Source organism: Paralichthys olivaceus, chromosome 4 (assembly GCF_024713975.1).
Source record: "Paralichthys olivaceus isolate ysfri-2021 chromosome 4, ASM2471397v2, whole genome shotgun sequence".
In the NCBI taxonomy this organism is placed as follows: domain Eukaryota; kingdom Metazoa; phylum Chordata; class Actinopteri; order Pleuronectiformes; family Paralichthyidae; genus Paralichthys; species Paralichthys olivaceus.
Window position 1 is genome coordinate 22538305 of NC_091096.1, and position 51459 is coordinate 22589763.

At 39.5% G+C, this 51459-nt stretch overlaps 2 protein-coding genes across 3 annotated transcripts; one reads left to right on the plus strand and one right to left on the minus strand.

The window, feature by feature from the left end:
- Window positions 1-4638: 4638 nt before the first annotated feature.
- npffr1l2 (neuropeptide FF receptor 1 like 2) lies at window positions 4639-13718 on the plus strand. The gene is made up of 4 exons (XM_069524244.1): window positions 4639-4994; window positions 7931-8030; window positions 8114-8466; window positions 8515-13718. The coding sequence occupies exons 1-4, from the start codon at window positions 4649-4651 to the stop codon at window positions 9114-9116; spliced, it is 1401 nt and encodes a 466-aa protein (XP_069380345.1). The 5' UTR covers window positions 4639-4648; the 3' UTR covers window positions 9117-13718.
- Window positions 13719-17906: 4188 nt separating this feature from the next.
- Window positions 17907-48786, minus strand: hk2 (hexokinase 2). Of its 2 annotated transcripts, XM_069524246.1 has the most exons (19): window positions 48466-48767; window positions 43044-43206; window positions 42397-42545; window positions 40963-41082; window positions 34413-34508; window positions 33687-33786; window positions 31315-31498; window positions 30166-30327; window positions 28829-29062; window positions 27495-27522; window positions 27068-27372; window positions 26817-26965; window positions 26041-26160; window positions 25495-25590; window positions 23355-23454; window positions 22256-22439; window positions 21453-21608; window positions 19381-19617; window positions 17907-19002 (listed from the first exon to the last, which is right to left on the minus strand). In XM_069524246.1, exons 9-19 carry the CDS (start codon window positions 28854-28856, stop codon window positions 18858-18860), a joined length of 1548 nt encoding a protein of 515 aa, XP_069380347.1. In that variant the 5' UTR covers window positions 28857-29062; window positions 30166-30327; window positions 31315-31498; window positions 33687-33786; window positions 34413-34508; window positions 40963-41082; window positions 42397-42545; window positions 43044-43206; window positions 48466-48767; the 3' UTR covers window positions 17907-18857. The 2 variants fall into 2 exon arrangements, with proteins under 2 accessions (XP_069380347.1, XP_069380346.1); XM_069524245.1 differs by lacking the exon at window positions 27495-27522 and having other exon boundaries at window positions 48466-48786.
- Between the last annotated feature and the right edge of the window lie 2673 nt (window positions 48787-51459).

Genomic DNA, 51459 nt, shown 5'->3' on the forward strand with positions numbered 1-51459 from the left:
TGGTGTGAGAAATGTTTTCCTAACTGTGAAGTTAGCCTGTTAACAAAATGGAGAATGTGGCGAGATGTGACAGCCTTGGTGTGTTAAAATGTGTTAGTCTCGCTTCAGGATGTTTTCACAAATGACATTTTCCTAGAATGGGACACATGTAGGTGAGATTTTTAGTTACATCATCAGTTGTGTACAAATACATTGTTTATAAAAAAAATGTTTTCCTAGATATAGCATTAAGAGCGTCTAATTAAAAGCCACCACATTGAGCTGATTGAATGATTAGTCCATTGTGTGAGCATACAATCCCATGAGAGAAAAGATTTCTCTGCCTCTCTTTTCATCAGTCATTTATTTGTCTTTCCATATTCGGCAGGAGGCTATAGATTATGAGCTATCTCACAGAGGCAGTCATCAAGTGGCTAAGTACACAGCAAAGAACAAAGACCAGGACACTGGCTCTAAATAAGATTCAATCACGGTGCTGTTTATCAATTTTTATTTTACTAATTGATTAAAGCACTGAATTGCTTTTGTATGAGCTACTAAAATGAACCCCCAATGTATATCAAGTGCTTCTGTGTTATGAAGAGCTGGAGCGCAGTCTGCCCCCTGGGAAATATCAATCACACTGGATGACCAGTATTGTACATTTGGTGTCAGAGTGACTGGTTTTGAAAATGTGCCTGATTTAAGGGAAGAAAAGGCACTTTCAATAACTAATGATTATTGCTTGGGCTGAAGGAAAACTAAGAGCAGTGCAGATCAAACATAGCTTAGTAATTTACTCAATAAATAAAGATGACGACTATTTGCAAAAGTAGGTGAACGAATGGCAATGAACAATGAAGTTCAAATGTTATTTAGCCTGTGGAATCAACTGAACATGTTACTCTTGCAACAATGGGCCTCATGCAAGAACCATTCTTACCATCAAGTTTTTCTTGCAATTGATTTATGAGAATGTAGCCTGGTCAATTTTTCAGAGTGCGTTTACTTTTGTTGACATATTTATCATTGTGTCTGGTTATTATTGTCACTATGATACTCCATGATTCCTGTTACAAAATCAGCATGTACTGTGACATTTTTGTAAAGCGAGTAACTGAAAATAAGACAGTAAAAGAAACAATAATACACTAAGGTTAAACTTAAAGACATCTGGTGGTTGGTGTGAGTCATTAAGGGAAGAATTGTGAAAGGTCCTTGTATATTGCACTGCTTTATCGCATGCTATTCTCCTCATAGAGAACCTAGACTTAGATATACAGTACCTGTTAACCTGACAATACGTCAGGTGGGTTACAAGAACATTCCATGATTTTCTCATATTATGGGTTTTCTTACAGGTATGAGCACAAATTACGGTGCTCCAGACCATTGTACAAATCACAAAATATTACTCTGCCATTATTCAAATCAATGGATCATATATTTCTATAAATTACAGACATTTTAAATGAACATATATATGAACATATATATTTTAGGTTACATGTTATTTAAGAAAAGCAACCTGCATCTGTGTTAAAATGACGAGCTTGGACTGAATCTTTTGGCATACCATCAAATATTTAAGAAATACATGTTTTATCAATTATTACAGTACATCAATCATTTTAATATTAAAATAATAATCATAATAAAATAATAATATTTTTTAATAATAACTTACCTTCATAACCGTTGTATTTCTATCAAACACAAGCAATGCAATTATTTATCAGGCCAATAGATTTAATCATGTGGAAATTTTGATCTACAACAATGTATTTAAAAGTTTTTGGGGTTAAATATAATTTTGATTCAGTTCTGTTATGTTTTGGATAAAATATTGATTTTCATTTTTTACTTTCATATATATTTTTATATTTGGGGTCTTATAGTTTTCAGTAGGGGTGGGCATTCGATTAAATTTTCTTAATCGATCGTCGGGAGAATTAACGATCAATCATCAATTAATCATTGATTTTTTTTATTAATTAAAATACATTATTTAACTTTTTATATATTAAAAATGCTACGAAAATACAAAATACAGCATGTTTTTCCTGGATGAGATCTTTATTATGAGAAGAACAACTCTTGTAGCAGTTAAACTGAAGTTCAATGGTTAGACTTGAAGATGTGCGCTGCGTTGCTCTAAAGCAGCGCACATCTTCACAGCTGCGAGCCGGCGCTCTTAAACACAATTGACCCTCGTTTGTTCCAAAATACTAATAATAAAAAATCTTGTTAAACAATAACTTAGCCAAAAACATAATAATACTTAGCTCTGACAGGGGTCAGACGCGACTGCAGCCTGGTGACCGTCAGTCCAGCCGCCAAAAACACCCGCTCTGAGGGGACTGATGTTGCCGGGGTGCATAGGTACCTCCGCGCAATATTCGAGCATTATATCGATTAAAAAATAACGTGATCGACGAAATTCTTATTGATCAATTATCGATTCGTCGATTAATCATGCCCATCCCTAGTTTTCAGTTCCAGATTCTATATTTTCAGATTCAGATCTTCCTTTTTTAGAGTTTCAAATTTTGTTTTGTCTTTTTCACTTTTAGTTTTAGTTTTTTTTTCAGTTTCAGACTATGTCCTTGATTTGGCAAGGGGGGCGTCGTATCAACCGAGAGGGGCATGCTATCTTGAGTGACTTTTTTTCAAAGATTCAAAACTATTGGCCTGGATTTGACTCCATAGATGCAGAGCCCCCATGTGTGTGCACCACAAAGCGGACCCTGAACCCTAGTATGATTCAAAACATTTTATCTGAACCTGGCCCAACATCCTGATGGATCCTGCCAGGCTAAGATCGAGTATCCCTGGCCTGAGGTAGGGAGACAGAGAGACCAACTAGATCCTGTGCATTGCTAATCAGCCTGTGTAAAAGTGTGTCATGGCAGAAAATGCAGCCTTAACAAAATAGCCTATTCTCTTCTTGCACAATGTAGTGTGACGTACATCTGCTTTCCGCACTGCCCGTCGGTTCACTTCCTGTCCCTCTTTGCTCTTCATTGGCTAAATTCTCCTTCGTGAGCTTTCACTCTTTTCCAGCTGTTGGGGCAGAATGGGAAGTAAACATTCAAAGGGAGGGGTTCACTGTCACCAATCAGTCCAGTGTGTGTGGCAGGCATTTTCTACCTGAGGATAAGATAGAAACTCTAACTGGACTACATCATTTTACAAAAGATGCCTTGCCTGTGTTGTTCAAGTGGAATGGTCACGTCTGTCAATATGCTAGTGTTTGGGAGAGAGGAGAAAGACCTATGACTACCTGTGGAAAAAATCAAACTAACAAGGACTTTGAAATGATTTACCCCACATTGTTTTACATTATAGTTTACTTGATAATTATATTGTCATTGTTGATTGTATTCTGATAAGTGTAGTTATCTTGAATCGTGGTACTGCTATTGATAAAAATTAATTTCAGTGTTTATACACGACGGATGATAAATCAGTGATTATAAATTCATTCATTCATTATCTATACTGCTTATCTTCTTGTGGGTCACAGGGGGGCTGGAGCCTACCCCAGCTGACATTCGGGGAAAGGTTGGGTTCTTTTCTTAAGAGGTGTCGGACTCCTGGTCCTTTTGCTGTCCTGTTTGTGTGTGTGTTGAAAATAAATCGAGGATTCTCACACAGCTCTGGCTCTGAAACTGGGATATAAACTAAGTGGGCTGGGGAGGCAGTGGGAGCAGGAGATGGTAAATGTGAATGATGCTGGAAGCGTTTGCTTTCTGCTGACATTTCTTGACAATTCCCTCATGTACGCCATCAGGGTTGTCTACTGTCTCGCAGAGCCCCTCGATGCTGCATACCTGTCATCTCATCAGATCAAACAATGCACCATATAAACGCAGCCCCTTGGCTCACTGTATTCTCCTGAAAATAAAGATGTTACTGCACCTGTGTCAACACACACAGCATCAGGACCACAGCAACACTTGTGTAAATGTTGTATTAGAGATTAAGTGTTAGGAGGTAGAAATTGTGTTTCACTCCCATTTTGTTGAATCAACACAACTGTGTTTCTAATAGAAGATGTACTCCTCTTCTTTCTTCTTGTCACTGCTTCTGTGTTTGTAAAATGTGTGTGTAGAAAATAAACATTTGTATTGCTTCTATTGTGATTACCTGCTGCTTTTTTAAGATATCAAAATTATATTGAATAATTGAAAAGACAAAATGTGATGAAAATACATCAGGGGTGAACATGCACTCTCCACATGGAAAGACCTGAACCTGGATTCAAAGTATCTTTGGCCCTGTTCAGACCTGGTATCAACATGTGTCTTAAAAGATCCGATGGACAGCTTTAAGGGAAATGTGTCAGATGACGTCAGCTGAGTAAGCTATCCCTCATTTGATGCCAGGATGCATTCACATTCTAACAACGAAAAGAATGTGGCCACATATGTCCCAGACCTCCTCTGAATGTGGTCTAAGTAAGATCAGATCTCAGGACGTATTTGGGTTCGTTCGGACCTGAACTTAGCGCAGACTACTTGTGATCAGACCACTCAGGACAGATGTAAGAACCAGGTCTGAATGGTGTTTTTAAACCAAGAATCTTCTTGTTGTGAGGAGACAGGGCTGACCACTGTGCTGAAATAATCTCTTCTCTTTCCCTGTTTCACAGTGTTGTGTCACTCAAATGATGGAGATACTTGGCAACCTGAGCAAGGAAGGAATGGAATTGGAGGAATCAGACACCACAGAAGCCCTTTCAAACATAAGCATAGGTGGTTTCACCAATGTCACCAACATAACATTTTCCCCCTACTATCAACATTCTCTCTATGTGGCTGCCAGCTACATTGTGGCCTACTTCTTCATCTTCCTGCTGTGCATGGTTGGGAACATCCTGGTGTGTCTGATTGTACTGGAAAACCGTCATATGCGCACAGTTACGAACCTCTTCATCTTCAACCTGGCTATCAGTGACCTGCTGGTTGGCATCTTCTGCATCCCTACAACACTGTTGGACAATCTCATCACAGGTGAATACCCTGTCAAAAGTCATCATCTCTTCCACAGCACAATACAGTCTCATTATTGAATAGTAGGCTATGGCTATGCATTCAGCCTGTTTACAGAATGGAGAATGTGGTGTGACAGCGTGGTGTTTGTGAATCTAAAAATGTGTTAGTCTTGCTTCAGGATGTTTTCCTGACATTTTCCTAGAATGGGACACATGTAGGTGAGATTTTTAGTTACATATATTCTAGGTGGCGAACATCTGATATAGTATAGCTGCGGTGGCTAAATAGGTGGTCTATGTGGCTACACTGTAATCCCACTAGCTATAAATAAAGCATCGCGTTAGTTCATGCAGGACACGGAGTCATGTGTTGTCAGCTACCGATTACAGCCCATGGGTGCTCGTCAGCAACCCACCAATCACAGCCCATTCTCTCACCAAGGCGGTCCCTTTAAATACGACCTCATCTTCACTGATCCCTGCTCAGCTACACTGCCACCCACGCCTGCTGCCGGCAACTTGCTAACTTGCGAAGCACGATTATGATCGCTAGAACTGTCAGTTGGTTCGTCACTTTACTCATCCACTCCGTCCCTTATCTCTGGACATACAAAAGATCCCTCATTGGCCGCTACAGTCTCTGCAAAAGAGAGCTCGACTCCAACGGCAGGCTGAAGACCCAGTCCTCGTGTACTGATCAACAATCAGTCTTCCCTCAGAGAGACGGACGCCCGCCTCCATGTCCGGGGGAACCGAGACAACTCTCCATAAACACCGCATCCAGGGCCGTCTGCTGATTTCACCGTGAGCACGGCTGGTAGCGCGCTACTAATCTACATCACGCCACAAAGAAATCTGGGAACTGCAGTTCCTACAACTTCATCAGGAGTCTCATTCTTCCCGCCCGCTGTTGCAGCTTTGCAATCAAACCCGTGCAGTGTTGCGGAGAAGGCTTCTCCAGGTTGCGTGCCATCGCGCACACTCTCAAAAGATGAGTGTTTAATGTATCAGAGCTTGGCATACTCAGGTAAACATAAAGTGTATAAATAAATAAAATATAAAAGATTAAAGATCTGTTAGCCCCTACTAATGGTGCTTCCATCGTCGTACAGAGGAGAAAAAAGAAAACTCAAGGCTCTTTAAAAAAGATAGTCTTAGGCATCTTATTATTACCTTATGCAAGCATCACTACCTCTACAAAAGCCAATGCGAATTAGAGAAGCCACAAAAAGTGCGCTGGATGCAGCATCCATTACCAAAAATGGAACTTCATCTTAATTGGGTCATTTTAATTTCGCCATGCACATCGTTCCCCAAGGTAGATCACTTATCTCTAGATTACTGGACCTCCGACAAATTGTGGATAAACCGCATGATTTTGTAGAAGAACGTAGATTCGATCCAGAATGAATACAATTTTCACTTCTGTGTGTAAAGCAGAACAGCATATATGTGGATATAACATACATTTATATATATATTTTATTTTTTTCTCTACAAACAATGACAATGATTCATTACTGACTCCCACAGTTTTGGGGGATGTGAGAGGGTGCGACCATCTCTGCTTAAATTGAATAAATGTGTTTCTTAACCTTACCTACCAACTCTCTAGCTATTGCAACCAATGCACCTGACCACAGTTTTATAAGTTCCAGCTGAGAAGGTCCATAGCACAGCAGCATTTGTTCAAGTACACTCGGTCCAATTATTCCATTCTGCTAATTAATGTTGATGTCGTTACCAGAATTACAATCTCTCAGTTTACCTTAATAGATTAATTCATTAAATTATAGTTTGTTGCTATTAACGTTACCAGAGTTTAACATATCGTCTTTCACCAGTAGAGAACAGAGATCCATTGAATTGAGAATTCATGACTTTATTATTTTAAATTAACTATTCATTCAATTCTATAAATTTGCTCTGCAAGGGAAATGTCACATTTTGATCATGCACAATGTAATCATGTTCATTTCCCCTATGATTGATCATGATTGAATCTTATACAATGTAACCTTGATCATGTTGAATCCAGTACAACTGATTGAATCTTGGCCTGATCGCCTAAACTATTATTATTGCCTTGATGTCATCAGAGGATCCTGACCTTTGGCTTAGAAACTACCTCAACCAGAGGAGGAGGAACAAGCCAAATGCATGAAGAGAAAGAACAGCTTCCCATCGGTTGCATATTACAAACCAACCTTTGTCTTGTGCACCATGCTCTGAGCATTAAAGTGTGATAATACTGTAAGAGATTTGTGTCTCGTTGTCAGAGTGGGATTGCAGAATTGCCATGACAATTCCAATAGGAGCTGGTTCCCCTTTGTTACTGAGCAAATTGATGTTAACGTTACAGTAGCTTCATTGTCCCGTAATTTGTCCATTACATACATTTTTTGTACATATCTAAAATCTTTCTAAGACATTTCTATTGTTGTATCCTTCAAATAATTAAGTAGACATGAATGGCTATGTCATATACTAAGGTAGATACTATTATTTTTGCCATTGTAAGTTATTGTAATTATTTTCCCTCTGCCAACCCCTGAGGGAAATATTTGCTAAATGCTCCCCTATGAGAGCTGTGACAGTGAATCAAAACAACATGGAAGTGGCCTGAAAAATGCTCTGTAGATTTGAGTGGAACTGTGGAGGCAGATAATATTCACCTTCAAATCTAAACCTTGACTCTTTTTAAACCATACATAGCAAAAACACACAAGTGTAGCTTAAACTTTCTTATACAATTTCCATTCATTTTTATAAGCTCAAAAAAATGGTTTAAAAGACACTTCTTCCTACTGCACTATAATCACTCTGTACCAAAGAATAAGTCTACTTATAACTGTCTCATGTAAAGGCTTTCTAAAAACGATTATAGTGACTATAATTTCACTGCATTACCTTTCAACTTGAGTACCACTTCAGCATTTGTAATTTTTTCCACAGGCTGGCCCTTTTCTAATACCATGTGCAAGATGAGCGGCTTTGTGCAGGGCGTGTCTGTGTCTGCTTCAGTGTTTACCCTGGTGGCCATTGCTGTGGAAAGGTTAGTGAGTTCTCAGTTTGATACTTAACATCAGTTAGAATTGTTACTAAGCTGAGTAGCAATGCTTTTCTTATCCATTTCAGGTTTCGCTGTATAGTGTATCCTCTACAACCCAAGCCAACTGTACTTGTTGCCAAGGCAGCCATCGTCTTTATCTGGGTATTGGCAGTGGTGATCATGTGTCCAGCTGCTGTGGCACTGACCGTGGAGAAGTTTCCTTTCCACTACATAGTGTACAATGCCGACTTCAACTACACGCTCCCTGTGTACACCTGCTATGAAAACTTTGACAACCCAAAGATGAGAAAAGTCTACACAGCAGTTCTGTTTGCTCACATCTACCTGGTGCCCCTCACCGTAATCACCCTGATGTACGCAAGCATTGGAGTCAAACTGTGTTCCTCAATGGTTGCAAACAGAGAGCGACAGCTTGACAATGCAGTCCAGGTGGGAGGTCGAAGGGGTGGCCAGCCAATGATATCACAGAAAAAGATCAAGGTGATAAAGATGCTTACCCTGGTGGCGCTGCTGTTCATGCTGTCCTGGTTGCCCCTCTGGACCCTGATGATGATGACGGACTATGCAGGCTTGAAAAGGGACCAGATAGACCTTCTGACCAGCTACATCTTCCCCTTTGCTCATTGGCTGGCTTTCTCCAACTCAAGCATCAACCCAATCATCTATGGCTACTACAATGAAAACTTTAGGAGGGGCTTCCAGGCCGTGTGCAAGTCAAGGCCCCTCTGTTGCTTCATGCAGTGCCAGCCGGGGAGGAGGGTCTCCAGGTGGGACAGGAAAGGAAGGTCTGTGCTGGCACCCTGTGGGGGCTTGGACTTCAGAGATGGCCCTAGCAACCGCAACCACCTCATGTTGGGGCTGAGAAATCGAGTCCATAATGACAACAAGCTGAATGACACAGCAGAGGTGAACAGGAGTGCAAGAGGGCAGTGTGAGATGGTCCAATCAGAGAGAAGTCTTTCAAATCGAGGGTTAGAAATGGTACCTATACCCAACATTGTCAGTAATGAAGAGTCGGAGAGGGTCAGTTCACTGGCAGTGTCAGTATATCATGCGTGGGAAAACTAAAGTCACACCTCCAAACAAAAAGCAACAAAACAATGTTGCATTGTAGAGGCAACTATAAATTATGTGATGTCACTGGTTGAAATGATGGCAACACATAACAATCGTAGTTCAAGGCAGTACTGAAATACAAGCCTCTGGAAACTAAGGCCGTCATTACTCTTCTCCTTTACCTGTAAAGTTTAACAAGTGTTCTACAATAATCCAGCCTGTATTCATCAGGGTATGAAGAGCTGAATACCCCTCACCTCATCCTCCCCTTCCAAACGTGAGAGAGAACCTGTGGTTGCCTTCAGTTGTCAAAAGGTTTTAGTTTGCCCACTTTGGACTACTGTAAAAAACATGGCGGCCTCCATAGAGAGGACCTGCTCCTGATGTAAATATAAAGTATTTAAATATAAAGGGTCCATTCTAGAATAAGGAAACAACAATTCATACAATTTAGATGGAACACACTAGTTTAAACATCACTAGGATTATTTTTTTATTCAATTTCTGCCAATAGATCCCTTTCACCTAAATCTTACATGCTGAACTTTTAAGCCTGGTTCACACAACAAGATTTATTGCCGAGAGCTACAAAAGCCTCATTTCGGAGACAAATCGTTTTTTCGATCAGCAGTCACCAATCACATTGTATGAACTTTCCGAAGATGCGATTGAAAGGGCTCGCCGACACGTTGCAAAGTCCAACTTGTTTCTAGCAGGCTTATTATCTAGATAAACTGGTGACAACTATAGCCAATCACAGTGCAGGATGGTGTGAATGTGGTAAATGCCCCCCTTACTTTTGTGTATTGCTTTTATTTGAAGTATAGAGAAAGATGTTTGAATTTAATAAGTCAGATGCACACAGCCACCAGATTTGTCCCATAGCATAGAAAAAACTCAGCAGATCTTATTTTTACCAGGAATACAATGTAATGAAATTGTTCTTGCACAGAGACACAGGATTGTCAGCAATTATGTGCTGCCCATACTGAAGGACAAAAAGCTCAGCAGACAAATGAACTATGTTTTATTTATAATACTTGAGATAATGAGTGCAACCAAACATACGTCACATTTCTTTCTATCCATTCTCTCACTGTATTCAGCCTTTCTCTTCATAACAAAAGGTTCCTTGACCTGATACCGTTCCGGACATGTAAATTGTTATTATTTCCACCATGCTGTCTTTCCATATCTTGCAGCTGCATTAAGACTGTCTGCCTTACATAAGTATTGTACAGGTACATTGGTAATGGAACTGTAAAAAACAGTCATATAGTTAATAATTCTATAGCAAAAACTGTAAAACCGTATCAAGCTCTTACTGAAAAACTGTGCCTTCACAACATAGCAAATGGACAAACACAAAACTAATGGTAAAATACCTCAATTTCCAGCAGTTAACACAGTCAATAACCTCCGCCTTGATGGCTGATTTATCAAAATCACAGATACTTAAGTATTCAAGTAGGCAGATGCTCAAGTAAGAGAAAGCAAAACTTCATTTATCAATCCTGAAGAAATGAGCTGCAATTTCGGAAAGACAGTTCTCTCTCTTTGTATTAAAGCAAACACACAATGTGACATTCAGTTATAGGCTACCACTGAACAAAATGATTTTGTATTTGTTGCTGACTAATGCCAGTGACTCATCCTTAACATCAGTGACTGCTCACATTTTGAGAAAACAAAATGAGCTGAAGGGGAATGAATGCTTGAGAGGATGCAGCTCCCATGTCATGTTGTCCAATCATGTCTGGATGTCAGGAATAGGAAATATTTTATATATTTTATATATTTTACGGAGTGGCTTCTCTTTGGAGAGCTGCCTGACATCAGAGGATAATAATGATGAGGATGATCCAAATCGTCACCTTTGGTAGTATCAGGCATAGCTTGCAAGAATGAAAAATTCCTCCCTCTTATCAATCTTGGCACAAAAATAAACTATTGGGTGGTATTTGTTGAATCTTTTGTGTCATCGCAGGACAAAGAGAAAAGCTGTACCATATCAGTAATCTGCTCTGTGATGGTTCTTGACAGTTTGGGACTATTTTACTTTGGTTCAAGCTGCTCTGGGGTGGGAGCAAGACACTTCACAAATTCTCTCTGTGAATGAGGTTTCAGCTTCTTATCCATTAGCTCGGCCAACACAAAACTTGTCTATACATAACCAAACTCAGAGTCCAGTGAAGAGCATTAACTTCATCCTCAAGAGCTTGTCTTTGCAAACTCATCCAGTTTAGCTGCAATGATGCCTTATACTGGCCTTGGTCAACACTGTGAGTGTGTCCTGTAAACTAGACACACTGGCTTTTTAACCTTTACTTAATCAAAAAAAACATCATTTGTCGATTGCTCCTCAAATTGTCATCCAGCACATACCTCTTCTTTCTTGACAGCTGCCCAAGATGGTTGTCAGCAATGAAACTTTGACATGTAACAGCCACATGTTGCTTTTCTTTAGCCTACCCTGACTGGGACCTGACAGCTGCACAGCTGGGAGGGATCACCAGAAAGGACACATCTATGTTATTTTCTTTTGTCAAAAAGATGCTACCAGAAGTTTTTTGCATTTATGAATATTCTCATCGGCTGGAGGTTCCCCAGGAACGAAAGTCTCCAGGAGGACATGTATTGCGTTGCATGCTGTTGTTCACATGAAGTGTTCATAAGCTGCTTACTGTCTCACCTTCACACAACTGACCAATTACTAGGTTGGTGTACTTGATGAATAGTAATGAGAATGTTGCTTATTTTCTAACTTTTGAATGTTTATGATGTTGAATATTAGAATATGTGAAACTATTTTAGGCTGAGAACAATAGTCTAGAACATTGTGTTTGAATTGGAGGAATGTGCCTGATAAAATGCCTGCATAGCTTTTCACATAGGGAGTTGATATAGCCACTGTTCCCCTGGAAATATCATGATGTCAGTAGTAATGTAGCCTCAGGTGTTATCTCTGCAGCACTGGGCCAGTTGGCACTGACTATCTTAATACATTCACTACACTCACTGCACATTCAGAAGACACTGTGCAGGGACACCGGTGTTCTAAAAAGCCATACGTTACTGAAAGTAAAGCATGCTTAACTTTTAAAATCAATGAGTATTTTTCAGTTTAACAATATTAGTGTTGCCTTGTGTTCTGTTCTGAGTAAGTGACTGTCTGCTCAACATCTTTTGGTGTCTTGAGATAAAGACCATATTTACACGGCAGCCATTTACCTCTGACATCACGCTGCTGAGAAGCTCAGGTTTATAAGTCAAATAAAAAGGGACAATGACCGCCATGTGAATATAGACTACTGTTTTATTGTATACATATATAAGAAGAGTTCTATCTATTATTATCTATTTAAAAAAATATTTTATTAAAAAGCTCAGAGCTGATGAGAATGTACTTAAAACAAAGCTAGTTTCCATGTAAATAAAGTGCAGTGTTTGTATGTGAGTAAAAAAAGTTGCTATCATTTCAAAGACATAAAACACAATGATGATGTTATATACCCACAAACATATAGTATCTGCTTTGCACAGATACATCTACAAAAGCCACAAAGAGCTGGATGTGACAACAGAAGCATTTCTTTCACATGTTAAAGCGGGAATCTTTGTGGTCTGTGTGTTCTGGTGCCATCTTTATTGCTGTGCAGTCACTGGTGTGGTGTAACTTGAACGTGTCAATCTTTCACTGTGAGTGTCCTATGAGAAGTTCAGTAAAGCCAAATGGATGTATTTTGTGCAATGGGTTGTAATTGTGTTCTTATAACTGCCATAATCACTTGAGTGTGTTGATGATGTCACAGATGCTCCACATTATTGTCAGTGTAAAAATGCAGTGGTGACACCTCAGGAGAACCATGTTGCTACTGTATGTTTGTGGCTTGCCATGATAAACTGTCGTGGATGTTGTTGTCCTTTGAGCTTTTGACCCAGTGATTCTGTTTCTATTGATGTACTAGAGTTTGAATAAGGAAAACTCTTCTCAGATGAGTCGTAACCTCAAAGCAACCAGCAGCATTCTGATTTCCTGTTTAAACTTAAAAGATGGAAGAGGATTTTTAAACTGTGACCACGACAGCTCCTTGGCGTACATGAGTCACCCTGCTGAGGCAGCCCTTTGTGGAAAATGCTGCCCAAGTGGATTATCCATGACATACATTATTAACTCTGATAGATTTAATAAATGACACATAGAAATCCATGTGGCAGTTAGCTGGGTCAATGCTAGTGGATTTGTGATATATCTGTGACACTCAATCCAGTAGATGCGGAGGAATTACAGTTTTTGTGCGATTGTACTTCAGGTCTATGTGACAGGTATGGGTGACAGATGTATGTGACAGAAAACTATCCTATCACAACAAACATACCTGTCACTCAGACTAAAAGATATTACAAACTGTATCCTTTCTTATTTGTTTTTTTATGGCAAGATTAAAATATATACGTATCACAATAAATGTGAAATTTAGAAGTTCAAGTAATTAATCAATTATATATGTATATTATTCATGTGTGTTTGCATAGGATGCAGTGATCTACATGTTTTTCGTGTGTAATGTGCCCATTATCACCAGTGGATGTTTTCTTTTTGTTGTGTGATGTTACCAAATAAATGTTTCACCCTATAGGCCTGTGTGTTTCTGTGTAATATTTACATACTGAGGCAATTCAGGGGCCTGTAGTACAAAACAGGATTTGTGCTTATCAGGTTTAGTTCAGGGTTTTAAGTCCTAGGAAGCTCGTTCACTTCTTATCGGGGTCAATCACCATGGTAACTTATGCTCAATGGTCAACCTGCTCCGGAGCAGGTTAAGTTGGAGATAAGAGATCAATCAGTATAATTGCCCACCCACTGACCAATCAATACTTTGAATCATGACATCAGCATTCTTAGAGGGTCCATTGGAGCTGGTGTGGATTGTTAGATTCTTTGTTAGTGGCAGAATAAACAGACATAGTTTTAGACTTTTATTCTTCATTTCAAGTAAGTTTATCCTATGAAATCAAATATTTATTTGGATAGATAGTTTTTCATATTTGCCTTGTGTCAGCCCCCATCCCTCCTTCTCACCCTCTCTGAGACAGTCAGTCCTCACCAAACTGACACTACATTGATGCGTGACGCACACTCTCCAATGTCTGGTTGTTTAAGGTGATCCCTGCTGCTCACACACCCAGTATATCTCAATCTCTAACTCTCCAGATGCAGCAGACACATCCTGTCACCTACATACCAGATGCTCACAGTCATGTTTCAGCATGAAAATAGGTCAATATGTATTCATTGACTAGTAATCACTAATGTTAGCACCACAGCGTGTCCTCAGAGTCAGTGCAGACAGTGTGTGTCAAACTAAAGCTCATTTAGAGGCTACATCATGTAATAAGTGAAACGTTTCATCTATCATCCAAGAGGCTCCTTCAGTTCAGCTCGACAGTAGGTTTTGAATGTTTATTACGCTCAGTATTAATACATTTGTGTAAAACAAAGTGAAAGACCATGAAATTTCCTCAATGCCTCAGTTTGTGCTGTGATGCCCTGCTCTGCTCGTCTTAGATTTGTACAACAGGTCAGGCTGTACCTGCTCTACTCTCTCCTCTCGTCCTCCGGCCACGAGCACAATACCTGAGGGTAGACGTATATATTGCTCGGTTGTTTCACATTAAACATTCGGACAGCACTACAAAATGGCAAACTAGCTATATTGTTGATTAGTGAGTGATTTTGCACACTCATCCACTATTTAGAGCACTACATAGTGAGCTCAATGGGAAAAGAATGACTGGTAATGATGTCATTGTTGCATTATTACATAAAACATCGGTCAGTGGAAAATCCCACAGTAAATTGTAAAGGTTTATTTTGCACTTCCTCGAGCGCAATGCATGGTGGTATATATTGCTCAGTTAGTGGCCATGGTTGTACACTACTTTTCATGATGCATTGAGGGAAACAATGAATGTACTGTTTAAGGTATGAAAACTTCACTAAACAGTCAGACACCACTACAAAATGGCAATCTCACTATACAACACACTATATAGTGATTGATTTCTGATACAGCCTTTGTCTCGCTATAGAATAACTGACTTCAGTTCAGTTTTCCTGCTTACTTTGAGGGTTGTTCCCTGTGCTCTTCACTCTCCTCTGTTTGTTCATTTCTTCCCTTCCTTGTGTTTCTTTGTGTTTTGCTCCTTGTCGTTTCCTGATTTGTTTCTGTACCTGCCTTGCCATTTGATCTGCTTCTGGAATTTGCCAAAAGCTTTGTTCTGATTCGTCAGCCTGCGGACCCCTTCCTGATCAGCTGTTAACACCACTGTAGCCATGGGAACAATGGCCAAGGTTCAAGGTTCTGATGTAAAGTTTTGAGAATAACACATGCGCAAAAATACTGATGGAAGGAATTAACTCTTAATATGTTATATCAATCTCTTTTATTTTATTCGGGAACATCTCAATTTCCGTTTCAAAATGAAGCAGGTAGCAGTAAAGCTATCTTTTGTAATGAAAACCAGGCATATTATCATATATCTAGGCCCCCATTTGTATCTATTTTTTTATTCATACCATAATGTAGGCTATTGTGAATTTGCCATATATTATATATACATAGTATACTACTCTGAAATTACACCCATTTATGTTATCATCTGATTATAGTCATATTGCATCACATAAAAAGTATATATATACATTTTTTATTTTAATGTTTTATTAAATTGAATACTTTCACATGTTCCCTTCCCTACCTAGTTTTGACTACCTGCTGCTTTGACAATTTTTAATTTTAAGGGATCAAGGGTTGTAACGGGTATGGTTTGAACCCAAATGTAGCACAACAAGCGTTGGACAGTTGGTAACAGTCTTTATTCTTAGCGCAGCTCACAGCAGATCAGGTGGCAGGCAATACAAAAAGCAAAAAGGCAAAAGACTTGGTCAGGGATGGAAGGCAGAGGTGATTACCAGGTTTCAGACGAGGCAGGTTAGTCAGAGAAAGGCAGGGTTGGCAACAGAGAATCAGTTCGTAGATGAGTGCTGGATAGTCTGGCATCAAGGCCTAGAACTATCTGGCCCAGCTACTGAGAGTGGAGCTGATGAATATATACTGGGCTGATTGTGGCTTGGCAGGCAGATGAAGCAGAGGCGGAGACCTTGGAAAAGTACTGAGAAGTGGAAGGATGGGAGACTGACTGTGACAAGAGTGCTTTCTGTGGGAAAGAAGAAAAATCCAACAAGCTCACCATGGGCACTTTAAAATCCACCTTTCATTTAATTGAGTAGTGTAACCAACAGAGTGACAAGAATGATGTATTTGATGCCATGTTTCTTTATTTTGGGAGGTGGGGGATGTTCGTTACGGTTTTCAGGACCATTTTGTCTGGGGCCCCTATAGTCCTTTAAAAACACTCCTGCAGATTAGAAAACAAGAAGTGAGGTCGCAGATTGCAAACAACTGAACGTGCCCTTACCCTCTCTTTCCAGGAGTGAAGGAGAAACTACAGAGGACTTTAGCTGAATTAAAAATGCTACAGCTCTATACTTCTACAGTGGGTGACCAGAGAAACACAGCGGTGCTACGTGGCAGGCTCCATGTCCAACAGCTGTATTTAAACTCTGGCATGAAACAACATCAAAGAGGCTGGTCCCACATGTATTACCCTGATAACTTATTTCTTTTAAATTAATTGAGCTTATTTATTCTTTCATTTCCTCCACGTTGACTGATACATCATTTGAAATCCACAATAGCAGTTTATACTATGCAGTGTGGGTACATGGAACAATATCTTCCAACATCATTTTCATCTAAAACTATAGAAACATATTAAAAATGTATGACATCTGCTTTCTTTGTGTGGCAGATGCATTTCAGAGAACTGAAGGGTCTATTATAGAGGTCTGCATACTGGAATGATAATGCTGGTTGAAGCCATTTACAGTAAAACTAATTAAGCTGTATTTTCTAAATTCACAAGTCGCAATCTGCGGTGAGCTGAAGGGAAATACTATGATCAGTTCACATTGCTCTGTGATTATATGATGTTTCTAAGCAGCAAAAAGCAAAGACAGATTTTTATTTTAATGAGAATAAACTCACTTTGCTTTGTCAAGCAAATGAAACATAATAGTGTAATCAGTTGGAACATTTTAGAGTTTGATACTACCCGATATTTTGCACAAGTGTTTTAAGTGACTGTCATAATAGGCTTCCACATTATTGGTTCAACGCTTTTGTTTTAGTGACTTAATGTTTCCTCTTCATCACAGATTCTCACTCTCGTCTCTCTACTGGATACAATGGATGCATAAATTATATTTCAAATACAGTAAAATGAAATAAAAAAACTACATAAACATCTGTGTCTCAGATAAAGCGTGGCACAGACTGCTTGACTTCTAGTGAGAGCTATTCATTCCAGATGCTGGCATTATTTCTTGAGTGAAAGCAGTTCTACAGTAAGAGGAGAATGTGACTGAATAGCCAGGTCGATGTCATTGTGAAAGTCTGTCTGCTGACACTGCAGCAGCTGAACCGAATGGAGACAACCATCAGACTTAAAAAAAGTGAAAGGATCTCAAAAAAAAAGCTGTTGCCTGTGCCTAAGTTTCAGAGGACAAGATTTTAATCAAAACGTTAACGCTACAGTAATCCTATCCGTAGGAAAGAAGGACGTCCGATAACATAAAGAGCAATAAATATATAGAGTGACACAGTCCATATTGGTGAGAGGTTGTAACCATGACAACAATGGTCTTACACAAAACAAAAATGTCTCCTAATCAAACTGTAACCCTTTCATGACTTTATTATTGTTACAATCATACAGGTCGTACTATTATTATTACAATGACAACAAAGATCTGGTAAAAAGTTTAGTTTTGAGATACAGAAACAAGATATTAAACTAGTGCACAAGTCAATAAGAATTTATTAAAGGTATTTCAGGGAAAACAACAAATGCCCATCAATCTTCTCTGATTCAGTAAAAATGTCTCTCTAAAGCAACATTGCAGAACAGACATTTATTTTGTCTTTGTACAATGCACCAATTAAAAAGGTGCTAATTCATGTAGTACAAAAGTGAACAAATAAATAAACATGTTTAAAAGTATATTAGACAAATTGCTCTTCAAAGGCTCTATTTCATTGCGCCAGATGACAAGAGAAAGCACTGGGCTATGCACAGAGGTTTGAGACGTGCTAGAACTGAAAAACATATGACTAAGCTTTGGTTCCAGTCAGTCCTGGTCAATCTAACATTTTTCTTATTAAAGGCAGACACTCAACTCAAACTGATGAGACAAGCGATTTAGCATTAAGAATACAAAAACTCTGAATGCAAAATATAGATTCCTTGATTTGCTGTAATGCAACTCCTCACAATTTCTTTCCAGCTTGTTGTATTTTGTTTTCTCTTTCTTTTTATCATGATGCACTTTGTAATGTTCTTAGACTCAAAACAGATCACAGACTAAGTTATCAGAATGATCAGACTGTAACAGACATATTTAATCGAAGGTGCCATTTGTCTAACATCAGCTGACCTTGGTGGCAGCTCTCACCATAAATATGTTCATTTATTGTGATGAAAATTGTTTTAATATTTAACACAATCCTAACAAGTCCCTTCTCACAGATGCATTTAGGAACAACAGAAGAAAACACAGAGTGTTTGTAACTATTCAGCACAGAAATCAGCCGCATTATGATTCTACCTGACCACTAACGTCTTGGTTATTTAATGGTGACCTTCACTATTGACCCTACAGGCCACAGCTGTTATCAGTGCTGCTCCCTTTCCGCTTCCGTCCTCTGACTTGTGGAAAGTCACCTGACACTGCGGAGCCAAATCCTGCAACGTTTCTTGCATGACACTGGAGAAACTTCAGGAGAAATGAGAGCGAAAAGAGAAGAAAAGAGAAGAAAAGGTTTAGTGTTGAACAAGAATTACATGAAAATCTCCCTCTGAGCTCAGATTTTGATGTTTTTATAACACTGGATAAATATGACATAGCAGTTCTATGTCCTTGCACCACTGTAGTTATACTGCTTTAGGCCCAGATTTCAGGGGGGAACTCCCATCATGCACTGAGCACTTCTCTCTCTCTGGCCCAAATAAATGTATATATCACATGTATGGCAGCATTTTTAACATTTTTACCATTATCACTATTATTAACTGGTGCTGCTATCATTAATAACATCACTACATATATAACTATCACCATTATTATGTTTGTTGGACCATAATTGCCACTTACTGAGGGTGTGTCTTATAAAGGGTGCCATCCACTCCCACAGTGATGGAGAGCTGATTCAAGTTGCGGTTCTGTCGTATCTTGTCGACCACAGCGGCTAAACCAGCACCACAGAGTTGAGCCGCACGCCGTGCCACCACACTACACACCTCCTTCACCACCACGCTGTCGTCACAGGTGGAGCTGGTGAGACCAAGGTGTTGCAGAATTGAGCGGACCTGTCGCATGGCCAGACGGTCTCTTTGGGATCAGAGAAAATTACAGGAGTTATACATGTGAAAGAGATGTGCTACTTCCAGCACCAGCTAACGTGGACTTAGCTGCGATTACATCCATACTACGAATTCTCTGATCTGCACCAGGGGGGTAATCAGTACAGTCTGTTAGTGGGTTACTCCTCACTGCAAAAAGCTGAGAGAGCTGGGAGGAGACTGACACATAGAGGAGAGACTGGAGATCAGCATGCTGTTAAATGTTTCTGACAGTAAAACCTTATTATGATAAAGTAAGTGTAACTCATTTTGTTGACCAAGCCTTACCCATGTACACTTCACAGTAATTGAAGAAGAAGAAGATATACTTTTATTGTCACGTTTAACACTTTTACATGTATACATGAAATTGTTCTCCGCATTTAACCCATCCAGTTGGCACCTGGATGAAACACGCATTGACAGATGCCATGTACACACATATACTGGAGCGGTGGGCTGCTGCTGCCAGCGCCCGGGGAGCAGATGTTGGGGGGGGTGGTGCCTTGCTCAAGGGCACCTCGGGCGAGGCGAGCAGGAGCAGGGATCGAACCGGCAACCTTCTGGTTATTGGACGACCTGGTTATTGGACGACCTGCTCGACCTGCTCTACCGCTGAGCCAATTGTTTCATATTAACTGCTGTGTGAAAGCCCACACATCAGCTATCGTCATTTAGTTAAATTGCTGGAGATTTGTAGAGATCTTAAGAAGTTTCTTTCAGCAATAGCAGCAGTAGCACTTTCGTTTCAGTACTCTGCTTTGAAAAACTTTCATCATCCATCTCTAAGTTTTGTTAGAGCAAACAATAAGGTAATTATGTGCATTACTGAAATAGTGAGAAGAGAATGTTGGTGTTTTTAAGGACACAAACTGTCAAAAGACTCTAGCTGGTTGCGTGTGTAAGAACTCAGCAAGCTGATCTACTAACAGAATAGAATAACATGCGCCTTCCAACTGTTTTATTTGCCAAGTTTTTATCATGAGCTATTTTTTCTTTTGTTCTTCTTATGTCCTACCATCTTCTCTTGATTTCATTGGTTGTTCTTTTTGTTTCACCCACAGCATTTACTTTCTCGTAGATACTCTCCCATATCGCGTTTCTTTAAATTATATTAATATTTCTTCGCTGTTGCTCAACAACATTTGTTTGTTTGCCTCTTCCACTAACACCTCCAATTCCATGACATTTCTTTTCGCTCTGCGCTTGCGGTCACTCTGACCTTCGTAATGCTCCGTGGCAGAAACCATGTGCAAGCTTCTCTTTTTATTTGGGATCTTACCAGATCAGGCCCTGGGAGATTGTTTTTTTGTCACCTGAGTTCTTCCGGTCTAAACTCTCTTCTTTGACCTTTTACCAGCGTGGCATTCCTCCATGTTGCTGTTTTATGTCAGCTAAAGTTTTTGTTGATGTAGCACTTTCTGGTTAGCCTTGTTTTTATTCTGCTGCTGTCAGCGGCAGTAGTAATATCAATGAAAACACAGTAATGCTCAGAAAGGTCAACATCGGTAACAACTATCTCAGAAATGTGTAGATCTTTAGAAATAATTAGTCTAGAACATGTGCTTAAGTACAAAGGTTCTTTAGCACTGCTACCTTTAGGCTCTCCCATATGAAAAGTAAAATCAACCACTGTAACAACAAAAGTAAAATCAATACACACAGCAGATGGTTCATTGGAAAAAGAAAAGGTCATGTTGCATGATATTCTTAAGGCTTGTTGTTTCAGGGGTAAACAGTGTTGCAGCCAAATCCAAAACAATTGAAGTAACTGGGGATTGATTCTTTAATGTAAAAGAAAGTAGAAGAGGCTGTAACACACACCTTTCAATCTGTGACAGGAACTTTGTCTCGAAAATGCCCCGGGTCTTGAGTCGCTCAGACAGTTTGCCTCTGAACAGTAGCCCCTTTTCGGTAAATTCCATTAACACGTTCCTCACTATCTCCCCCAGGTACATGCCACTGATCATCTTCTCATATCTGCCAGAGGAAAACAAACAAACATAAAAATTTCCACAGCCACACACTAATAGAGGAAAAATAAAATTTTAGGGCTTGGTGATGAATATAGCAAAAAATATCAATAGCAATATAACAAAAGACCTAGATCAATATATTGCTAATGCACTGTGTAAGCAAAGCAAGGAGGTGTAAGGGCAAGTGATCTACCTCAATGTTGCTTTTAATCAAGTATTTTTCTTTCTCTGCTCATTAAGAGGAGTTTAAAACTACAACCTTCACTCTGAGCAAAAATCAGTCTTCAAACAAAAACATTATATTTTTGGAGAATTATCCATATTGAGTGATATGAAAATGCTTATCTTGATAAAATTTTTAGCTATATTGTCCAGCCCTAATCCAAAGACCGCTTTACACACAACAAAGTAGTTTAAATAGAGTAAATTACCAGGATGCGTGAGAGCGGCTGGAATCAATAATCTGTATCAGCCCCTCTCATCAATGTATTCTCCAGACTCCTTGTGGCCCTCTCTTTCCCTCAGTCAGGCATTGACACCGACTCTCATTTAGTTTGTGTCTACATGTTGTGCTGCTTCATATTTTTGGAGTGCATTCCATAGAAATATATTACAGTAGATGTACTTTGCCAGAAATAACCAATCCATTACCTCTGTTTACCCGGATTGTTGGAGCACTCGTCGACAATAAGATCAAACTGAGTACAGAAGTCATCAAGTTCACCATTGTCACCAAATGCTCCCCATTCCATGTTGATGCACATACGACCTACATCCCCATCCACCAGTTCAATGTTGTGCATTTCCTCCATGTAGCAGGTGTTGGTGCCTGTGCCTATGTGGACACATATTACAAGAAATGCAAGGTAAAACAGTAAATTGGTAAAGAGCTTTCTTCCAGAGAGGAAAAAGGTAATTAAAAGATAAAATACCCCTCAGAGTAAATACGATAAGGTCACTGTGACCTTTACCTTTGACCACTGAAATGTAATAACTTCATATCTACGTACGTCCAAGAGTCAAAAACCTCAAATGTTGATGAAATTCCCTCAGTGTTGAGATACCACATTCAAGAGGCCAAACACACCATGACTTTGAACTTTGACCATCGAAATCAAATCCTTTTATCCATGAGTCCAAGTGAACATGTTTGCCAAATTTGAAGAAATTCCTTTGAGATCTTCCTGAGATATTACATTCACAAGGCAAAACACGTGTTTGAGGGGTCAAGTGATCTTGACCGTTGACCATTATAGGTTCAGTGTGTAAGATTTAGGTGAAAGGGATTTTTGGCAGAAATTGATTATAAAATAATCCTAGTGATGTTTTCACTGGTGTGTTTCATCTAAATTGTATGAATTGTATATGTAAAAACAATATATTTACATGGGGGGGGGTCCTCTCTGTGGAGGCCACCATGTTTTTTACTGTCGTCTAATACTGGACAAACTAAAACCTTTTGAGTTTTCATGATTGAAGTTCACCACAGGTTCTATTTCATGTTGGGAAGGGGGTTGAGATGAGGGGTGTTCAGCTGCAACATGACACTTCATCTCTTCACCGATGTCACTAAATTCTACACACTGTACCTTTAAATACTAATCATGTCATCCATGAGTTAAAGTGAATTGTGCCAGATGTAATGAAATTCCGTACTGATCTATCACATTAACAGTAATGTGAGGGCACTGTGACCTGGACCTTTGAGAGATAGGCTTACGGAGAGAAAAGTGGGGGATAGAAGACTTACCTACGATAAGTCCCACCTCACATTTGGGGTCCTCATAGCCACAGGTCATCATGGTTCCCACTGTGTCATTAACCACCGCCACAAAGTTCAAGTCAAATTCCTGGAGGCAGTGACAACAAATTAATTTAAATCCCTAAGTTCTGTTACAATCAAATTAATTACAGACATTGTATAGTTTGTAGAAAACAAAATGACATAACAACGATCAATGGAAACCAAAATCATCAACCCATTGAGGGCTGCATTCAAAACCACACAGAAAATCAAAGTAAAAAAGAACAGTGTCCTGGGGGATCTCCTCCCAGACCTGTCGGACACACTGATACATAACGTCCTATAGGTGCTCAATTGGATTTAGGTCAGGGGAACGCCAGTCAAAGGCATCAATGCCTTCATCATCCAGAAACTGCCTACAAACGAGGCTGGGCATTGTGCTGCACCAAGAGGAACCGGGGCCCACTGCACAAGCACAAGGTCTGAAAATCACTCCGATTTCATCCCAATATCTGACTTAAGCTTTTTTCAGAGCAGTGCATTCGTCAGCTGTCCCTCTCTCTCTCACACAGTGTGATCGGACACACGTGTAAACTCAGTCTGAGTAAAAACACCTTATAAACTTAGTAAATGTATGTAGACCTGGAGGAGATGGCGTAATGCTCCGTTTGGTTTGATGTGGTTGGCACAGTGCAAACGATGGAGACAGAGAGGAGGAGTAAATTAATGACAGAGCCCCTAAAAACTGTAAAAAACTAAATTTTCATGGCCCAAACATGTAAAGACCTCAAATTAAAACTGTAAGTGGACTTAGTGGATGCCCCAGACTTGCTGTGCGCCTTTTCCTGGCAGTGGAACTGTCCGTATTCTCTGTTTCCGTAGTCAGGGACTATTGCAAGTTATAGCGCATCACAATATTAAACAACTCTATCGCATATCTAATGTTTTCCTAATATCGTGCAACCCTAGTACACGTCCCTGCATCTACACCTCATAATGCAGCTGCTGGACTCCTAACTAGTTCCAAACCAGATTCACATAAGGTCACTGTGGCCTTTGACCACTGAAAAGAAATCACTTTATCTTTGACTCCAAGTGACAACTGATCAAAAGTTGAAGAAATTACCTCAAGCTGTTCACATTTAAAAACGCCCCACGCCTCACCTTGACCTTAACCTATACCACTGATCTGCATGTGTGGGAACGTCAACAGGGCTTACAGTCATAAAGCAGAAAATGTGTGAGGTCACAGTAACCTTTAACCAACAAATGTAATCAGTTCATCTTTGAGTCCAAATAAAAGTTTGTACCAAAGTTAAAGACATTTCCTCAAGCTGATGTTAAGATATCACGTTCAATAAACATAAATTGCACAGCCACCGTGACCTTGACCTTTGACTACCAAAATCAAGTGATTTGATCCAAATGAATATTCCAAATGTGAAAGAATTATTTGATGGCGTTCCAGAGATATCACCTTCACAATACAAAACATTTATTTGGTGAGGTCATCATGACCTTGAACTTTGACTACCAAAATCTAATCAGATCATCCTTGAGTCCAAGTGAATTTTTGTACCAAATTTGAAGAAATTCCCATAATATCACATTCAAGTGAATGGGACAGACAGACAGAGAATCTGAAAACATAATGCCTCTGGTCACAGACTACCACTGGCTCGAGGACATAGAGATGTGACCATTTACCACAAATTTTAGCATCCCTACATTTTTCATAGGGGGAGAACAGATGTGAGATAGGAGGAGCTGCTAAAACAAAATACTACACACTTTTAAAATGACTTCAGTGGACATTTTGTTAACTTGCAATCATGGTTGTCACACATGCGGGTCTCTTTACATGGAATGCATTGATATAATGCCTAAACCTAATTCTAACCCCTACCCTAAAATCAAGTCTTAACCCCCTCAAAAAAGACAATTTAATTTGTCCACCCAAAATTTGTCTTCAGAACCAAAATTGGCCCTCATAACTATAGATAAACATTCCGACACGCACTTATTTCACATTATGAACCATTATTCCCATTGCAATTTCTCTATTATGTTATTGTTATTGTTCGACCTTCACAGCCCACATTTCTCATAAATGGTTAGAGATTATTTGTGTAATGAGTGTATTTACCCGTCGTCTACGAACAGCATCTTTAAGTAACATAACGATATCTTGTCCCACACAGCCGCTGGCTTTGAAACCCTTTGTCCACCTCAGAAGAATGCCCTGAACAAATGACAGTGTTGATTGAATTTTCTGTGTGTGCACAAAGAATAACAGCATCCAACTACACAGGAGATATGTGGATGTCTCTGCAACAGCAGCTGTCATTTTGTTTGTTACTATAGATTAATAATTATATGTAAAGATAAAGAAAATTAAGTATAGTTTGTAGCCTTGAAAAATATACTATAATAATAATTAAAATGTAGCTGGTCTGATTAAGAAGTCAAATAGTAATAGTAATAACAACTGAATAATAAATAATAATTTTAACACAAATAATGAAACTTAACTTCACTGTAAAAAAACATTCAATGAATTTAAACGTTGGGTAAAAGCCACCACAGGAGAAGAGGGGCTGTATGCAGACAGTAAACTAACTTTGACATTCATGTACCTATTCATACATATGATCGCTCGTTGTACACTCAATAAATATTGATTCAGCCCTACCTGATCCAGTTTGCTTTGATGGCAGGGGAAAGAGAATGTAAATCCCAGAGGTAAGGACGCTCCTCTCATGCCCATGTACTCAAGAAAGTCAGCAATGCAGTACACAATGTGGCTGAAAAGCTGACGAGAAGAGAAAGAATGCACAAAAACTCAGAGAAGCATTCGTAGGCTACACTGTATCATCTCTATCTGTTTTGCAGAGACAAAGTATTCAGCCATTTATATGGGGGAGTGGAGAGAAATACTTGTTTGAACAAATGATCATTGCTCTTGTTACTCATGTGACTTGAGCAAAATAATAGATTTGTCCAACATTGCAAGATAGCGCATCTTACAACTTTTTCATTGATTTCTCAGAGATCATCTTAATGACATAGGTCTTGATGAAAATATTCAGGTATGATTAAGGATCAGTTATTTATGAGTTTATAAAATTTGGTGCTGATCCAAATCAATATCCGGATCTAGTTAATTTCTATGTTCATAATGGGACTGTCGAGCTTCGGTGGAAGTATGTGCTCTCTGAGTGCCATTTTAGTTTCTTTTTAGTTGATCTGGATCCACAACCAAATTCCCTGGTCCATACCGCATCCTTCCTATACTGAATATATTTTATTCATCTACCTTTACTTTTTACTATGAATGATTCAGTGTCTGACATTGAGTAAACCAATCCAGCCTCTCATGACAGAGGTTCTTCAGCTGAATCTTTTCAAATTCACTGATCACTCATTGCATTTCATACCAAATCAGTTTAACCCCTGCTGAAGTTTTACCTCTTCCCCTGTGCCTTGCATTGTCTCCTGTGGGATACTGTAGATCTTGTGGTGCATGTCCACATTGTGTCTCTTTCCTCTGTGCATTTGCACCAGCAGCACCCGAAAGCTAGAGCCTCCAAGGTCCAAAGCCAAGAAGTCCCCATGCTCTGGTGGGGACAATAAAGAGAAGAATTTAGAAAACCTTACACAAAGAATTATATCCAAGAGAAATTCTAATAGCAACTGGAAAGTCTCTCTCTCAAAGTTACCAGTTCCATCTGGTGTTGATCTGACATAGGTGGGAAGCATCTTGAGGCTTCCCTGCTCGTGGTTTTGTTTCGACAGGCCTCGCACCATCTCCTCACACATGTGCTTCTTCACCTCCAGCAACTGTTCACGGCTCAAACGTAAGGTGTCGAGGATGCGCTGACGCTCTGCATGTTGAGCAGCAAGACGGTAAGCTACTGCTGTTACCATGGCAGCACCCTTCCCACTGCCATCCTGTGACTGCAAAAAACGCACATCACAGTCTGGCACAAGTCTTCGCACCATCTTGTGGATCCTCCTGGAAAACCTGGGGAAAACAATTATATTTATTAAAACCTCTGATATTTATTTATCACTGCACAGATAAGTTATTACTGAGAAAGTAAATTAAAAGCACAGGTTGTTTTGAGATGAGAAAATCAAGATGACCTGAGGCAACAGACAGAGATAGTGAAACCTGAAATGAAATAAAGAAAAAAAGAGGATGATTATTCCAATCAGAGAAAGCTTTGTATTTGAATTATCTATGTAAAAGAAAAAAAGATATTGCAGTCTGAGGGGATAGGCCTATATCTAACCAAAATTTGTTTAAAATAAGATGGACAATTAAAATTTACACATTTGGACTGTGAACATTTTTTACCGGCTGTCAGTAATTTAGTGCTCCTTTCTGTGTCTCTATCATTCGCGCAGCACATTTTAATTTAACACTGGACATTAAAAGTTTCCACATACAATTTGGTCAGGAGGTGGTGGGGTGAGATTTGATTTATCTTTAATTGATTTATCATCTAAAGCAGCAGGGCTCCATCTGATTTGCCAAATATCTTGACATGAAGAACGTGAATGCATGGCACATGGAACACCATTTATCGCAGTTCACCCAATCGTTTGCGATAGTATATTGCGCATATTGATATCGCGATGTCGATAATTTTTTTTATATATTCTGCTGCCCTAATTCATACCTAAAACGGGGGACAGTTTTATGCAGATAGACATCTCAGGACAAATCTACACCAAGAGTTGTACAAAACATGAAGGGACGTCAGATGATTGTCCTAGGTGTTTTGATAAATTATATTAGCATAGTCACTAATGGGTAGAATCAAAAGAGTGATTATTCTTTTTTTTACTTGGTAATGTAAAACAGTTAATTGTGCAATAAAGTGAACCAGTGTTTCCCACACAATTAATTTAATCTATGGCAGGTGCACGTACACACACACATAAAGGCCAATCACATGCGCAACAAATTCACAGGTACACAGACTAAAGAGTGAAAGATTAGTTGTTTTTTTTATTTTTTATAATTGGATCAAAATGGATCAAATAAGAATTTAGTGACATTCCTTGAATTCCACAGACCAAACATACACAGAAACAGGTATGTACAGAGAATAAATAGTAAATACATGTGTATATACAGCGAACAACATGAAATCATGCTTGATGTCTCATTGTGGGAAGTCAGTTTTGTTCAGGTAACACGGTCTTCAGTTGTTACGTTAGGTATAGTTACTTTTGTTGACTTCTTTTATAGGCCTTTATATATTTATAATGTTTTGTATTTCTTTGGGTAAATTAAAACCAGGTCTTTCATTTAAGACTCCTATTTCCTCATTGTCTCACTGCTTGGTCTCTGATATGCTTTGTGTTCTCCAGCCACTATACACCAAGAAAGCTACTGAGCCCCTGTATACTGTATATATGCATTTGTAACATACACTAAATCACATGTGAGGGTGTTCAGGATAACTTACTCTGGATGATTCTTGTAAACAGAGCCATCTGCTCCAATAGTAGTACGAAGCTTCTCAGCTGCTTTGTTATCCCGGATCTGCCGCAGCAACGCTGCTAGCGTGGCAGCACACAAGTGTGCGGCCCGTGTCGATATTATTTGACACACCCTCTGAGTGGCGATGCAGTCCTCAACCGACGGGTCTAGACCCATCCCCCGAAGCACCTTCTCAGCACTTGTCAGACCTTCCTCATCTCTGTAAGAGAAGACAAGTAACAATCAATACAACTCGGTTGGATCCAAAACAGGTTATGATGTGAGGAAAATGAATCAATGGATTTCTGCCACAGCAGAATACAGGATACAGATGTGTTCGTGGTCTACAGATCTAAAAACTTCTGCTCATTCATTGCGCAAGATTAATGCATAACGCAAATCTAGCAAAGAAATGTAACATAGTGATGTTATCATTGAAAAATTTTAACCATGACCACTTCTGATTAACAACAACAACAAGAACCTTATGCAGAACCTTACTTCGCCTTTGAGAAGATAATCATAGAACGAACTCATGGTTGAAGGGAAGGTTGCAAACATACATGTTTGTATTGCATTAGTAAGTGAGTCTGAAAAAAGATTGCTGAGTGGCAATTAAATGATTAATATGCCGTGAGTGCATCGACTGCATAATTTCACAGTCAGAAAAGAAGGAAACTTACATATCTATTAGCATAATACATAAATAATTTACCTTTAGATATTGAACATGGTGCATAACATCATCCACTGTTTTAAACCATCTTAGACTTTGCAGGTCAGAGACAACCGTTTGAGATGCCTAGTCATGACAATTATGAATAATTGAAAATGTATATTTAATACCCTCTAATCAAAGACGGACAGCCACCAGCAACCCTGGAAAGCACGTTCCCCATCTTCTCCTGGGCCTCGACGGTTTTTCTCTGTCTAATCTCTCTCAAATGCACACTAACCAGTGGCAGCCGTTCAAACAACTGAGGACAACAATGTCCTTGGCTGTTTAGAAACTCCAGGGGCAAGAGGCCTCTACTTCATACCAACATTTCTGTCATAAAAGTGTCTGTGCTGCAACTGGAGTCTTTGTTCATAGCTAGACAACGTAGATAACTTAGCTTGCTAAGCTATTTGATATGTCGTATGTGGGGGGCTGGTAAATTGGCGCATCTTTGCTCCCCCTCCCTTTTAAATCAGCGAAAACCTGTGATTTTAAATTTGAACAATTTCTGCATATTTAAGTATTAAGTGGGCACAACTCATCTGCTGCAGTAACATTGTTACAAAGTTCCTCTGTTTCTCCAGTAAACAAACACAAATACTAACTTGTCACTGTCAATGGTATAGATGTATCTGGTGTTGAAGCTTCCAGTGGTGAGGAGCTCTTCTGTAGTCTTGCCCTGGAACAGCAGCTGCTCTTTGGCCATTCTCACCAGGATGAGACGAACCAGTTCTCCCATGTACATGCCACTGATCATCTTCTCAAACCTGCGAACCAACACAAAAGGGTAAAAGAAAACTATATAAAAATACATACTATCAAATCACATCATATAGTTCATTCACACCCAGGCTGACCTACCAAAACACTGTATTTATTGATGTGATTGATGTTTCAGCATGGTCCAAATTTGACAATACCTGTACAAACATACGTCATCATCATCTATACCGCATATGCTTTGAGGTTTGCAGGGGAGCTGGAGCCAATCACAGCTGACATTGTGCAAGAGATGGGGTACACCCTAGACAGGTCACCAGCGTTTCATAGGGCCAACATACAGAGCCAACATTCATTCACTCACACATTCACACCTACAGTCAATTTAGAGTCTCCCATCAATCTGACCCCAACCTGCATGTCTCTGGACTGTAAGAGGAAGTTGGAGTACCCAGAGAAAACCCACACACGCACAGGGAGAACATAATTTGAACCGGAGGCCATCACACTACCTCGTCATGTTCAGAATGTGTCAGCAATAGCAGTCTGACGAAGATTAATCCACATACTGTATATGATGCAAATAGCACTGATCTACAGAGGTGTGTAAAAAAAGTGATATGTTCAGATGAGTCACCCTTTAGTGCTCCTCTCCACCAGCCCAGTATTTGATGACAATAAATCATTTTTCCAGAGTTCTAGAGATCACAATGCCTGCCTTCTCATTCACCGTGTGCATGGGTCCCCCTCTCTCTTTATCCTTCCCTCACTCTAACTCTCATTCACCCACTTGTTCCGGAAAGAGCCTGGCCGAGGCAGCGCTCTAATTGTCGTTATCAGCAAAATCCCAGAAAACATAGAGATGTCATTTTTGTCAATATCGCACACCCCTAGGTTCAACTATAAAAAAGAAAAATATATAGATTTGAGCGATTAAAAAATAAAGAACTCTCTAATTTTGTCTGTCGAGGAGTTAACTAAAGCCATAACCACTCTGAGATATTATGTTTTACCAAGTTAGATGAGACACTCACAGCTGCTTTCCAGGGTTTAGAGAGCCTGCATCGATTTCTCTGTCAATGTCAGTGCGCAGGTCCTCCAAGGCACCATCGTCTCCAAAAGCACCCCACTCTGTATTGACACACATCCGCCCCTCATCACCATCCAGCACCTCGAGGTTCCTCATCTGTTCCATGTAGCAGGCATTGGTCCCTGTTCCTGTTAAGGGATGGGATGATACTATAACATTAATAGGGTCTCAGGGATGACAAAACATATTAATTCAATATCTAAATCCAGTATGACTGGATAGCAAATTCCATTAAAAGAGTCACTCATCATTCATCTTAACTGTTTTACTGATAAATGTTTACAAAACACAAAAATGTGCTTTCATTTTCAAGACACAAAGTGAAGTAGTGCTGTAAGATGTGCTTTGAGTGCTGGGAAAAAAATATTCATTTTTCATTAAAGGTGCAGTGTGTAGAATTTAGAGAGATCTAGTGGATAAATTGCATGCTGCAGCTGAATACCCCTCACCTCACCCTCCCCTTCCAAACATGACAGAGAACCTGTAGTAGCCTTCAGTTGTTTGAAAAACTCAAAAGGTGTTTAGTTTGTCCAGTCTGGAGTACTGTTAAAAACATGACAATAAATGATAAAGTATTTAAATATAAAGGGCCTGTTCTAGGGTAAAGAAAAAACAATTCATACAATTTAGATAAAACACACTAGTGAAAACATCATGAGGATTATTTTATATTCAATGAGTGCCAATAGATCTCTTTCACCTAAATCTTACACACTGAACCTTTAAGTTAAATGGTGTTTTTAAAAACAACACTGTGGGCACGGAGGAGGCTGGGAGAGCACCTCCACCTGTAGTAGAGGATCATTCAGCGCAGGTGAGGACTGTAATCTGATTGATCCTCAGGTTTAAAAGGCGTCAGCAGAGCTACCAGAGAGAGACATAATGAGTGAATTTTCATTTTTCACTGAACTATCCCTTTAAGGTAGGTCATGATGAAAATTGTTGGATTAATTCTGTAGCAGAAAATTATTGTGATAAATGATATTATATATATATCACTGTCTTTTTTGAAAGCATAGACTGTATATAAAGGTTTGAGCAGGAATGTGAATTATGTGTTGTCTCTCAGTCACAATTTCTCAACCGAACTACACATTAAGGATTTTAATTTTGTTACTGATCAACAACATGGTTACAGTGCCCCACCAACCATAACACAAAACCATCAGTGATAAACAGACAAATGTTTGGCAGTCTCTCTGTTGCTCACTGGGTAAAATTAGCCTTAATGCTCACATTGACTGACCTTCACCAGTCACTATTAGGGCACTATTAAAACATGTGTTATGCAATATCATAGTAGAATATTGCGATGACAATATGACTTGCGATAAATAAACAAATTCTTTCTGCTTTGGTAAGTGGTCTATTCAGACAGAAAGAAAATGAGAAGCAATATTTCCATTCGAAAAACATGGTTTTATTGAAAAAATTCCACCTGGCTACAGACATAGGGACCAAGAACAGCTCCACAGCACCACCAGGTCCAGGGCAGACACCCAGGGAGCCAAGCACAGATCCACTAACAGTGTTCATTTTGAGTCTTTTCATACATGTTTGGACCATGAAAATTTATTTTTTCATAGTTTGTAGTGGTTCTGTCTGTAATTTACTGCTCGTCTCTATCATTGGTTCTGTTGTTTTTACCCAGTTTGAGTTTAGCGATGTGTCCGATCACACTGTTTGTGTGTGTGTGTGTGTGCGTGCGTGCGTGCGTGCGTGTGTGTGTGTGTGCGCGTGTGTGTAGAGGAGTATGAGTAAGGGAGAGTAAAAGAGCGAGCGGGGTGGCTGATGAATGCACTGCTCTGAGGAAAGATTTAACTGTAGCGAGTCAGAGATGTCAGCTGAGTCTGAGAGAGAGTGTGTGTCAGTGTTTTCCATCAGGTTTATAAATAAGCGACACAATTACTTTATTTAATCAACCACTCATAGTAATGAATTTGACCAGGGACAAAATGATCACTAGAAGCTTCCACAGTAGAATTTAGTTGGGAGGACGCAGAGCAAGATTTGACGGAGAACCTGCGCCATTCTCTGAGTCTCTCCATTCTCTTCTTAACCCGCAAATTATCTCTATCTTTAAAATAATAATATATCTTTAATTTAGTATCTAGGGAAGCAGGGCTCTGTCTCATTGGCCAAATATATTGACACGCAGACTGTGATTGCATGGCACATGGAACACCATTTATCGTAGTTCAAGCAGTCTTTTGCGATACGTGTATCACTGTTGATATCACGCTGAAAACAAATTTGTCAATATATCGTGCAGCCCTAGTCACTATTATATGATTTATATTCACAGCCAAAACTCACCTACAATGAGGCCAATTTCACAGTGACGATCATCGTAGCCACAGGTCATCATGGTTCCCACTGTGTCATTAACCACTGCCACGATGTCGATATCAAAGTCCTGCCATGACGTAAATCAATCAACAAAGATGTCACATACTGGCAGTCTGATGACCAAGGCACATACCACATAATTCAAACAGCTAAACATCATTCCCCTCTCCCCATGTTTCATTTCTGTATCTAAACTACTAACTTAACATAAAGACAAAAATACCCAAATAGTTATCTTCATCAGCAGCACATTAGGTTTTAAAAATGTAGTAAAAGACAAAGAACTCCTGATTTTTAAAAGATAAAATTAATTACAAATTATTAAAGCAGTATACGGCGGTTTCTTTAAATTTTACTTTGATTCAAGCAGGTAACTTGTTGTGGACTAGATACAGCACAAAGAACATCTGACTTTGTTTTAAATGTTATGTTTTTTTACCAAGTATACAGCAAGTCAATGTTTTTTCTGTGTATTTGTTTTCAGATCTGCTCCAAGATCAATGCAACTTCTTTGATCTGGTTGAACTTTTAACTCACTCAGGGGTGTCTTTGGCTCAATTTGCACGTATTTGCAGCTAATCAAATCTTTCCAGTGACTTTTCAGTCCTTTGTACCCAAAAGCATCTGTCCCCTCACTTTGTTCACATTTTATGTACAAAAATCGTACATATTTGAGATCATTTATACAATTACCCCTCGCTTTTTGATGGATTTCCTCAGAAGGCTGACCACATCTTTTCCCTCCACTCCACTGGACTTAAAGCCTTTGGTCCAAGACATCAAAACACTCTGTAAATATAAAAAAAGGACAATTAAAATCACAATATTTCATTTTAGCCTAATCTGTGGTGTCACAATAATATAATAGTGACACACTAGTGTTTAATCCCAGGGAAATGGTTTTGTGTGAATCCACTTCAAATCTATTTCCTGCAAAATATAAAACTGCAAAAAATAGCTGCGCTCTAAATGTAAATTGATTGGGTTGATATGTCAGAAAGATATTATGTATCCCCATTTCAGTAGGAAATGGGTGACACGTTATTTCTTTACCTAGGTCCTTTACATGCTCCCACTTGAATGCCATGGCTGGATTCGGCAGTATGCAGTGATTTAGAACTGATGTTATTTTAAAATGAAAAAACAATGTGTATATGCAGATATTTTTAAGGTGAAAACTCTGAAAAAGGCAATTGACACTCACTGCCAGTATATACAGTAGAGTTTGCCACAGATGGGACACATATTCCAGTTATTTCTTCAAAGGATAAACCTGCAGACAACTACAACAGGAATTTGATAGACCTGAAGTGGGCAACAATATCTGTTAAGCAAGATTGTCTTGGAAAATAAGTTTATTATTTCAGGCTCGAACAATCAGGTGGTGCCCATAACTACACAGAGGGACTGAGAGTGAGCTGCTAGCTGCAGCACTGATGATTCCATCAGTGGAAGTCTCATCCTTGGGTTGTTGATTATATAGTGCTTTATATGCTTGAGGCCTATGGTTTGCCAACCACCTGTGAGCTAGCCAACTAAATTAGCCTGGTGCTAAGTTAATGTTATGTGCATTCTATGGTATATTAACAAAAAAAACTTATTTTGTCAATTGATTAATATGACATTAATAATTATATTGATTATTAATCAGATAAAATGACAAAACCTACAATATACCCCAGTTTGTTCAAAAATACTTTTATACGTATCACAGACATCTACCACTTAATTATGATAATTTCAGATATCTACAATTTAATTTTGACATGTCATTATCCAAATTCAAGATGTTTTAAATTCACCTAAATTCAAGAGACCTTAATATAAGTTTGAGCTTGAATGGCTCAAACCTGACACCTGGGCTTTGCCTGCATTCTCTATTAGAGGTAAAGGAGCATCAGACAGCATTAACAAGTCCATGGAGGTAGTAGAATTCAATACTGTAATATGATAATTACTTTGTTCTTTATCTCAAATTCAGTCAACAGAACAGATCAGCAGGACCAGCAATGGGTAAAACAAAGCTTCACTAAGGCTCTCTCTACAAGACTGCATCCATAATATAGCACTGTAATAGTCTTTCAACCACTCAACCACTTATACACATATATATATATATATATATATATACACATAATGTACAGTTTATCTCATTCACCCATTCACACACTAATCCTACACACTTCAAAACACTTTCTGGAGGAGCCTCATACTACTATAGGACCTCTCTCCCTCTTGAGCTATGTCAGCCCTTTGTATTGAAATATTGTCTGACAGCAGCATGTTAAGGACACTGCACATAGAACGAAGAACCAGAGACGAAATAGAAGAGATGATGAAATAAGACACAAGTCTGCAAAATTGCACTGGAGAGAGTATTGGTGTGGACAGAAACTATTATTATTATTATTAATCAGATAAAATGACAAAACCTACAATATACCCCAGTTTGTTCAAAAATACTTTTATACGTATCACAGACATCTACCACTTAATTATGATAATTTCAGATATCTACAATTTAATTTTGACATGTCATTATCCAAATTCAAGATGTTTTAAATTCACCTAAATTCAAGAGACCTTAATATAAGTTTGAGCTTGAATGGCTCAAACCTGACACCTGGGCTTTGCCTGCATTCTCTATTAGAGGTAAAGGAGCATCAGACAGCATTAACAAGTCCATGGAGGTAGTAGAATTCAATACTGTAATATGATAATTACTTTATTCTTTATCTCAAATTCAGTCAACAGAACAGATCAGCAGGACCAGCAATGGGTAAAACAAAGCTTCACTAAGGCTCTCTCTACAAGACTGCATCCATAATATAGCACTGTAATAGTCTTTCAACCACTCAACCACTTATACACATATATATATATATATATATATATATATATATATACACACACACATAATGTACAGTTTATCTCATTCACCCATTCACACACTAATCCTAAACACTTCAAAACACTTTCTGGAGGAGCCTCATACTACTATAGGACCTCTCTCCCTCTTGAGCTATGTCAGCCCTTTGTATTGAAATATTGTCTGACAGCAGCATGTTAAGGACACTGCACATAGAACGAAGAACCAGAGACGAAATAGAAGAGATGATGAAATAAGACACAAGTCTGCAAAATTGCACTGGAGAGAGTATTGGTGTGGACAGAAACTATTGGGCTCATGGTTTTGAGAGTTCACCTTTTGACAAAGGTGAGGAGTTGAACAGTCTTATTGCTATGGGCAGGAAAGGTTTCCTGTATCTGCCATGTGGCAGCGGAGCTGAATCAGTTTGTTGGAGAAAGTGTTCCACTGTCTGTCCATTTGGTGGTAGAGAGGAAGGTACTGAACAAACTGTTATCCATCATTGACAATCAAGAGCACCCTCTCCACCACCACTTCAAATGTGTCCGGTATGCAGCCGATGACAGAGCCAGCCTTCTTAATCAGTTTGTTAAGTATGTTGGTGTCACAGGCTGCGATATTGCTCTCCCAGCAGACCACAGCAAAGTACAGTGCACTGGCTACAACAGACGGATTTTCAAGATTTCCAACATCTTGCTGCACACATTAAAAGATCTCAGCTTTCTAAGGAAACAGAGTCTGCTCATCCCTTATCGTATTGTCAGTGTTGGTTTTCCAATTAAGTCTGTTGTCGATGTGGACGCCCAAGTACTTGTAATGCTAGGTAGTGGCTGTGAAACTGTGCTGAAGTCGATCACAATCTCTCTGGTCTTGGCCACATTAAGAAGAAGACAGTTTCTACCAGCCCACTCCACAAAATCACCAGTGCTCTGTACTCATCCTCCTTCCCATCACTTGTACACCAAGCCACTGCAGAGTCAAGAGAACTTCTGCAAGTGCCTGGGAGTTGTACTGGAAGTCAGAGGTGTACAATGTGAAGAGGTAGGGTAACAGTTCAGTCCCCTGTGGAGCTCCTGTAGCACTCACCGGCGTTACAGACAGAACACTGCCCAGACAGACAATCTGAGGTCTGCCTGTCAGACAGTCACTCATCTAGGAGACGGTGGATGTGTCTACCCCCATCGCTTGCAGCTTCTCCCTCATAAGCACTGGCCGGATTAATGTTTAAAAAATCAAAGAATGTGATTCTCACAGTGCGACTAGTTTAATTCAGATGTGAACTGGCTCACTGCAGCAGGTAGATAATTGCATCATCCACACCCAGATGAGGCTGGTAGGTGAACTGTAGAAGGTCCAGTGATGATTTCTTCTGTGGTCTGAGATGGGCTAGGACCAGAATTTCCAGTACCTTCATCACATGAGATGTGAGGGCAACTGGTCGATAGTCGATATATAAATTGTACCTTTAAAGATGGTCAGATCTTCATCTAAGTTACATTTATGATAACTTATTTCAACTGAAAACACACAAATCATTGTATTCTTATAGTCTATATTGAATCCAACATTCACAGTGTAGAGGGGAAAATGTGTGTGGAGTCAGGAGAATTGGCCCTGGAGTCCACTTAGTGAAAATGAATTGAATGTTTGTGTTACAGCTACTTTCAATTTTAAAAACATTAACATTTAGGGTTTTACAAGAAGTGTCTGTTAATGTCAATGATGCCTTTCAGGAAAAACATCTGAGAAAATTAATGATCAACAATTGTTGATTGGCATAATGCTGGAGGAGATAGATCTGTAGGTACGCTAAAATGATGCCAAAGGCAACAGGAAATACTATATATATATATATAATGAACAATAATCTTCATTAGTCTACAATGTTAAAACATGATGCATGGTCTTAACGGCATAACCAGAGGCTGCATATAAAGCTAGACAACATGACTGCTCCCCCTACTGAAGCCAAAGCGTCTCGAACACTTTATTATCACAACAGGTGTGATGGAGAGACAAAAGCAAAACAACCCCCAGAAAAGGTGGAATGGTTTTGCATGTGGATGCTCTCTCCTTACTCTCCCTGACTGATTCCTCTCTAGTTTTGGGTTCTGCGAGTGTCCTTGTCACTACTGGTAGCACAGGGCGTTATCTGCAGCCCAATCAGGTTGCACAGGTAGTCTAGGTCAGTGTTTTTCAACCTTTTTTTCTGAACCACGGCACATTTTTTACATGAAAAAAATCCCGCGGCACACCACCATTCAAAAAAGTTATTAAATTACACATTGTAGCTTAATGCAGCACATGACAATATAATTTTTGAATTTACTCACTTTGTGTGAAACCTGGGCCTGTGTAGATAAACACAAAGCTGATATCCTGGCAAGAATTGAAGAGAGGCACACATGAAGCTCTTCCTCAACAGCTCTCAGTCTCTCTCTGTTTTTAGTTTTTATAACAGTCATGCTTGAAAAGCTCAGCTCACATAGATATGTTGCGGAAAATGTGAGCAATGTTGAAATAGCTCTGTTTGCCAGAATGGGAAACTCATTGGCAGCAGCCAACCAAAAACTGTCCAAAGGTAGATCAGCAAAGCTTAGCTTTAAACCACGGTCTTGTCTCAGTTCAGTTAGTTCCTCCTGCTCCTGCAAGGTCATGTCCTTTCCGAAGACTGCTGTTGAGCTGTGTGGGTCCCTAACCCACTCAAGGGATTCAGTGACGGTTGAGGGGAAATAAAATGACAACTCCTCAAGAGTTTTCAAATGTTTAACTATTATCTCACACAGTGCAGCAGTGTTGACATCATCTTGCCATTTTTGGGTGAGGGGGAACATGCCAAGGTTGCCACTTTCAAGATGTTGTTGCCAGAGCTGCACCTTTGAACGGAATCCATTTATTTTGTCTGTGCTTGTGAGCAGGTTTTCATTTTGGCCTTGCATGCGCATCTTTTCCAAAACAACATTTTCGATGTCTGCAGACATGTCATCAATACGTCTGGCAATTGTATTATCTGAGAGAGGGACATTAGCTACTTCTTTAACTGCGTCAGGGCCGAGCATCTCATTCACGATGGCTTTGCAGGCAGGTAGTATTAATGTCTCTGCCACAGTATGTGGCTTTTTAGCCAAATCAAAAAATCCATGCGCACATGGACGAGAGACACCTGCCTGAGTGTGACCACCTGCCGGGTGCGCCGTGCTGCCGGTGAATATATTGACTTTCCTCAGGGCCACTGTCTTCATTACCACGGTTAGTCTCATCCATGTTGGTGGTGGTGCTGTAAAAATCTTGCCTGCCACTGAAACTGCCATCATCTTGGGCAGGAACTTTTTTGGCAGAGCTTGGGTTGAGTTGACTTGGTAAAGGGGAGCTGCTGCCACTGCCAGGATTCACCCCAACACCACAGGTGGTCACACTCAGGCAGGTGTCCCTCGTCCATGTGCGCCGTTGCCGACAAACGTAAACTCAGATCTGACCACATATATTCCCTGTCATAGCTACAAGCTGCTGCTGTTGTATTTAAGAGACATTCCGTGTCCTGTTACCGGATTATTTTCTTCTGGACTCTGCTCAGGAGAGAGAGCAGTCTGACGTAACATGCACTGACACACACATGAAGATGATGAGAAACTCAGACGTGATTATGTTAGTGCACGATGTAAAACCACGTTACTGTGCACCACGTCACCTAACGTTACTGTAATTACTGTATTATTTTCAGGTCCCCATTAATATGGCCCTTCACAATCCACTTCTTCATCACTTCGTTTTAAAAAAATTTTAAATAAAGTAATGGAGCTGTTGTCACATTCTGGCATCCAGGGAAGATGCATGCAGAGCTAACTAGCAACGGCTGTACGTGTAAGTGTTGCAATTCAAAAATGAGGAGGAGGTGGGGGGGGGAATGCACTGAATGTATTTATACTGCTCCAGCAGCAGGGGCGGGTTTATGTTAAATGTGATTTCAGACCCGGACAATTTCCTACGGCACACCTGACGATCTATCGCGGCACGGTGGTTGAAAAACACTGGTCTAGCCACCAGCTTCCAGGTAGTCAAAAACACTGTCTAAATTTCTTTCTGAATGTTGTTGAGGTCAGTTCCACAACTACAGAAGGAACTTGTGTGAGGTTTTTGCTGCCAGAGGTTTTGAGCAGATACTTAATCTAAGATTAGACAATTGTGCATTATTTGCTCATGGTACATTTTCTTTGTCTATATTTCTAATGTAGTTCTGACGGTTTAATCCAGAAAATTGTATTCCACAGGGTTTAGATTCTTTTTCTTGACACCACGTTGGATAACATTCACCAGTGTTTTCACCGATTTATAAATATTACTTGAAATAAAGAATAGAACTTCTCCATCACTCACCTCGTCCAACTTGGTCTGCTGACATGGAAAAGAGAAGGTGAAGCCCAGAGGAAGTTTTTTATCCTTTATGCCCATCTTTTCCAGGAAATTAGACAGGCAGTCAACTATGTGATCAAATAACTGCAGAAGAGAGAAAATTTTACTTTTCTGTATTAATGGCTATACAAAAAGTATGTATCCCCCTGTGTGTGTGTGTGTGTGTGTGTGTGTGTGTGTGTGTGTGTGTGTGTGTGTTATTTTAACACTTTGGTTTGCATAATTTTCAGTGGAGAGATGTATTTTTAAAAGGGCTGGCTGATATGATTTCAAATCAATATCACAATTATTTTATTGTTTTTTTCTAACAGCAGGGGAGGGCCACCCACTCCACCGGATCTTGAACTGAATAACAAAAAATAATAATAAATAATAAAATTTATTCTGATGTCATTAATTTGAATATTTTGATGCTCTACACATATATGCACTAAGGCTTGTATGATGATAAACTTTGATTATATCCATTACAGTATACAGGTGGCCCCACTAATTTTTTTTCATATCAGTTTTGATTTATATCTGGGGCACATTACTCTGCATGGCTCAACAAGTGACTTTTCTAATCACTTGCACACAGAACTTATCTTTACAATAACCTGCTGAATTCATATTCATGTTGCTATATAAACAGGGCATTGCTTCTTCTGCAATGGGTGTGTGTGTGTGTGTGTGTGTGTGTGTGTGTGTGTGTGTGTGTGTGTCTGCTCCTCTCTGATGCTCTGAACACAAACTGACGATCTAATTGATTTAGTTATTAATCAGTGGTGTTGGATCATGAATCTGGATCATTCTGGTCACTTTAACCCTGACTGTCCATGTCACTTTACGTTGTGTGTGGCAAGTAAACTGTGTATGTGCAAAATGTCAGGCTTCTTTTCCAATTGGCCTAAATACTTGTCTAATAAACTCTAGCATGAATCAAACAAACACTAAAACTTCAAGTACTGTACATGTCATAATAACTAGTGTTAGTGTTTATTGTCAACGTGTCAATTGTGTCAGCAAGAGAGTGTGAAGAGAGGAAAGTATTATCTGAAATAACTGACATGAGCAAGATAAAGTCGTTGAGAGGTTTCAATACTTTTTTTGTTGCTTGCCCATTTAATATTTTTACCATTTTCTGCTAATTCAGCTCAGATTTCAGTAATTGTTTTTGGAGCCTATACTTGCACATACCTAAAATAAACCTGCATCCCTGAAAAATTTAGAATGGGGTAAAATTCCCTCTTCTTACAACAAAGCTTTCAATGATCAATCCCTCACAGTATTGCATCATCCAAATAGATCACTTGGCTCTCTAAACAGACTCCCTTGTGGCTCCTAGAGTCCTAGTTTATAGAAGTTTTTAATCAACACAAAGTAAGAGAAAAGAAAGAGGGCTGTCATGACTCTTACCTCAGACCCATTGCCTCTCATGAGGTGTTCAGAGATGGCATATATCTGATTTTCCATCTCCACCTTTTGTTTGCCATCAGCCATGACTTTGACCAAGAGCACTCGGAAGTTGGATCCACCAAGGTCAAGGGACAGGAATTCCCCTTGTTCTTTTATAAACAAAAGGATCATTGCATAAGTGCATATATTTTCAAGCTATAAAAGTTTCAACCAAATTTCACATCTGGAATCAAATCAGTCATTGAAAAAGATTAAAGAGCAGTGACCAGTATTTCTCCATTATTTTGCTTCTGAGAACTGCTTCTGCTCTATTAGGTTAGGGAGACTCTTTTTCAAGCATGTTGCACATTGTAAACTCTGACTGCTGTTTTAATAGACAGCTTGGCTGAACATTTATGTGATATATTATGTTCACAAGAATGGAACAGAACAACTTGAACACATTATAAAAAAAGACCATCACACTTTCTACAGAGGTAGATACCTTTAGAGATAAGAAAATGTCCTGACTTTACTCAGCACTGTACACATTTAATATAATGTGTATGAAACTACAGTTAGCTACTCAAATGTGTGAATGAATTGCTGTAACTCGGGTTGAAGGTGTCTACTTTATAAACCAATCTCCGTTATGAGAGGGCTATTACCTGTTCCATCAGGGGTTGAGCGCACAAATGTGGGCAGCATCTTGACAGCAGCTGTGGGTTGGGTGTCTCTACACAAGCCTTTGTCCATCTCTCGTCGAAATCTTATTGACAAGTCCATCAAAGTCTCATCTGAGAGCTGAAGATGATGCAGGTATTTGTCCACCTAGATCATTTTGCAAAGAAAAGAACCCATTATATTTATATTAGATCATATATTTGACAACAGTACACTGTAACAAATTGCTGTAGTTTCTACAGTAAAATTCTACGGTAACTTCTTGTTCTATCATTTTACAATGTTTATCTGTATATCACAATGCATCATGGGTCCAAAACCAACATTTGAATTGAAAAGCTTGGATACTCTGCATTATTTCATGTATGAATCTAAAGACCACAGCTTCAGGCTGCTAGCAGTGGTCTAGAGACAACCCTGCCAGGATGCTTTATTAGAGGAGCAGTTAAGTTCAGTAACACTTCTGCAAAAAAAAGATCACTAGCATGCTAACGCTAGCGGGTGAAATGGGATTGGGCCTCAATTGACAGTGTAGTAGCTTGTCTTGAATGCCCCCAAGAAAGTTAGCAACCAGTCCACCTTAGTCATCGTGAATGTAAGGTTATAAACTCAGCTCTTTGGTGAGAACAATGTTGTCTTCAGTGATGTTTTTTGGCAAACATAAGCTAACTAAAGCTACCTCAAGTGAAGCTGGCACTAGCTAGCTAGCTATGTTTATCAGGGTACATATTAATCATTTTATCAGATAAAGTTAACGTATCAATCACAACGTAAAGCATAACGTGTGATTTCGGAAAATATTTTCTTTAAAAGCTCTTCTGTGAACTAAGTTAAATAAACTAATTTGTGTGATTTCTTCTTTGTGAAACATGACGCAGAATTCCACAGAAGAACTGTGCGAATTGTAGGTAAAAAAAAGTCTTCAAATGTTTCTACTGTTAGAGGAAAATCTCTTAACATATTTGCATCATTTAGCTGCAGGTGCATAGGGAACACAGATGCAGTGAGCGCCACCGCTGAAGTCACAGTGATCACCAACATACTGGAGGAGACGCTTTTCACGTGAAATAATTTGCCATTTAAACACAAAACACAAATCTCAAATTAACTAGCCAACCACTTTAGTTTCTGTCTACATATTTCTAAATTTTTTTCCAGATTCCATATAAGGTCAGCTTGAAAAACCTGTCAATGATCTGAATATCTTTAATCTAGGGCTGGGCAATATATCGATATAAAAAATATATCGATATATTTTAAATGCGATATGGAATTAGACCATATCGATATAGTTTAAATTTGCGCTGTGATCCTTGCTCCAGGCAAGCTGCTCACCCGGAGCTCTCTGCACTGCTCCCCTCGCTCCCGCTCCTCCTGTTTCATGCACAGAGAGGGGAGGGGCTGGAACAGACACTCCGGCACTCTTAAACAAACATGGAGGAAGCAACGTCTGCGGAGCGTGCAAAGGAGGACTTGGTTCGCAAAAGAAAATGCAGTGGCTCAGTAATGGTTTGGATTCAAGGTATCAGATGAGCAACAAAATCACATTATATGTAGGGAGTGCCATAAACAAGTTATAGCCAGGGGTGGAAGCACTACAAATCTTTTTCACCACCTAAAACAGTGGCACAATCTGCAGAATGAAGAGTGTGTGAAACTGCGCGCCACAGAAGCCCCAGCTGCGAGCCGTCCGCAACCCGAAAAAGCTCCAGCTCCACAAAGCTCACTGCAAGCTTCATTTTCCCGCACTGTGCCTTATGAAAAGAAATGTGACAAGTGGTGTACTATAACTAAAGCGGTGTCCTATCAAATTGCTAAAGATATGGTCCCTATTGCAACTGTGGAACAAGTCGGATTCAAAAAACTACTGAAAACTATGGACCCGAGATATGAGCTTCCCAGTCGCAATTACTTTGCACGAGAAGCACTGCCACAAATGTACAATGAAGTCAGACAGAGCCTTGCTGACCGGCTCGCTAACGTGACCCATTGTGCGTTGATCATGACGCATGAGCGTGACAGTACACTTAATTCAAGACTGGGAGATAAAAACTGCGTGTATCCAAACAAGTTATTTCCCCCAGGATCACACAGGTGACCATATAGCTGAGGCCCTACAGGATGCAATTGCAAGCTGGAAACTCAACCGACAACGGGAGCAACATCGTCAAAGCGGTTGAGCTGAACAAGTGGCTGAGGATGCAGTGCTTCGGTCACAGATTACACCTGGCTATTGGTGAGTGCAGTGTTGTAAGGGGTATTCAGATATTTTACTTTAAACAAAAACATATTAAAATGTTCGTTTTTCCTTATTTTCCTTTGTGTGTCTGTCTGCAACTTTCACACGTAGGCCTAAACATTGTGGAGTTTTTAGTGGAGTAGAAATATGAAGTAGCATTAAAAAATGGCATAATTACTAAGAACAACAACAAAAACGAAACATGAGTAAATGTACATATAGTAAAGTCATGATTTATAAATTCTACAAAAATAATAATAATAATAATACATAAAAATCTCTTACAGGATTAAAATTCAGAAAATAAATGAATATAATATTTGTTATTTATGTTTAGGACTGGTGTTGATTAAAAAAATAAACTATGAAACGAGAAAATAATATTAATGTGGAATAAATCTAAAGCTTGATTTTGGAAAGCACTTGGTTGTGTGAGTGTGTTAAAGTGAAACCAGAGTCGAATTTCTTGCATAAACCCATTTGATTAATGGTTTTTTAAGATTCTGACAGGACATGGCATGAATGACAAGCGCGTCACCCGGGCCATTTCTCTGTGCAAGAGAATTGTAAGCTGTTTTTCGTGCAGCTGGAAGAAAAGGAGACATCTTGCTGAAGTCCAGATACAGCTGGGTCTGCCAAGTCACCAACTCATAACCGAGTCTGCCACACGCTGGGGATCGAGGCAGCAGATGATAGAGAGAGTCCTGGAGCAGGAAGGAGCACTGGCCAAAGTCCTGTCTAGTGACAAAAAGACCAGGCACCTTGTCCCTACCTGGCAGGACTTAGAGGTCCTAGAAGCAGTCCAAAAGGTCCTGAAACCTCTCCAGGACTTTACCGATGCTTTGTCAGGTGAGGAGTACGTCACTCTCTCAAATGTGAAACCTGTGCTGCACCTTTTTAACGAGAGTCTCCTGGCATGTGAAGAGGGTGATAGCGAGCTTTGCAAATCGATCAAGACCAGCATTGTTGAGTATCTCAACAGCAAGTATTCTGAACTAGCCACTACTGACCTACTGGAGATGGCTTCATTTGTGGATCCACGGTTCAGGACCACCTACATCCCAAGTGAAAAAGTCGATGCATTGAAGCACAGAGCTGTCTTGGAGGTGGAGACGCTACTGGCTGATCAGGGCAGCTGTCAGCCGCCTTACCTACCTGTGCCCACTGTGCCTGAGCCTGCAGATGGAGAAGCAGCAGTAGCACCAAAAGCTAAGAAGACACTGGCAAGCTTCTTCAAGCAGCGCACAGCCACCACCACTGCACCAACCAAGAGGGGGCCTATTGAAAATGAACTGTCAAGTTACTTGCAGTCAGCAAGTGTGGAGAGTGACACTGATCCCCTCAAGTGGTGGAAGGATCATGAATTTGTCTTTCCAGCTCTGAGCCACCTGGCAAAAAAGTATCTCTTGGTACCAGCTAGCAGTTCACCCTTCAGGGGTGAACTGCTAGCTGCAAGGGTTTTCAGCTGCAGTGGCAATATTGTGACCTGCCACCGAGCATCTCTGAAGCCAGATGCCGTTGACAGGCTGGTGTTTCTCGCACAAAATCTGTAAACTAAGGAGGACACGCTTGTCTGTTGAGTTGTTTTAAGTAAAAAAAGATGTTTAAAAACATTTTCCTTAAACTGAGCACTTTATTTTGTTCTTTCTTTATATATAAATGCTGCCCTTACTGGGGCTAATGTTGATATTGTACTTTTCTCATAAAAGATTGGCCTATTTTATTTGATAGGCTATTTTTTTTTAAGATATTTTTTTATTTAAATGTGCACCTTACAGAGCTTTGATTTAAAAAAGGTACTCCTGTTGTTATACAGTATTTATGTTTACATTTTATTGTTATTTGAACAGCTGAGCATTTATTCATTCATTATTTATTCATTTGATTTTGCAACTGTTCACTGAAATAGCCAGTTTCAATAAAACTACTTGTGACATGTCATATTTGGCTTTGAGTTCAGATTTGACAAACATGTTTCTGATCTAGAGTAATTTTAAAAAATTGTGTTTCAAAAACATAATCTGCACTGTAAAGTGTTTTTGTAAAAAATAAAAAAATCTCTCTCCCTCTCTCCGCTTAATTACCACAAAAGGAACAGAGCAACTATAGTCCTGGTAAACTTCCTGTTTGGCACGGCTAAAGTGGCCACCTGGAAGAGCAAGAAGAACCAGATGTTGGATGAAGGCTGGACAGATATGTTCAAGTGTTTCAAAGGCTTGGCAGCAGCTCACCTGAGAATAGACCTTCTACAGCCTGACCAGTAACCTGGAAGCTTTCAGGTCTCAGTGGGGGATCAGACAGGTTCACTGGTCCTTCACTTTTAACTGAGTACTGTGTGTGTGTCTGTGCATGTATGTATGTATGTATGTATGTATGTATGTATGTGTGTATGTATGTGTGTATATGTGTGTGTGTATATGTGTGTGTGTATATGTGTGTGTGTATATGTGTGTGTGTGTGTGTGTGTGTGTGTGTGAGAATGTGAGACATGTAGTTTTCTTCTGTATAAATGATCTGACTACTATATTTACATGGAGGGGGGGTCCTCTCTGTGGAGGCTTCCATGTTTTTTATTGTTGTCCAAACTGGACAAACTAAAACCTTTTGAGTTTTCATGACAACTGAAGTTCTCCACAGGTTGGGAAGGGAGGGTGAGGTGATGAGTACCTCTAGATGTCACTATATTCTACACACTGAACCTTTAATAAGGTTGTAAAATGTAAGAATTTGTAATAAATATATGTGATCAAATCATATAATCATAATAAATTTCAAGTTAACATGACAGGTAGTCAGCAAACATACTTGACAGAGCCCTGAAGCTGAAGATGAGTCATAACTGTCAGATGTTTAATGTAATAACATTATATTGTCTCTTCTGCATGGCCTGCTTTGAAAAGGCCTTCTTATTGTTCTCGTACACACACACACACACGCACACACACACACACACACACACACACACCATATGTTTATAACGAAATGAATGTTGCTACTATTATGCACAGAACTCTATCATGTGTATTGAGGGCGGATGTTCCACGTCTCTGCGGTCTGAGTCCGCAGAGACGTGGACCCTGTCAATGTGTTCATGGCAGCGGGAACCCACTTGTCACCCACTGAACACATTCAAGCAAACCAGCCGAGTGTTTGACACCGGTACTCACTTTCAGCGCCTGGTCATCGTGGAGCTCGGTGCAGTAGTTAGCCAGCAGACTGGAGGCTAGCATGTTAGTAACTGATGTGTGACGACTTTACGCCCTGCTCGACCTGCTGCTTTAGACCTGAAGAGGACAAAGTAGACTTCCGCTGAGAATAATAATACTAATACTAATAACACTAAATCAATATCTTCGGCCTCCGCTCGGGTTCTTCACACAACTCTTGGGGTTTTAATGAACAACCGTCCTTGTAAGAGCTGTCGTCCTGTTGAGAAACTTCAGCTTCCTCAACTTGGTCGCTCGTTGACGTCACCACCACTTCTGGGCGCTGATTGGCTGCAGGTGAGGCGTGGTTTGGATTTAGAGGAGGCTGCACTGAATGACCTTCCTTAAAAAACATGCCAGTTCCTCCTCTGAGCACTATTTAAAAGTTAGTTAACAGTTGGACAAACAATTGGTTTAACTTTTATTTATTTATAAATTTACTCTTGTTGCTTTTATTGCTGTAACAACTTTGTCGATGATGATCTTGGATACAAAATATTTGATCCCTGTATATAATATGATGCATGTTACCATTTCTTAAACAGTAACAGTAGATTAAGAAGTTAGAGTTTCTGCCAAAAATACACACTGCTTAAGTCTAAATTTATCAGTAAGAGTAATTTTATAAAGGTAAATATAATATTGTTGCACCAAGAAAATGGCTGTTCCTAACTCTTACTTTTGATACTTTTTACTGATGGTATAGTTTTGATGCAATATTTGTTTTAATACTATTCTTACTTCAGTTATATATTTGAAACAAAATGCACTGGTATGCAATATCACAAGTGTTCCCATTAAGTACTCACTATATGGATACTAAGTTTGATGTGACCTGCAGCCAAAGTATGAGTAGATATGAGAAGAGGAGGCCAAATAAAATCCTCAGAAATACTGCACATGTCTCAGAAGCTGATGACCATGTGTGCTTGATTTTGCTTTAGTAGCTTATGTTTGTAGTAGACAATTTATAAAAAAGATACCCAGGTCAAATCAATGTCCATATATATATATATATATTTATAGGACTATATATAATTATATATTTATATATTTTGTCATACTTTTACAAAAGTTGACTTTTCATGGTTCTTCTGTGGCTCCACAGATTGGCAGGTGAACAAAAGAGAACATAACAGTTATGTGTCAGCTAACCAAAGTGACTCTACAGTAATAAAAATGTGTTGTGTTTGATAGTAATTCATAGTCCTCCGCTTTTTAGAGTCATCACCAACATACAGTTAATGAATGCTGCTAAACTTCCCAGTCCATGAATAACTAAGGAGATATGATGTTTTAAATTGTAACCATATTTGACCATGACAAGGGCTGTGTCTCAATTCAGGGGCTGCATTCTGTGGAGGACCATAAGCTAACATCCAACACATAAATCACTTTGGCCAAACCATCTAGCCTGCTGACAGTTGCTGACCAGTACATATTGCATCACCATCTTGTCCCACCGTTGCAGCCATCACCTAGCAACAAATCTATGGACGAAAATGTTCTTCGGATTGCTAAAAAAATGTTTAACATGTTTTTTTTATACGTTTAACATACCATTAGCTTTCGTTCAGTTGAGAACTAAAATTTATAAATGTAGTCTCCTGATGTTTTCTCCTTGCTTTTTGCCACCATTACCTCTTTTAAAAACAGTTTGTCACTGAATCGCATGAATCATGGGATGTTGGGCCAGGATTCGTTACTCGGACCAAGAAGGACACATTTGTCAGCCACATTTGGAGGAGCCTTCAAATTAGGACAGCCTAGTGGCGCCTCTGTGAAGCAATCACTCTATGATTGCAACCCCTGGACACAGCTAAAAGCATAAGAAGGACTGGGTGACAGTCAAGAACTAGAACAAGTGGTTAAATAAAATGTTTTATGCTGAAAAGGATGTGATATAGTCTTTAGTCAGTTAGTGCAAGAGGAATGGGTGTTTGGAAACAGGATGGACATTGCAAATAATTGAGTCTGAGATACACCCGATGTAGAAATTCCGTCATAAGTGATGTAACCTTTGATCACTGGGTGTTTTGGATCTTTCAACATCATACAACCCAGACAGGGTGAATTACACCATTAGAAAATGAGTCTAAGCAGCAGCCCACTCTCCATACTTGAGTGATTCAGAGGCTCTATCAGTAACCTCTAACATGGTCCTGATGGATCTCAAGAACGTTCTCTACCACACTGTGATGGTACAAGTATGAATTGTCTACTAAGAATGTGGCTCAAATATTCCATATTCCAAGCTCAACAAGAAGCATGCTTGCTTTAAGGTCTCTTACAGTATGACCTCAGTGATCTCAATGATGTTGGTGTGACACAAACAGCGACATGTGAGTCACAGTGCTATTAAGGCCTCTTAAGTCTGTGCACTGTGATTGGAGTTGCTGTTATAAGAGCACTGTGTTCTCAAAGAGAACTGTTGACAAGCTGATGTGATGAGTTGTCGATGATGTGACGTCTGTTTTCAACCTGAGTAGAACCACCACTAAAAAGACTTTTCCATGGGTCTTTGAAAAGCTACTCAGGATACTGCATTTGGCATATTAGAAACACAAGAATTTCTGATCAGGTGTAATTCTTACAACCTAAATGAAGGGAAGAGGACAATGCTGATGGATATTTAACTGAACCAAAAGCTACACATACTTTACCAGGCACTATTCTGTTCATACATGTTGGAAATAGCCAATTCTGACATATTCGTAGAAATGTGTTTTCTGTAATACTTTACTGTTTTGTGTGCTGTGCTATCTTTATCATTACGAATAAAAAACGTTTCAAATCAAAGTAACTAAAAATAATGTATGTTGGCATGTCCAGATCAAATAACTCCCCATACAATCAGGCGCTGAAGGTAAAGATAAAATACCCAACCATCAAATTTGTATAAATATACAAAAATAAATAATTTTTTCTCACCAGTTTTCCATTATCTGACAACAG

What these genes read in the sequence shown, in the direction of transcription:
- npffr1l2 (XM_069524244.1), top strand. Translation starts at nt 4,649, where the DNA reads ATGATGGAGATACTTGGCAACCTGAGCAAGGAAGGAATGGAATTGGAG. An exon ending in GTGGCCATTGCTGTGGAAAG is followed by an intron (nt 8,031 to 8,113) that starts GTTAGTGAGTTC and finishes TATCCATTTCAG; the next exon opens with GTTTCGCTGTATAGTGTATC. An exon ending in CAGAGAGCGACAGCTTGACA is followed by an intron (nt 8,467 to 8,514) that starts ATGCAGTCCAGG and finishes CAATGATATCAC; the next exon opens with AGAAAAAGATCAAGGTGATA.
- hk2 (XM_069524245.1), bottom strand. Translation starts at nt 48,528, where the DNA reads ATGCTAGCCTCCAGTCTGCTGGCTAACTACTGCACCGAGCTCCACGAT. An exon ending in AATCCATCAAAAAGCGAGGG is followed by an intron (nt 33,787 to 34,412) that starts GTAATTGTATAA and finishes ACGTCATGGCAG; the next exon opens with GACTTTGATATCGACATCGT. An exon ending in CTTTATAAGACACACCCTCA is followed by an intron (nt 19,003 to 19,380) that starts GTAAGTGGCAAT and finishes TTTCTCCTGAAG; the next exon opens with TTTCTCCAGTGTCATGCAAG.